Source organism: Manihot esculenta, chromosome 2, assembly GCF_001659605.2.
Source record: "Manihot esculenta cultivar AM560-2 chromosome 2, M.esculenta_v8, whole genome shotgun sequence".
In the NCBI taxonomy this organism is placed as follows: domain Eukaryota; kingdom Viridiplantae; phylum Streptophyta; class Magnoliopsida; order Malpighiales; family Euphorbiaceae; genus Manihot; species Manihot esculenta.
Window position 1 is genome coordinate 31805026 of NC_035162.2, and position 72089 is coordinate 31877114.

General features: G+C 36.7%; 1 protein-coding gene across 4 annotated transcripts; it reads right to left on the minus strand.

Annotated features, from left to right (window-relative positions):
* Positions 1-10899: 10899 nt before the first annotated feature.
* Positions 10900-60228, minus strand: LOC110609196 (rab3 GTPase-activating protein catalytic subunit). 4 transcript variants are annotated; one of them, XM_021748614.2, is made up of 23 exons: positions 59812-60228; positions 58066-58147; positions 57858-57901; positions 57637-57700; positions 56800-56914; positions 56644-56711; positions 56472-56569; positions 55815-55986; positions 55343-55580; positions 54847-54973; positions 50170-50276; positions 49950-50045; positions 48872-49000; positions 48605-48738; positions 36598-36675; positions 36367-36440; positions 34864-35047; positions 34686-34757; positions 32469-32508; positions 31855-32129; positions 12412-12589; positions 12120-12328; positions 10900-11337 (listed from the first exon to the last, which is right to left on the minus strand). In XM_021748614.2, exons 2-23 carry the CDS (start codon positions 58120-58122, stop codon positions 11041-11043), a joined length of 2856 nt encoding a protein of 951 aa, XP_021604306.1. In that variant the 5' UTR covers positions 58123-58147; positions 59812-60228; the 3' UTR covers positions 10900-11040. The 4 variants fall into 4 exon arrangements, with proteins under 4 accessions (XP_021604306.1, XP_021604307.1, XP_021604305.1 ...); XM_021748615.2 differs by lacking the exon at positions 59812-60228 and adding an exon at positions 59249-59386 and having other exon boundaries at positions 49950-50042; XM_021748613.2 differs by lacking the exon at positions 59812-60228 and adding an exon at positions 59249-59386.
* Between the last annotated feature and the right edge of the window lie 11861 nt (positions 60229-72089).

The following is a 72089-nucleotide window of genomic DNA, read 5'->3' on the forward strand; positions in this document are numbered from 1 at the left end:
TGGCTCCCTCCCACAAGATGGGATAGATTTTATAGATTCTGATGTAATGGAGACTTTTGATGTAATAGAGATTTTATTCAAGTTCCTTTTCGACTCCTTGTAATCTTTTGTCATATATGTTTTGTGCGCTTTTGCGTACTTCTTTTGTTGCCACCATTTTTGCCGAACGAAGGGGGCTAAAGCATCCGTTATAAAATGATTTTTAAAAAATTTACTAAAAATAGGATTAATACCTAGGCCTGTGGCCCAGTGGACTATCATCCTTTCGTTGTAAAACGTTTTGGGGAAATTTGTTAATAAGGGTCTTTCACCCGATCTAGTTCTTTGTTTGACACCTTTATCCTTTATCTTTTCGGGGGTTGGTGTATCCGCTTTTATGGTTGTTTGGCGCAGACGACTCTATTAATGGGGTCAAAGCCTAAATTCGTAGTTTGGCGAGAGTTGCCTCGTAGCTTGGCCCGGCGAAAACTGCCTTATGGCCTTACTTAGTGGGATCAATGCCCAAACGGTTTAGCAAAAACTGCCTTATGGCCTGACTTGGTGAAAATTGCTTTGTGGCCTTACTTAGTGGAACCAATGCCCGAATAGCCTAGCAAAAATTGCCTTATGGCCTAACCTGGCGAAAATTGCATTGTGGCCTTACTTAGTGGGATCAATGCCCAAATGGCCTGGCGAAAACTACATTGTGGCCTGGCTTGGCGAAAATTGCCTTGTGGCCTTGCTTAGTGGGATCAACACCCAAATAGCCTGACAAAAACTGTCTTATTGCCTAGCTTGGTGAAAATTGTCTTGTGGCCTTACTTAGTGGGATCAACGATCGAATAGTCTGGCAAAAACTGCCTTATGGCCTGACCTAGTAAAAATTGCCTTGTGCCCTTGCTTAGTGGGATCAACGCCCAAATGGCCCGACAAAAATTGACTTATTGCCTAACTTGGCAAAAATTACCTTGTGGTCTTACTTAGTGGGATCAACGATCGAATAGTCTGGCAAAAACTGCCTTATGGCCTGGCCTGGAGAAAATTGCCTTGTGGCCTTGTTTAATGGGACCAATGCTCGAATGGTTTGTCGAAAACTTCCTTATGGCCTAACCTGGCGAAAATTGCCTTGTGGCCTTGATTAGTGGGACCAACGCCCGAATAGTCTGTCGAAAACTGCCTTATGACCTAGCTTAGCAAAAATTGCCTTGTGGCCTTGATTAGTAGGACCAACGCCCGAATGGTCTGGCGAAAACTATCTTATGGCCTGACTTGTCAAAAATTGCCTTATGGCCTTGTTTAGTCCCTTTTCGAGGGAGGCAATTCCATCGTTCTTTGTTACTGAAGAATACTACATGTGAAAACGCTTTGTTAATTTGTTATTGATAAAACTTTCTCAAATGACAGATGTTATAAGAATGGGGAATGACTTGACCATCTAACTTGGACAACTTATATGACCATGGGCGAATAACCTTTGAGATTCAGAATGGTCCTTTCCAATTCTCGCCCAACTTACCAAACCCAGCGGTGCAACCTATCTGTTCTTTTAAGGACTAGATTTCCTACGTTGAAGGCGTGTGACCTAACCTTACTGTTGAACATTCTGAATATCATTTTTCTGTAAACCACCATTCTGATTGTGGCCTTTTCTCACAGAAATTCTGCTTGGTCCGAATTGAAATGCATTTCTTCAGGATTGCATGATATTTCAAGGTATTGTGGCCTGAAGCTGCCTATTTGAATTTTCATGGGAATGACTGCCTCGGCCGCGTACACAAGAGAAAAGGGTATTTGTCCTGTAGCTACCCTGGGGTGTTTCTGTAGTATGTGGGGTAACTCTTCGGGCTAGTTACCCTTGGCTTGGTCGACTCTTTTCTTTAGACCTGTAGGATGGTCCTGTTTGTCACCCTAGTCATACCATTGGTATGGGGTGATAGGCCGAGTTGAATCTTAAGTCAATTTCCTATTTCTTGTAGAAATCTTTGAACCTGGAGCTTGCAAACTAAGTTCTATTATCGGTGATTACTATCTTTGGTATTCCGAATCGAGCAAATATATTTTTACTGACGAATGAGATCACTTGTTGGGCGGTGATGGACTGTACTGCTTCAGCCTCTGTCCACTTGATGAAATGATCTACCGCTACGATTATAAACTTTCTTGATCTAATTGCCTTAAGGAGCGGGCCAAGGATGTTTATCCCCCACTGAAAGAAAGGCTAGGGACTTCCAATGAATGTTTGCATTTCTACCAGGATCCTTGGGATGTTTGCATGTACTTGGCATCTTTAACACCTCTAGACAAATTGCTTTGCATCTTTCCTTATTATCAGCCAGTAATATCCTTGCCTAAATGCTTTTCGAGCGATTGTTTGGGCTCCTATATGGATACAGCAATCACCTTCATGGATATCCCTAAAGATTTTCTAACCTACTTTCTCGGTAACACACTGCAACCATGGGTGTGTTGAGGACCTCCTATATAACCAACCATCAATTAGTGCATATTTAGAAAACTTCCTTAATACCTGTTTGGCTGATAATTCATTGGTTGGAAGATCATCTTGTGTTAAGAATTTGTATACTGGCATCATCCATTATTTCCCTTCTTCTATGGGAAAGGAATCTTCTACTTCCATTATTGGAGTGTACAATTTCTCAAACTAGAACGGTTGGGTCAAGTGTTGTTCACCCACCGCTTCCATCTTGGCTAGAAGATCCGCCTCTTCGTTGTTGCCTTTGGCCACCTGACAAAGTTCATAGCTGCTTTGCCTATCTTTAATCCTATCCATCAAGGCCCGAACCTTCTCCTTATTTCTGACAAGGTTCGATTCTCGAACTCTGAATTGTCCCTGGCATTGATTAACAACCAATTGTGAGTCACTAAAAATAATGGATTTTGTATTCCTAATTTCTTGATGATTTTTAAAGCTATTATTATAGCCTTGTATTCAGCTACATTGTTGGATTTTTGTATTCCCTGCCTTGCCTATCTTTAATTCTGTCCATCAGGGACCGAACCTTCTCCTCATATCTAACAATGGTTGATTCTCGGACTCTGAATTGTCCCTAGCATTGATTAACAACCAATTGTGAGTCACTAAAAACAATGGATTTTTGTATTCCTAATTTCTTGATGATGTTTAAGGCTATTATTGCAGCCTTGTATTCAGCTACATTGTTGGTGGCATTAAAGGCGAGCTTAACCGCATATCAAAACTTTATTATAGGATCCCGTATCCCTAGCCCTGCAAGCTCCATCTGCCTAGACCTTCCACTTCTCTGTGTTTTCCTCCAAGGACCCTAAAGGTTCTAATAGTTGAGTCATCTCTGCAACAAAGTTGACTAACACCTATGCCTTCATGGCCTTCCTTAGAACATACTTAATATTGTAGGCCGACAGTATTACCACCCAGGTGGATAACTGCCCTGAAACTTTGACTTGTGTAGAACCTTCTAAAAAGGGTAATCTATTCTGACTTCTATGGTATGTGACTCAAAGTATGGTCATAGCTTTGTGGCTGATATTAGAACTGTGAATACCAACTTTTCAAGAGGGGGGTAGTTCAATTCTACCCTTCAACACTTGGCTAGCATAGTATATTGGGCTTTGCTCCACATTGTTTTCACGAACAAGTATTGAAAACACACCGTTTCCTTTGTTATAGATAAGTATAAAAACAAAACTTCACCTTCAACGAGCGGGTTTAACAGTGGAGAGGATGATAAGAAAGGTTTTTAGACTTTCAAATGCCTCCGCACACTCTTCTCTCCATTCAAACTTGCCTTTGCCTTTCAAAACCTTAAAGAATGGGAGGCACCTTCTAATCGAACATGATATAAAATGACTCAGGGCCACCCATTTAGCCTTTGTATCTCATTAATGGTTCTGGGTGCTTCCATGTTTTGGATGGCGCTGATCTTCTCAGGGTTTGCCTCTATACTTCTTTCCAAAATTATATATCCCTGGAACTTTCCCGCTTTTATTCTGAAAGTATACTTTTTAGGGTTCAACTTCATACCCGCCTTGTCCAGGACGTCGAGAACTTTTTGGATATCTTCTGGATGGTCTTCCAAGGATCGACTCTTAATTACCATGTCATCCACATACACCTCAACTGTTGATCCCACCATTTCCTTGAAGTTTCTTGACACCAGCCTTTGGTACATCACCCCTGTGTTTTTCAATCTGAAAAGGCATTACTTTGTAGCAGCAAACTCCTTCATCTGTTATGAACGCGGTCTTTTTCGCATCCTGGTATCCATCATGATTTGGCGGTATCCTGAAATGGGATCAAGGAAGGAGACCGCTGCATGTCTTGAGGTTGAGTCCACTAATCAGTCAATGGACGATAACGGGTAATATCTTTCGGACATGCTTTATTTAGGTCAGTAAAGTCCACACACATCCTCCAATTTTGTTAGCTTTTTTTAATAGGATCGCATTGGCCAACCATGTGGGATACTGGACTTCCTTTCTCAATCCTGCACTTAGAAACTTACCAACCTCTTCTTTGATCACCTGGTGTCTCTCTGGTGTGAACTTTCTATTTTTTTGTTAGACTGGTTTGACGGTTTTATCAATGGATAACTTATAGGTGATGAGAGCCAGTTCTACACCCGTTACATCTTTTAGAGACCAAGCAAAAGTGTTTACTCGGCTCTTCAGCAACTCTATTAAATGAACCTTTGTGTTCCTGGTTAACACGGTGCCAAACCGCACCTTTTGCTCCTTCCCTACTTAGACCTCCTCAACCGGATCCGCAGGTTCTGGCTTTATGTGAGATTTTGAATTCTCCAGCAAATCGATGGACATAGATGCTTTTCTGAGGCTTTTTGCAGGGTATCTGCAATCTTCTTTGGCTAATTTTGGACTACCTCGGACCACTGTTATTTTTTCGGGAGCTAAAAGCTTAAGACACATAGTACCCCTATTAATCTTCTTTGGTTGATTTCGGACTACCTCGGACCATTGCTATTTTTTCGGAAGCTGAAAGCTTAAGACAAATAGTACCCCTATTAATAACGATACCATGGCAATTCAGGACCGGATGGTCGAGTATCATGTTGTATGCAAATGGAATGTCTACCACCGCAAACTTTGTATACAACTCTCGCTTATACTTTTCATCCCCAAGTACTAGGTGTAATACCCGGCTAGACCCTGGCATCGGAACTCCTCTTTTCTGGCAGGATCTCCGTTGGAATCTGGACTTCTCGGATGTCGGAGCCTTCCAGATGGGTAAAACAGAGGTTTTTCAAAATGTATTTATATGTTTTTATGGTTTTGATTAAGAAAATTGAGTTTTGAAAAGAAAAAGACCAAGGAGGCAATTGTCAGGTTCGGCCGTCGAAAGTGAAGTTCGGTCGCCGAAAGTTGCATGGTTTTGCTGCCACCGAATTCCCACTTCGGCTGCCGAAGGTGGTGGAAGTGTGGAAGCTGCTTAGGCCGCCGAAGAAGGTTTGTCGGCCACCTATAAAAAGGCCCTTTGACCGGAAATGGAGTGTGTTTCACTCTCTTTTCTGGCAAAGGTAAGTTTTTGTCCTCCTTTGGTTGTTTTCATCTTGTTCTTCCAAATCTTGCAAGTTTTAATGAGTTTTGAACTTGGTTTTTGAAGTTTTGAGCATAGAAGACAAAGTTTAGAGACTTGGAGATTCTGGATCGGTTTCCTCTACATCTCCGAGTTAGGACCATCGATCCTCTCGATCTCAAGAGGTAAGCATGGATCCTCACCTCCCCTTATGTTTTAAGCATGTTTTAAAGGGTTTAAGAGAGTTTTATGGCATGATTAGAGTGGATCTAGAGGTTTAAGGGTTATGTTGATCATATGCTATATGTGATGCTTTGATGCTGTTTGTGGGGTTTAAACTAGTTGTTAGGCCTCTATATGCATGGAAAAGGGTATATGTATGTTTTAGAGAGGTTGGTTGCATGTTAAGAGTGTGTGGTAAGGTCTTGGAGGCTGAATATGCATGTTTGACCCGAGTTTTGCCTTCTTGGAAAACTCAGGTTCGGCCGCCGAACCCCTTGGGGAGACTGTTTTGGCCACCTAAACTCGCCCCCGAAAGTGTGAACTTTCGGCTCTGGAGGGGAGTTTCGACCGCCGAACATGCCGTCGAAGGTGGGTGACTTTCGACTCTGGAAGGTCTTTTAGCCCCCGAATCTTGCCCCTGAAAGTGTGGACTTTCAGATCTGGAAGGGACTTTCGGCCGCCGAAGGTGCCGCCGAAAGTGCCTGAGTTTCGGATCTAGAGGGACCTTCGGCCGCCGAACCTGCCGCCGAAAGTCCCCTGTCCAGCCTTCCTTTGCCCATTTTTCCATGCATGTTTATGATGTTTTAGGGGGGTTGTTGGGGAGATGTTCAGAGCTATGTTATAGTATGTTCGGTCTCTCATTTGAGTCCACCTTTGTAGGTGCGGACCCAAGGAACCAAGGAAGCCCACAGAGTTAGCTGATATAGAGACTGTTCAGCAGTTGCTAGAGGTGAGTGGAACAGAACTATGATTTTACATACATGAAAGTTTTTAGCATGATTCATGCATCATAAATGCCATGTTATACTAGGGTGTATTGCATTAGTGTTCACGAAGGTGACGCATTGCATTCTTTATTGTTTGTCGATGGGGATGGACAACAGGGAGACCCTTTAGCCCTCTGATTATTATTGCCATGTAACAGAAGTCTTGAGGAGCTCCTTGAGAGCTGGGTACAGAGTTTATTGTATGTAACAGAAGTCCTGAGGAGCTCCTTTGAGGGTCGGGCACAGAGCAGAGGGATTTTTGGGTCAGTCCATCCGTGATGTGATTTACTTGTGATATGACGCATTTCATGATAGCATGTTTTATTACATGTTTTTATTGTTCTGCTCACTGGGCTCTAGTAGCTCACCCCTCTCTCTAACCCCCATGTTTTCAGGGCCATAGAAAAGACAGAGTATCAGCAAGGGTAAAGTTTATGTAATAGTATAGAGTAGTGGACATGTATTGTACGAAGAGATTATGTAAAGTTATGAAATGACTATTGAGATAGTATTGTGCTTGGCCCTAGAGTATATTTAATCCCTTTGTATATGATCATTTTTATGATGTTTATGATGAGAACTAAGCTTGATATATGTAATGATGACCCATCTAGAGCATTTGATGAGGGCTCTAGTATGGGGTTTTATGTTTACAGATATAGTGTATGCACAGGTCAAGCTTGGTGAATGAAAAAGTTCAAAATTTTTATGGCAATGTATGATCATGTATAGGATTTAACAGGTACATAGAGTTCATAGTAGGCATGCTACGGGTTTCGGCGACCTTAAGTCGACCTGAATCCTAGCGCCGGTAGCGGTCCGGTTTCCGGGTCGTTACACTAGGAGAGGGTTGATGGTGTCCAGCACTGCCACGGTTTTATCTCCTAATTGTACTAAAGAATAGGAGACTCTGACAAGTCTGTTTTTATCCAAGCCTAATGTAACGACCCGAAAATCGGACCGCTACCAGCGCTAGGATCTGGGTCGGCTTAAGGCCGCCAAGACCCGTAGCAAGCCTGACATTCATCCTGAAAACCTGTATAATCCCATACATGATCAACAACATACATAAAAATTTAAAACTTTTCTTTCACTCATAAGCCAAACTCAACCTGAACATACTCATAATCATAATCATGACCCCTCTGTGGGATCTCATCAATGCCCCAATGGGCGATACATCATAAGATGAGTTGGCTTTCATGAACATTATAAAACATTTATGATCATGTAACAAAAGGGATACCTCATACATAATGTCAAGCACAATCTCTAATCCTCAATATCATTACATGACTGAAACTGTACTTTTACATAACATTAATATATTTATCATGTCCACACTATCTATTACATACACGTGACTTCAATACTCTTGTAAACCTCCTGGTCTACCCTGTACCTGCAATCCTGGGGAAATGGGAGAGGGGTGAGCTACTAGAGCCCAGTGAGCAGAATAATAAAAACATTTAAATCATATGGATCATGGAATGCATCACATCACAGCTAATCACATCAAGGATGAACTTGTCACCAATAGCCCTCTACATAGTCCAACTGTGCCAGAACGTAGAATGGGTCCTGGTCTTTCCCTTACATAGTGCCAGCGAACGTAGAATGGGTCCCACTGGTCTTACATTCCATACCGTACATATCACATCGTCATATCATAGATCGAGGGCTATGGATCATCCAACATTCATCCACATCAACATTTAACATATGCAATGCAACATATTCGTGAATTCTAATGCAAGCAACCTAATTCATCACATGGCATTCATGATGCATGAAACATGCTAAAAAGTACATTATTTGCTTTAAAACATAGTAGGTTATTCCACTCACCTCTGGATAGCTCTGACCAGACACTAGGGCAACAGACTCACTGCTGGGGTCCTCGGTTCCTCGGGTCCGAACCTACACAGGTGGACTCAAATGAGGGACCAAACATACATAAACATAACTCTAAACTATTCTCCAAAAACCCCTCAAACATCATGGAATAATCATAGAAAAACATGCAAGAAATGGCTGAACAGGGCACTTTCGGCGGCAGGTTCGGCGGCTGAAAGTCCCTCCAGAGCCGAAAGTCAAGCAGGTTCGGCGGCACCTTCGGTGGCCGAAACTCATGCATGTTCGGCGGCACCTTCGGCGGCCGAAAGTCCCAGACAGAGACGAAAGTCTCTTTTCGGGGGCAACTTCGGCAGCCGAAAGGCCTGCCTCCCCAGCCATGTTCGGCGGCCGAAAGTTCCTTCGGCTGCCGAACCTGGTTTCGGCCAAAGGGCAGAAACTTGGCTCCCTTATGCATTTATGCCTCCAATCTCCTCCAAACATGCATAAACCTATTCTACAACATTCCCAAGCATTCACAAGCAAACATACAAGTTCCTAGGGGCATCAAACCATCAAAAACCCCAACTACAACACACAAGCAACTCACATTGCTCAAAAACACATATAAAACCCATAAACCTAACTATGAGCTAAACATGCATTTTCTACCTCATGAACTTCATAAAACTTACTTAAAACATAATATAAACTAGAGATCGACTCTTACCTCTTGAAGATCGAGAGTAGAGGCGACCAAACTTGGAGTTGGAAGAGATTCGAGTTCTTGAACCTCAAAGCTCCAAAACTTTGCTCAAAAGCTCAAATCTTCAAAATGAAGTTAAAACAAGTGAGAAACTTGAAAGATCTAGAGGAAAAACATCAAAGATCGGTGAGGGGCGGCGGAAAGCTCACCTTGGCCGAAAATGGAGAAAAACTCGCCCGTTTTCGGCTAAGGGACCCTTTTATAGTGGCTAGCCAGGCCACGTTCGGGGGCCGAATGTGCCTCCGCATGCATGCCATGTTCGGCGGCCGAACTTGAGGTTCGGCGGCCGAACCTGGACTTCCCTCACTTGTGCTTTTGGGGGCCTAAAGGCGCTCCCGAAGGCATGCATGTTCGGCGGCCGAACTTGAGGTTCGGCGGCCGAACCTGAGTTTTCCTCCAAGGTTGTTTTAATGCAAAAAACTCATTTCCATTTTACTTAAAACCATGAAATACCTTAAAACATTTTATGAAAACATGAGTCTACCCTACTAGAGGCTTCCGACATCCGAGATTCCACCGGACGGTAGGAATTCCGATACCGGAGTCTAGCCGGGTATTACACCTAACTTGTTAAAAATATCTGGGATAAGAAGATTAACATAACTACCTATTTCTGCTAGTACTCTCATTACCTCGTACCGATTTAGGAGGATCTTAACGATCAACGGATCATTTTGAAAGAATCTAATCGCCTTGTCTGCGGGGCCAAATCTTACCTCTTGCCTAGTCCGTGGTTCTTGATAAATAGATAGGACATCCTCTGCTACCCACTTACTTTTCTCTTTACCCTTGTCAAGTCCTCCAGTGATAACATGCACAATTCCCTCCATTTCCAAGAACAGGGAAGAAAAAGTTCCTTCTTTAGAGAGAAAAAGAGAACAAGAGTCTGGCGTAAATCCAAATTATCAAAGAGAATCTAATGGGCTTCCCAACCACGAAACTAAATGATGTTGTTGAGATTAGATTAACCATATGACCGAAATGGAGTTGTGCTGTGATTGGCTAGAACTTGCAAGAAAGGAAGCGTGAAGTGGTGGTGGGTGCCTACGGCAACCACTCCGATGATGAAGTCAGAATATTGAAGAATAGAGAGAATGTAATGGACTACTTAGAACTTGAGTAGTATTAGAGATAGCGTACATTTGCCTCTGTGATTGTTCCCATTTTATACTGTAAGAAGATGGAGATAAATATAACATTTCTTGAGAATCCAACGATAATGTGGCCGGCTGCTTGATAAGGGATAGCGCCAGCTAATAGATTAGTGAACCCGCGATCACAGGCGAGATGAGAGTGTGCCTGATAATAGTAATTTTATGCCAAAACACGGCCTATTAGGGAGGGTGAGTCATGAGAGCGATCCGAGTATTAAAGAATCTAGGTGTTCCCTTTAATCGGACAAAATTATGTTTTCTACTTGTCAAATCCTTACCATGTGGTTTCTATCTTGTAGTGACAGTTCATGATTTACTTTCAGCGGATATTATATAATATCAGTGTGTCATAACACTAATAATTTCTATTAAAATATTTTATTGTGTGAAATAAAAAATAATTTTGATATTTTGAAAATAATGAAAACACATACTATTTTTAAGTAACAAAAAATTTTAATTCAAACTAACGAAAAGATTTAATCAATTCTATTTTTAAAAAATAAAATATCTGAAAAGAAAAAACCCCATGAATTTTAAAAGGAAAAAAGAGAAAAAAAAAAAGTTAAAAGAATTAAAAAAATTTTTTTATTGCAAATAAGATAATTGCAAGAGAAAATTCGAATTGATTTAATCAAGGTTAGAATCTTAAACAAAATATTATAATTCAAAAATTATACTTGGTTAAACACAACTTCAAGTGTAACAATGCCAAAACAGTACAAATCGAGGTCCTTTTAGACAAAATATAAGAATGAATTCTGAGAAATCAAAACAAGTCACCAAGAATTAATCACATGAGGTAATAGAAAGTGCTACACGAAGATCATTTGAGGTTCCACAAATGTACATTCTATATGTCTCTATTTCTTGTTTCAAATCCTTGGGAGTTTGGGCAGCATAATGATGATTGTTCGAGCTATCACGTGTCGAAAATATGATTTCTCTGGCGATCGGCTCATGGCCGTTAAGAAGATTACCCATGCTTAGTACTTTTCTCCATGACTGGTTTGCAGTAGGCGGTTTGAACATTTCTGATATAATTTGTCTCTCCTGCATCTTTACATTCTGCTTCTTATTGAACTCCTATGTGAAAACACATCAACTCAGGTTAAACCCTATATTAGGGGTAGGGCGATTGACAAAATCATCACTAATTATTGCTAGATTAACATGTTAATCCTATATTTCAAAAACTCAATTAAGCAGGCTTTGGATTAGAAAATGAAGATCTGGTCAAGTGAACCCTACTATTTCTTCCCTTACTACAGCATCTAGAGTTTCTTCAACTAAAGTGATGTCTCACATTGGTTAAATCTTTAACCCTTCCCCTTCTTGCTAAAACTATGATACAATTTGTAAAATTATGCCAATACCAGGTATGTAAGCAGTATTTCATACATCCTCGAATTTTTTATTTCTTTTGATTTTAATCCTTTCATCTATTTTCTAAGTACAGTCAAATTTCAGATAAATGACTATTTAATCCCTGAATTTTACTATTGTTGATGCTTTACTTTATCTGATTCTAAAAAATAAATTAAAAATCCTCCTCCTACAAGTGTATTTTGTCTTTTCTTTTAAGTATTACAGTTCAATGGATGATGGGATAAAAGTATTTAAAGGAACTAAAGCTTGGGGACATTTTGATGAGATTCTCGACCTTTCATTGGATCCAGAGAATCCATTTTCAAATTACTTCCCACAAAATTTGAAAGCTTCCCACGTTTTAACGTGATATGACAATTAAACTTCAAAATAAGTAAACTTTTTCAAATTAATGCTTCAGTTAGAGGGAGAAGATGGATTGAGCTACCTACTGTGTTAAATAGCAGATATAAACATAATTCAGTGTAGAGACTGTTTACCTTTTGATCGACATCTGATGAGCCCGTTCCCATTCTTGGAAGATAAAAATTATAGTAGTCAGTGAAGATATCTGCAGAGAGACGTGGCGCTTGTATGAACTTACGATGAAGAGAAGCCGCAAGAGTGAGTAACTTCTCAACATGTTCAAAGACGACGCACAGCCGCCTTAGGTCTTCAATAGTCTCACTGTTGCCAGATATTCTATTTGCTGACAAATAGAAAGATTATAAATTTTTAAAAAAAAAAGGCTTAAGGAGTGTAAATTCGAAGTGAGGTAACAAGAAAATTTACTTTGCAAATGCTTCAACACAGATCCCATAGTAAGGTAAAGCTGCTCAATTTTCACTGTCATCTGCTTCAACCCACCAAAATTAGTCTGATTGAGTGTGTCAGCTGATGCTCTGAAGGCAGTACAAACCATTTGTTCTAGCAATTGATGAGGTCTCAAAGTCTCCAGGTAATGAAGTATCTGTGGAGTTCCAGTTGAATTGATGGGTCAAAATAAAAGCACATAAGAACACATTGCATCTCAATGGGTCCCGCAGCCCAATAGACTAGTACATCCATCTGGTCCTAATCTCTTTAACCAGTGTAATGTACGGGTTTCATCATTACCCTAATATTCTTAGGAGCATGCTAAAACTAGCTGGCTTTTGAAAATTATGGGAGAGGTCAAGGGATGGAGCAGAGCTGAGTAGTTACGAAATAAATAAAAACTTAAAACTTGATTCGAACAGAAATGTCTAGCATTGATCTAGGGTAAACTTGGCAACGTAGTAATTCTGATTCAGATAAAGGTGAAAAGGATAATTTTGCAGAATTAGGCAAATACTTGACCAATCAACTCCTGGTCCAGCAGCACTTGAAAACTCTCTATTAAGTTTCACTTTCTTCAGATTTGAAAAGAAACATAACCAACCATTCTCACCTGATAGTAGATCTCTTCCCTGATGTTAAAACCTAAATTGCTCATCAAAAGGCTTTGACCAATGAAACGCCTCAAACATTTAATTTGACAAAATGTATAATTGCATATAGGCAGAAGTACCTAATGACTTGACTTTGCTCAATTCTTCATGCTAAAGCCTAAATCTCTAGAAACTAAAGAAAAAAATTTTGGAATTGTTACAAGTTTGTGGAACAATTAGAAAAGCTCGTATAAACAAATTTAGAGTTTAACCCTCCTCGCTGTATTTATTTGAGTTAGCAAATAAATAGAAGGTGTTAAGGATTCAAATTGTAATAAAAAGATAAAGAGTAGAAAATAGTAAACTTAGCTAGGAATTAGTTAGAGAGTGGAGTGGCAAGAATAGTTATTTTAGAGATCTAAAAGCTGTATAAATATCAGCCATCATAACTAAAGGGGAACTAATCCAAGAATTATCAATCTTAATTAATCTCTCTTTCTTCTTGTTGACTTATTTACTGATCCTAGCTAATTCCAGGGATATGATTTGATTTGATCAGGATCCTTAATTATCTCTGTAATTATTATTTGATTTTTTGCTTCCTGTTTAGATATAATTCTTTGTGTATAAATAGTCATGTAGACCAATTATAAAGATTAATAGTTAAATACAAGAATACTTTAAATTTTCCCAAAATTCTTCATGGTATCTATTGAGATTATTTCTGTAAATAGCTTAAATTTGTACTGATAATTAGGAATATGATTATGTGATCTGATTGGAATATGATTAGGCTATAATTAGGGAATTAATTTATTTTCTTACCTAATATGTACTCTTGTAAGTAGTATATATACCCCAATTAACTTGAGGGGAATAATCAAGTATTTTCTTTCAAATCTTCTGCTCTCTTTTTCTTCTTTTCATCAAAAGGTTTCATGCTCATGTCCAGATCCGGCCCCACGCGCCTCCACACGCCACCCTAAGCAACCTGTCTCCGGCCACAAGCGGACGCGTGCACCATCTTTCGACAACCGTTTCACACGGGCAACTCTTCCTCCAGCATCGCCCGACGCCGACGATTCTAGCCCAGTAGGTCCGATCGCTTGCCCAGCCCGTCTAACGTCGGATTTACTGTTCACAGGCGCAAATCCTTCTTTTTTGGAAGATTCTCTCCATGGCCCAATCAAATATTGCCCATTCTCGTAATTCTTTTACTTATCTAACCAAGTCTTTACCCATTGGTTCATGGATCCTCGACTCTAGTGCTTCTGATCATATCTCTGTCAGTCCCTCTCTTTTCTCTACTCTTGTTTCACCTTCTACACCATCTAAAGTCACATTAGCTAATGGTTCACAAACTCAAGTTAAAGGGATCAGTAACGTATATCTCCTTCCTTCTATCCCCTTGACTAATGTTTTATTTACCCCTGACTGTCCATACAACCTAATCTCTATTAGCAAATTGACTAAAGATCTTCACTGTTCAGTCATATTTACTACTGAATCTGTGGTTGTGCAGGATCGGAGCACTGGAAAGATGATTGGAGCAGGATATGAGTCACAAGGATTGTACTATTTCTCCACTTCTAACTCTCCAATTGCTTTTGTGTCTTCCACCTTCGATGAACTCATTCATAGTCGTTGGGGACATCCAAGTCTAAACAAGTTACAAAAACTAGTTCCTAGCCTCTCTTCCTTGCCTTCTTTAGAATGTGAGTCTTGTCAACTCGAGAAGCAAACCCGAGCATCTTTTCCCAAGCAAATCAATAATAGGGCCAGTTCTATGTTTGACATTGTTCATTCAGATATTTGGAGTCCAAATCGGGTTAGTACAACTTTGGGATTTCAATATTTTGTTACCTTTATTAATGACTATTCTCGTTGCACTTAGCTTTTTCTGATGAAGAATCGTTCTGATTTGTTTCCTATTTTTCAAAAGTTTTATGCTGAAATCCATAATCAATTTAGTGTTCGCATTAAGATACTGCGAAGTGATAATGCAAGAGAATATTTGTCTTCCTCATTCACTCATTTCTTGTCTACTCAGGGTATTACTCACCAAACTTCTTGCTCTTATACCCCACAACAAAATGGAGTTGCCGAGCGGAAAAATCGGCATTTAATTGAAACAGCCCACACTTTACTACTACATCACAATGTTTCGTTGCGTTTTTGGGGGGAAGCTATCCTCATCGCCTGTTACTTGATTAACCGAATGCCTCCTCTGTTTTGCAGCATCAAAGTCCTCATTCTGTCCTATTTCCTAACCAGAATTCCACCCAGTTGTCTCTGTGTGTTTTCGGATGTATATGCTTTGTTCATGATCATACTCCTGGCAAAGACAAACTCCAACCCAAATCAGTTAAATGTGTCTTTCTCGGCTATTCACGGCTTCAAAAAGGTTACAAATGCTATGTTCCTACTATTAACAGATATTTTTGTGTCTGCAGATGTCACCTTTTTTGAAACCTCTCCTTACTTCTCTTCTAATCCAACATACAAAACTTTTGTCCCTAGCGCTTTGCCTGTACCTCCGACTCCTATTTCTTCTTTGCCGCAAGTGTGTCCATCTCCCACTCCTATGCCCCCTCTTCAAGTCTATACACGTCGGTCTCACCCATTTGCCAATAACAATGACATTTCTCTCCCTAATGCAGGTACTTCTAATGCCTTCAACAACGGCAACTACTCCTCCTCTTGCTCTTCGAAAAGGTATTCGCTCTTCCCAAAATCCTCATCCCATTTATAATTTTGTGAGTTACCATCGTTTGTCTCCTTCCTATTATACTTTTGTCTCTACTGTGTCTGCTGTCTCCATACCCAAGACAGTTAGAGAAGTATTGGATCATCCTGGGTTGTGTAATGCCATGGTAGAGGAAATGACTGCTCTGCATAACAATGGAACTTGGGAACCGGTATCCTTACCACCTGGTAAGTCTACTGTTGGTTGTCGATGGGTTTACACAGTTAAGGTGGGACCTGATGGCAAAATTAATCGCCTTAAAGCTCGCCTTGCAGCTAAAAGTTACACACAGATTTTTGGGCTTGATTACAGTGATACTTTCTCTCCCGTAGCCAAAATAGCTTATGTTCACCTCCTTATCTCATTAGCTACAATTAATCACTAGACCCTGCATCAACTGGATATTAAAAATGCCTTTTTTCATGGAGAGCTCACTGAAGACGTTTATATGGAGCAACGACGCTCTTCGTATGGGCTAAAACAGTCTCCAAGAGCATGGTTTGGACGATTTAGCACTTTAGTTCAACAGTTTGAAATGTCTCAAAGTAATTCTGATCATTCCGTATTTTTTCGTTATAATGGTGATAGATGCATCTATTTGGTGGTCTATGTTGATGATATTGTCATTACAAGAAATGATCATAATCGAATCTCTCAACTTAAGCAATATTTATTCAGTCATTTTCAAACTAAAGATCTGGGAAAACTGAAATATTTCTTGGGAATTGAAGTGGCACAGTCTAAAACAGGTATTGTAATTTTTCAACGGAAATATGCTTTCGATATATCAGAAGAAACAGGCATGTTAGACTGTAGACATGTGGACACTCCCATGAATCCAAATGTTAAGCTTATTCCTGAACAAGGGGAGCCACTTAAAGATCCTGCTAGATACAGAAGATTAGTCCGCAAGCTCAATTATCTCACTATCACACAACCAGATATTTCTTTTGCTGTAAGTGTGGTTAGTCAATTTCTTCAAACTCCATACAGTAGTCACTGGGATGCAGTCATTCGCATTCTTAGATATATCAAAGGAGCTCCAGGACAAGGTCTACTCTATGAGGACAAGAGTCACTCACAAATTGTTGGCTATTCTAAAGCAGATTGGGCAGGTTCCCCTTCAGATAGACGATCTACTTCAGGATATTGTATTAGGATTGAAGGGAATCTCATATCCTGGAAAAGTAAAAAACAAAGTGTGGTTGCAAGATCAAGTGCAGAAGCATAATATCGAGCTATGGCTTTAGCAACATGCGACCTCATCTGGTTGAAGCAACTCCTTCAGGAATTGAAATATAGCGATAATGGCCAAATGAAGTTGATATGTGATAATCAAGCTACCCTCCATATTGCATCAAATCCAGTTTTTCATGAGAGGACGAAGCATATAGAGGTGGATTACCATTTCATTAGGCAAAAGATTGAGTCCGGATGCATTTCTACTAGTTTTGTCAACTCAAATGATCAGCTAGCTGATGTTTTCACAAAATCACTTCGAGGACCACGAATCGAGTATATTTGTAACAAGCTTGAAGCATATGATATGTACGCTCCAGTTTGAGAGGGAGTGTTGAGATTATTTCTGTAAATAGCCTAGATTTGTACTGATAATTAGGGATATGATTGTGTGATATGATTGGGATATGATTAGACTATAATTAGGAAATTAAATTATTTTCTTACCTAGTATGTACTCTTGTAAGTAGTATATATACCCCAATTAACTTGAGGGGAATAATAAAGTATTTTCTCTCAAATCTGCTGCTCTCTTTTTTTTCTTTTCATCAAAGGTTTCAGTATCAGAGCCTTCCCATCCGATGTTGGGCCTCCCATAAAATGTGTCACGAACCAATAAAATTTTGGGCGTGAAGGGGTGTATTGAATCCCACATCGGTTGTGGAAAGGGGTAATGTGCCCCTTATATGAGCCATAGGCACTCCTCCCCTTTGAGCTAGCTTTTGGGTGAGTTAGGCCTGGCCCAAATTTAACGCTTCTATCACTCTCTCTCTATCTCTATCTCTAATTCTCCCTACTCTGCAATTCTCCCCTTTCTTCTATTTCTCTTCCCTTTCCTCTCTTTCTGACTTGTTAGGGATTCAATTCTTAACAATTGGTATCAGAGCTTTGTCGAGGATGGGCATTGCTTCCAAATGAATTTCTGGTAGTTGCAATCAGGCACAGATCAGAAGCAGTCCTCCCAAGTTACAGGTATCTCCTGCTGTCTTTCTTCTTCTATTCTGCTTTCTTCCCTCTAATTCTTCTTTCTTCTTCCTAAAACGTCTTTCTTTCCCTTTATTTCTTCTCTCTTTTTTCTTCTTGACAGAATCTTTCCTTTCCCTGAGAATTCTTCTCTTTCTTCCTATATTCTTTCCTTCTTTCTTTTCCAGAATTTTCCTCCTCTCTTTTGCAGAGATTTCTTCCATTTCCTTCCATCACAAATCTCAGTGAACTTGAGTAGGCGAGAGAAACAGAGAGTTAGATGAGGAGAGAATAGAGAAAATAAGGATGAGAAGAGAAAGAAACAAAATAGATGAGGGAGAGAGAATAGAAATGAGGAGAGAGAAATCTTGAATACTTATTCATCATAGCAGATAAAGGTCTTCAGCTGGTATTTATGCAGAAATCAGTTAGGCTGCTAACTAACTTTTTCTCAACCAAACAGCACTACCGTGCTTTTCCCAACAGAATTTCCCTCCACTCTACTCATTCAATTACTTCTTTTCTTATTCCTTTAATAATACGTGCCAATACCCCACGAGAATCTTCTTGTCCCTAAGAAAATTGAAAAGAAGGAAATTGAGCAAAGATAAAAGACTTATCTTCCCAAGTGGCATCCTCAGCGAGCAGTTGAGACCACTGGACCAACACTTGGAAAATCTGCTGTCCATCTCTAAAAATCACCCTTGTCTTCAACACTTTTTCAGGTTCAACGACAACCTCATCTTCCTCAAAACTAGGCAGGTCTTGAACAATGGTGGAGCCTTTTCCCACTTTTTTTCTTCAACAAGGAAACATGATATACTGGGTATAGTGGCGAAGGATGGCAGTTGCAGCTTATAGGCTACTGGACCTATTTTCTCCAATATCTGACAGAGCTTATAGTACCTAGCTGTTAGCTTAAAATTCTTTCTAACAACTAAATTTGCCTGTACGACTGCAATTTCAAGTACACTCAATCACCAATCTCAAACTACCTTACACTCCTCTTTTTATCTGCATATTGCTTCATTCGATTTTGAGCTTGTAGCAAATTTTTCCTTATGAGTTGAGACATGTTTTTTAGTCTGTAAAAATTTAGCCACCCAATCCACAGCAACGTCTTGCAACTGAATTATAGGTAAAGAAGTGGGCCGATATTCAAAGGGCTTCAAAAGGGGACATTTTCAGAGCTAAATGATAGATGGTATTGTACCACTGCTTGGCTATAGGTAACCACTTAGCCCATGAATGAGGTTGCTGATAACAAATGCATCTCAAACACCAACCTTTCAGTTTGGCCATTGTAGAAGGATAATATTTGTTATATTTCACAATAGAGATTACAATCTATTTATACATGAGAGAGGGTATCTAAATAGGAAGGAAAATCAAGTCTATGATTATACAATCCCTAAGATTAAGCAACTAACCCATCTATCAATATTTACTTCCTATATTAACATATTTACTTTCTATAACTTATAACACTCCCCCTCAAGTTGGATCATAAATGTTAATCATGCCCAACTTGTTACATATATAATCGACTCGAGTCCCATTTAGAGCTTTAGTGAAAATATCTCCTAATTGTTCTCCAGTTCGGATATGTTCTGTTGATATTATCTTTTGTTGAACCTTTTCACGAACAAAATGACAATCAATCTCGATGTGTTTGGTCCTCTCGTGAAATACTGGATTGGAGGCAATGTGGATAGCTGCTTGATTATCACACCACAACTTAGCAGGCACCGAATTTGAAAACCCAACTTCTTCCAACAGTTGACGTACCCACAAGATTTCACAAACGGCTTGTGCCATGGCTCGATATTCAGATTCAGCACTAGAACGGGAGACCACATTTTGCTTCTTACTTTTCCATGAGACCAAGTTACCTCCCACAAAAACACAATACCCAGTAGTTGACCTCCTATCAACTTTCGAGCCTGCCCAATCAGCATCAGAAAAGCATTCAATATTTGAGTGCCCATGGTTACCATAGAATAGGCCTCGTCCTGGGGCCCCTTTAAGGTAACAAAGAATCTGTCCCAGAGCATCCCACTGGGCAACAGTAGGAGAGGACATAAACTGACTTACCACACTCACTGAATATGCAATATCAGGACGAGTCACAGTCAAATAATTCAGCTTACCAACTAATCTTCTGTACCTTCCAGGATCTGCAAATGGCTCACTGTCTTCTGTGGTAAGTTGAAGGTTAGGGGTCATTGGGGTACTACAAGGCTTAGCACCCAATTTTCCTGTTTCTGCCAACAAATCAAGAACATATTTTCTTTGAGATAAGAAGATGCCTTTCTTACACCGCATAACTTCAATTCCCAAGAAATATTTCAAGGAACCCAAATCCTTTGTATGAAACTGTGTTTTAAGAAATTCTTTTAGGGATGTGATGCCAGCAATGTCACTTCCTGTAATAACGATATCATCCACATATACTACAAGCAGAATTACTCCACTATCAGAATTTCTATAAAACACTGAGTGATCACACTTACTCATCTTCATTCCAAACTGTTGGACCACCTCACTAAACCTGCCAAACCATGCTCGAGGACTCTGTTTCAAGCCATAAAGGGATTTTCGAAGTCTACAAACCTTACCTGACTCCCCCTGAGCAACAAAACCAGGTGGTTGCTCAATATAAACCTCCTCCTGAAGATCACCATGAAGAAAAGCATTTTTAATATCCAGTTGATGCAAGGGCCAGTCATGAGTAGCCGCCAAGGAAATAAACAATCGGACAGATGCGAGCTTGGCAACTGGAGAGAATGTATCAGAATAGTCAACTCCATAAGTTTGTGCATAACCTTTGGCCACTAAACGGGCCTTGAGGCGAGCAATAGATCCATCAGGGTTTACTTTTACTGCAAACACCCATTTGCACCCAATAGCCCGCTTTCCTGGGGGCAAGGACATCAACTCCCAAGTACCATTAGTGTCAAGGGCCATCATTTCCTCTTCCATTGCAGCACGCCAACCAGGATGAGACAAAGCCTCAATAACAGTTTTGGGAATTGAAATAGAATCTAAAGCAGTGACAAAACAACGAGAAGAGGAGGATAATTGATCATAAGAGACACAAGATGAAATAGGATAAGTGCAAGTACGTTTACCTTTGCGAAGAGCAATGGGCAAATCCAAATCAGACGGTGAAGGATCAGTGGGAGCAGGATCTGTCGACGAAGAAGCAGGTAGCGGAACGGAGTCAGAGTCCTCTAAGCGTCTGGAATACACATGAAAGATGGGAGGGCGACCTGGCACATGAGCGAAAGGTGTAGGAGTAGTTTGAGGAGACAAAGAGCGAACAGTGTATAACAAGAGGTCATCTTCCTCCCCCTCGGTGTTATAAATAGATGATGGCGGAAAAAATGGAGTGGACTCAAAGAATGTTACATCCGCAGACACAAGATACCGATTCAGATCAGGAGAAAAACAACGATACCCTTTCTGACGTCGAGAGTAGCCAAGGAAGACACATTTGAGTGATTTAGGATCCAATTTAGTAACCTGTGGACGAACATCACGAACAAAACATGTACAACCAAACATACGTGGCTCAATAGGAAACAAAGATTTAGTGGGAAACAAAATGTTATAAGGGATATCACCATGAAGGATGGAGGAAGGCATGCGATTGATCAAAAAACAAGCAGTGGATACAGCATCAGCCCAAAAACATTTAGGTACCTTCATTTGGAATAAGAGAGCTCTGGCTACTTCAAGAAGATGTCGATTTTTTCTTTCAGCAACTCCATTTTGTGAAGGAGTGGCAACACAAGATGACTGATGAAGAATCCCTTTTTGTAACAAATAAGATTGAAATTCCCCAGAGAGATACTCTTTAGCATTATCACTTTGCAATATATGGATGGAAGTATTGAATTGGGTTTGGATTTCAGCATAAAATGCACAAAAAACAGAAAATAATTCTGAACGACTCTTCATTAAAAATAACCAAGTAGTACGAGAGAAATCATCAACAAAAGTAACAAAATACTTAAAGCCAGACTTAGACACAACAGGACAAGGACCCCAAACATCTGAATGTACTAACTCAAAGGGGGACGAAGCCCGTTTATTGACTCGAGGCAGTGTAGGTAAACGATGATGTTTGGCAAATTGACAAGACTCACAATCTAGAGTAGACAAAGAATGAAACTGTGGATATAACTTCTTTAAAACTGAGAGAGAAGGATGCCCCAAACGACAATGAACATCAAAAGGTGTTAAACGCGTGGAGCATACCAGAGATCGAGGAGATCGAGGTAGTTGCTGATCCAAGACGTAAAGACCCTCTGACTCACTCCCTCTACCAATAATCTGCTTCGTCGAAAGATCCTGAAAAACACAGTGATCAGGAAAGAATGAGACACAACAATTCAATGCACGAGTGAGTTTACTAACGGAAAGCAAATTAAATGCGAACTTAGGGAGACATAACACAGAGGATACAGAAAGAGAAGGGGTTAAGTTGACATGACCAGAACCAATGACAGAAGATTTAGTGCCATCAGCAAGAGTAACATAAGAAGGCGATGTACGAGACTCAAGATTGGACAAAAGGGTAGAATTACCTGACATATGATCAGTAGCACCAGAATCAATAACCCATTTTGAGGATGAAGACACAAGACATGTAGTAGAGTTACCTGACTCGGCAATTGCAGTGATAGAGGAGGAATTAGAGGATTTTAGAGATGCCTGGTATTGGACGAATTGTGCATACTCATCTGCAGATATCAAAATTCCTTGATTGGAAGATCCATTCAATTTGTGTTCCGTGATTTTAGTCATCATAGGAATCACATCAGTTACGGTGGTGGTTTTCACTTCAACCATGACAACAAACCCAAAACGACAGCAACAAAAGAAACACAGAATCAGAAAACAGTACCCGGCGTGAACAGTACCACGTAAACAAAACCGATGAACAGTACCACGTGAACAGTACTCGTGAACAGTGTCGATGAACAGTACCCGTGAACAGTACCGTGAACAGTACCGATAAAAACACCTCCCCCAAAACCCGAACGGCAAATAAACCTCAGATCTGACAAGGGAACGATGTGGCGACTCCAGCGATGGTGAGATCCAAATATTACCCGTTATGGGTAACCCAAATAAACAGAGACCTAAGTCTCCAAAAAAAAAACAAAATTTTTTTTTTTTTTTTTTTCCTTAAAAAAAACTTTGACGGGAGAAAAATTAAATCTCTACGAGAAAGGCTCTGATACCATGTAGAAGGATAATATTTGTTATATTTCACAATAGAGATTACAATCTATTTATACATGAGAGAGGGTATCTAAATAGGAAGGAAAATCAAGTCTATGATTATACAATCCCTAAGATTAAGCAACTAACCCATCTATCAATATTTACTTCCTATATTAACATATTTACTTTCTATAACTTATAACAGCCATTAGTCTCAGTGTGATAAGAGGAGCTATAGGCCAGCTTGGTTCCTAACTTCCTTAACAACTCTCCAAAATAAATTGGTGAAAATCTTATCCCTATCAGTGATAATGGAAGCTAGCAGCCCATGATGTTTAAAGACATTATCCAAGAATACTTCAGCTATTATGGAAGCAGAGAAAGGATGCTTTAGTGCAATAAAATGTCCATACTTGGAAAACTTGCATAATACAACCAAAATAGTATATGTTCCTCTTGAAATGGGCAGTTGCTCTATAAAATCCATAGTGATCACTTGCCAAGCCTAAAAAGGAACTGGAAGTGGCTGCAACAGACTTGGAGTCTGGCAGTGCTCAGTCTTGCATCTAGCACAAGTCTCACATTTCTTCACCCATTCCATAACATCGTTAAGCATGCCAGGCCAAAAGAAGTGCTTTTTAAGCCTGATATAGAAAGCATATACCCCTAAATGGCCCCCTAAATAAATGTTGTGATACAAGGCAAGTAATTGATCCCTTAAAGGTCCCTTAGATCCCACAAACAACTGATATTTATGGAATAACGATCCATTTTTAAGGGAATAACCAAGCTGAGCAATACTGTCAATGGCCAGTTTGTGAATAACTTCAGTAGCTACTTGGTCACCTTTATAGCTACTGGGTAAGTTGCTCATCCACAAGGGCTGTATAGAAGACTATATAGCCATGAAATATCCTTCTTCTGCATCAGCAACTTTGTTTTCAACTCCTCGAAATCTTATACTGAAGCCCAAGTAACTTAGAAATTCCCTTCAGTTGTAACCTGGTATGCAACTTCTGCTCAAGTAAATGCTTAATGCTTTCATGATCTGTCTTTATAAAACAAATTCCTTATTCCAAATAATGCCTCCACTTGGAAACAACAAAAGTGATGGCCAGTAATTCCTTTTCATAGGCTGACAGGCTGCTGGTTGTAGGACCAAATGCTTTAGATATGAATGCAATAGGATAGTCTTCTTGTTGAAGAAGAGCCCCCATCCACTTCCACTTGCATTAGTTTCAACCACAAATGGTTTAGAGAAAACAAGAAGCGCCAAAACAGGAGCTTTAGACATCACCTTGTGAAGCTATATAAATGCTTCTTCAGCTGCCACAGGCTTACTGAGAAGGCTATAGTTTTGAATAAACTTCCTATAATACCCTGTCAAATCCAAAAAACACAATTACTTGGCTGTCTTAGGAATAGGCCAAGAAACCATTGCTGCCACTTTGCTGAGATCTGTAGAAACCCCCTTGCCTGAGATAATGTGCTCCAAGTACTCAATTTCAGATTGCCAAAAGAATATTTAGACAACTTTGCATAGAACTGTTGTTCCTCTAAGATTTTGAATACTTGCTCCAAGTGCAGCAAATGATCCTCCCAAGAAAAGGAGTAAATGAGGATGTCATCGAAGAAACCAAGACAAACACCTCAAATAAGGTTTGAAGATGTGATTCATTAATGCTTGGAAGGTGGCAGGGGCGTTAGTCAAGCCAAATGGCATGAAACTAAACTCATAATGTCTCATATGGTTCCTAAAAGCTGTCTTGTGGATATCTGGTAAGTTTTAATTTGGTGATAGCCAGCTCTAAGATCCAGCTTTGAAAATATTTTAGCCCCATGAAGTTCATCAAGAAGATCATCAATTATTGGAATTTAACCTCCTTGTAATCAATGCAAAACCTTCAAGACCCATCATTCTTTTTCATTAATAAAACAGGAGAAGCAAAGGGACTAATGCTAGGCTGGATTATCTCATTTTGCAACATTTCAGCTACCAACTTCTCAATTTCTGCTTTTTGAAAATGAGAATATCTATAGGGCTAGATATTAACAGGTTGGGATAAGTCTTGAGGGAGGGGTTGCTCTTTTTGTGTGGGCATAACCTTTTCCAACCTAAATCTCACATCTTCAAACTTATCCAAATATTCATCAATTGACCCCCCTTGTTTAATTCTCATAAATTCTTCCATAACATCTTCTCATTCTTCTTCCCTGAACCTAACACATAGTTTCTTTTCAAATTCTGCCTAAGAATAATCCCCTTAGTTTCTTTTCAAATTCTGCCCAAGAATAATCCCCTTTTCCTATTGTCCAATTGTGAAACCAAGCATCCATCCTTTTAATTAGAAACAAATTCACTATATTCACTATTTGCTCCCTAACAATGCCATAGATCTCAAAATATTTAATACATTTATGTAATCAGGCCCTAGGGTTCCTTCCCACTGAAAGGCAATAATTTAATTTTGAGCAAAAATGTAGGCGTACCTTCTATTTCTACAACTGATCCGGCACTGTTGTTCTTCCTCTGCATAGGAGGAATCACATTATCCTTTGGGCTAGGGAGAATGCCCTTACATCCCAGCACCGCAACTCCTTCAACGCTCTCTACAGTATTCTCCTTCATGCTTTCCAAAGTGACTCCAAAGATGGATCGCAACTCTTCCAATACTGCTTTCCTTGTCTCCTCGGCACTCCTCTGAATTTCCATCCTTAATTTTTCTTTATCCTTTCTCGCATTTTCTTACAAGGACCTAATATGGTCCTCAATTTCCCCAATCCTCGTTTCTTTATCCACAACTCCAGATCTCGTCATTTCTTTGCTGTTTCTGAACACAATTACAGGTTATTGCCCTTCGAAGCTTGCTCTGATACAAGTTGTCACAAATCTCAATGAACTTGAGTAGGCGGGAGTAACAGAGAGTTAGATGAGGAGAGAATAGAGAAAATAGGGATGAGAAAGAGAAAGAAACAGAATAGGCGAGGGAGAAAGGGAATAGAATTGAGGAGAAAGAAATCTTGAATTCTTATTCATCATAGCTGATAAAGGTCTTCAGCTCGTATTTATACAAAATACAGTTAGGCTGCTAACTAACTTTTCTCAACCAAACAACGCCTACCCGTGCTTTTACCAACAGAATTTCCCTCCACTCTACTCATTCAATTACTTCTTTTCTTATTCCTTCGATAATACATGACACCTTCCCACTGTTCTTGCTCTGTTTCTTCTTCTTCTTGGCAAAACCTTGTTTCTGCACTTCTTTCTTTCCTCTATAACCTATTTCTTAAATTCTTGAACCAAATTCTTTCTTGTTCTATTGGTTTCTGATTACTTATCTTTTCTTTCTTTAATTCCTCACTTCCAGCATTTCAAGAACTTGTTTCTTGGAATTTTTGAAATTTTTGTTCCTTCGTTTATTCACATTCTTTTCATGTTCTCCCTTTCTTAGAATTCTTCTTCTTCCTACTTTATTGATTTTTCCCAAAAAATTCTCCCTTGAGTACCATTTTGCTTCTTAAAAATCAGATTACTCTTTCTTGATTTTCTTTATTTTCTTGAAATTCTTGAATCATGGAAGTGCAATATTTGGAGTTTAAGAAATTCTAAATAGAAGATTAAAAAAATGGAACAAGTAGTTGGAGCAAAGATTTGAAAAAGTGATTAAGAAAGTAGAAAATTTGGATCGAAAAATGGAAAGTTTTGAGCAATCAATTCAAGTAACAAAGGAAAAGATTGCAGTCTTAATCAATGAAAATTAGATTTTTGAAAAGCCTAATAAAGAACAAGATGTCTCGTGTGAAATTTCCAAGAAGAAAGACAAAGCAATTGAGGTGAAGCAGGAGCTTTTTATTGACATATCTAATGTAAGTGAGATCAATGAGGAGAAGAATGATGAAGATGGTGATGTTGGGCAACTAGAATCTGAAATGAGGACAATATTAGTTGAATCTAAAATGTTTGCACAATTCAGTCCCAAAATTGAGTTTTTTGCTACTGAAATTCTTGGAAATGTTGTTGGAGAAAAGAAAGATAAAGGTTCTGGTTGACCAATATAGAACGTTTCTAATTAGAAAAATTCAAATCTTTGGGATCCAGGCTTGAGTTAATGGATTTTATTCTTATTGTAAATATTCCTAATTTAGGTTGATTACTTATATATAAATACTCAAATCTTGTAAAGATCAGTTCAATTGGAATAGAATAAAAAATTCCTCCCAAAATTCTTCATGGCATCAGAGTTTTTTTTTTTTTTTTTTTTTTTCCTGATTTTAAGGTTTAAATTCAATTTTTCTGCTGGGGTTTGTAAACCCCTAGATATACCTTTTTGATACTACCCTATCTAGGAACCTTTTTTTTTTCATCTCACTGCCGCCACCAGTAGAGTCACCGGACCGCCGCCACTAGCAAGGTCACCGGACCGTCGCCGGCCAGCCGTCCACTTCCGACACCGGAAAGCCAAGCGCGTGAGGCTCACGCGCCCTCGCAAGATTCTACATCTTTTCCACACGCCGATGCGTGTGACGTTTTCCAGTGGTCTTTTTCGACGGTGATCCTTTTCGGTAGACTCACCTTCAAGCTGCGCTTCTAATCTGCTGGACCCGTGCCTTTTTCGTCGCTGAACAGTAATTCTTTCTTCAGTAACAATAATTTTCCACAGTTTTTGACAAAAAAAGAGTAGTTTTTTCTTGAAATGGCAGTGACTTGTGTGGGTAATGTAAGGACTTTTGATAATACTTTTGTTTCCTCTCTTGATTATGCTCCATGGATTATTGATTCTGGTGCAAATAGACATATGATGGGCTCCTTTGAAGGCTTCCTTAATTATCTTCAATGTCTACAAAATGACACTGTCAGAATCGTAGATGGTTCTTCCACTCCTATATGTGGAACCGATTCTATTATCTGTACTCCAAATACAAGTTATCATCTGTTCTTCATGTTCCTTATTTCCCTGTTAATCTCTTATCTGTTAGTGCTCTCACCAAAGTATTTAACTGTAAAATTGAATTTTTTCCTGACCAGTATATTATTCAGGACCTTTAAACTAAGAAGAGGATTGGTAATTGTAGATTGCACGATGGCTTAATCTGAGTTTGAATTCACTTTGGGCTCTTTTTGGAAGAAATCAAGATGTCAACTAGGAAATTATACAATGCCATCGACGGTTAGGACACCCATCCCTCTTTGTTTTAGAAAAACTTTATCCTGATTTATTTTCCAAAACTCAATGTGGTTCTTTAGTTTGTGATACTTGTGAGTATGCTAAGTATACAAGAACCTCTTATCTCTCTCGTAACAATAGGAGTACGATCTCTTTTATGACCATCCATTCTGATGTTTGGGGACCTACTCAAACGGTCTCACTATTTGGTAATCGTTGGTTTGTTACTTTTATTGATTGTTGCACTCGCATGACTTGGATTTATTTGATAAAGGCAAAGAGTGATATGATTTCTTGCTTTCAATCCTTTCACAAGATGATTTGTACTCATTTTGATGCTAAGATAAAAGTTTTGAGAACTAATAATGGTACAGAATACATGGATGGCCGTTTTTCTATTTATCTAGAGTCAAATGGGATATTGCAGCAAACTAGTTGTCTTTACACTAGTGCTCAAAATGGTGTTACTGAAAGAAAAAATAAACACCTATTGAAAGTAGCCCGATCTCTCCTTTTTACCATGAACCTTCCAAAAACCTATTAGGGAGATGCAGTCTTAGCCGCAGGTCTCATTAATAGAATGCCTCTTAAAGCTCTTGCCTTTAAAAGCCCTTTAGAGGTGCTACAAGGGAAAAATGCTTATATTGTTCCACCAAAGGTGCGTACCCTAGCCCAGTGACATGAAGCAGGCCGCACTGACCACGCGCACAGTTCCACCCTAGTCTAACCCGGGAACGTGACAAGAGGTAAGAGAGCAGGCCCAATCACCTCGCAGCCCTATTAGCACGCCCGCCGGGGGGAATTAAATGGGCGCCTGACAGAGAGCAATACCCTGGCACGTCCGTATGTACAGGCCTGGGTGACAGAGACAGGTGGCACTGTAGCAGGGTGGCAGTTATGCATCACTAGAGGACAAAAGGAAAAGGGATAAAGGGGGAGAGACATGATCTGCCCCAGCTAAGCTCACTCATACACTGAAAACCCTATTTTCTAGATCTCAAACAAGAAACTCCTATTTAGAGCAATCACATGCTACAAGCAGGGATTGGTAAATCAGTGGATATGGGCAGATATCAGAGGTTGGTAGTCAGACTGATTTATCTTTCGCATTCTCGACTAGACATAGTATATGCAGTCAGCTTAGTCAGTCAGTTTATGCATGATCCTCATGAGTCTCACATGCAAGCTATTTTTCACATTTTGCGATACTTGAAGTCTGCTCCTGAAAAAGGTCTCCTATTCTCTGAACACGGTCATCTTTGTATACATTCATTCACAGATGTAGATTAGGCTGGATCCCTTAATGATAGAAGGTCAACTAGTGGATACTGTACACTTGTGGAAGGAAACCTTGTCACTTGGAGAAGCAAAAAGCAAAGTGTTATTGTTCAATCAAGTGCTGAGGCGGAATTCGAGCGATGACACAAGGTATTTGTGAACTCCTATGGTTGCAGAGATTGTTGGAGGAATTAAAACTATTAGAGAAGGACAAACATCTCTTGTACCGTAACAACAAAGCTGCCATCAGTATAGCTCACAATCCGATTCAACATGACCGAACGAAACACATAGAGATTGATCAACACTTCATTAAAGAGAAGTTAAAAAATGGTGTTTTGAGGTTAGATCATGTGACTTCCAATGAACAGCTAGCTGATGTGTTTACCAAAGGGCTCAACAACAAGACCTATCATATCTTGGTTTGTAAGTTGGACATGTGTGATATCTATGCACCAACTTGAGAGGAGTGTTGACCAACATAGAAGGTTCCTAATTAGGAGGATTCAAATCTTTGGAATCCTAATTAGGTTTGAGCTAAGGGATCTTATCCTTATTGTAAATATTCCTAATTTAAATTGATTCTTTATGTATAAATACTCAAATCTTGTAAAGATCAATTCAATTGGAATAGAATAAAAAATTCTTCCCAAAATTCTTTAGTGCTACAAAAGGTGTGGGTGTTGAAAACATATGGCAGTATTTTTGGAGCCAAGATGGTGAATATAGCAGTTGTCATCCTAGAATTCTTATGGAAGATAAATGGGAAATAGCAAGAAGAGAAAGGAAGAAAGTTATAACATCAAATTCTATTGTGATCTTGAAGGAACAAGCATGGGAAATTTGGAGAAGGAAGGTGAAGAAAATTTAGCATCTTCAGTCAAGCCTTATGGGTCATTTCAGCTGAGGCACGTGCTGGAAGTTAACATTTGGGGTTCTAAATTTAGGGGATTAACTGACCAGCAAAACCTACTGTGTGGGATTTTCACATCCTTCTGACCAAGTCTGAGGAAAGAAGCAACAAAAATTCATTTTAATTTTCAGCATTTTCTTTAGTCTTGAGGACAAGAATAATTTCAAGAAGTGAAGAATGTTATGATAGGAGAATAAAGGGTGTTAGAAAATAAATAGAAGGTGTTGAGGATTTAAATGTAATAAAAGGATAGAGTAGAATATAGTAAATTTAGCTAGAAATTAGTTAGAGAGTGGAGTGGCAGGAACAGGTATTTTATAGATCTAAAAGCTATATAAATAACAGCCATTGTAACTAAAGGGAAACTACTCCAAGAATTACAATCTTTCTTTCTTCTATCTCTCTATCTCTATCTCGAATTCTCTCTACTATGCAATTCTCCCCTTTCTTCTATTTCTCTCCCATTTCCTCTCTTTCTGACTTGTTAGGGATTCAATCCTTAACACGTTGCAACCTCAAATTAAATGTCTTAAGAAGAATAAAAGGAATAATGGCCAAAAAAAGAAAAACTTTTTTCCAGTTTTTTGAAGTTTATCCACAACTGCTAATTTTTTGCAACTTGATATTGTCAAATGCAGTTCCAATTATATTTGACAAATTTTGGGAAAATTTAGAGAATTCTTGTATTTCACTCTTAATCTTTACAATTGGTCTATATCACTATTTATACACAAAGAATTATATCTAAACAGGTAGCAAATAATCAAATAATAATTACAGAGATAATTAAGGATCATAATCAAATCAAATCATATCACTAGAATCAGTTAGGATGAGTAAATAAGTCAACAATATTCATATTTTTATTTTTCCAACTGAAGTAATAAACCATCAATTCCATTTGCAGTCTGATTCACAGCCACCCATGTCTATCCAACATCACCACTTCCAGCAGCACCACCGAAGCTTCATCTTTTATGCACCATGGAGATCAAGATTAAACTTCCACGTGTTGATGGTAGTGGTAGGGTTAGATTATCATGGGTGGCCATGGATCAGTCAAAAATAGAATTGAAGGTTCAGCAGGAAAATGTTAGAATTAGAAATATGCTGGCAATCGGGATAAAATTTTCAAAATGAAAAGTTGCTGATAAATTGGAAAACACAAAAATGTTTTGAATTTTTTTATCATTAAGCTTTAAAGAAGGGCCAATTATATTTAATTTCATGTCTCTTTTCAGGGCACAAAAATAGGATAAAAATAAAGAAAGAAAGAAAGAAAAGAACCTTCTCTCCTTCTCGATTTGGGTCTAAAAGTGGTTTCTGCTCATAAGCAGGCAAAGCAGGTGCATCATTCCAAATTTTCCGCCATAAGTTTCCATGCTCAGACATTCGCTGTGAAAGTCGGCCTCGAGGAGGCCAATCATCCTTCAAACCATCCATTGAGTTTCCAGATGGTCCACTTCTTTCCGTCTCATCATTCTCCCAATCCCCAGGAGAATGCCACCGAATAAAATCTTCGAAAATGGCATCAGGATTTGCCGCTTTGAATGCTGCCATGTCTAATTCAAAATTTTCAAGTCATTGATTAAGAACATTTAAATGGTGGAAAGAAACTGAATATGTAATTGAAACATAAAAGATATAAATAAGTAAATAACCAAATGAATTTGTCACGTAGTGTAAAAAAAAAGAAAGTGAATCCAAATGAGATTCAACAATTCCAACTCCCCTCCTCGTTCCCGAAGATAAATATTAATAATAATAGCAGTAGTTTTTAATATATATATATATATATACACAGAGAGAGAGAGAGAGAAACTAATAATGATGTGAGGCTTGGGGGTTCCAAAGAGAAGCAAACCGATTGATATTACAAGATTTTGAAGCTTATACAGTACCTGATGATAAGATCTCTCTTTCCAACTGAGCAGAAAAGTTCTGCAATAAAATAATAGAATGCCAGTTGACGACAATAGGAATATTCCAGCAAACATATATACCAGAAATATAAAACTCATAGTTACAAGAAATAAACAAAGACAGAAGATCTATAGATATTATTTTGCTTGCCAAATAATAGGCGCATGTATAGAAGGATGATCTTTCAAGCATAAAAAGGGGTCATAATTTCATCCATGCTCACTAGACTCCTCAGTAAATTTCAGCACTGAACCAGCACCAATTTGTCCATAAAAATCACTGAATTTTAAATTGTTCCAATTAAATTAGTATAAAATTAACTTCAGCAGAAAATATATCAAAATTATTTCTTGTATTAGCTTAACTGATATGATATTAATTATAAAACAATTAATAACTATCAACTCAAACTTCCACTTACAATGGAATCAAATCTGTAACATTTGAATATTAATAGTAACATCCATATTTACATAATCTCATCTTTACATTAAAAAAAGGGACCAATAGTAATCAATCTTAATTTTATCAATTCAATTATTAATATACAAATAAGGGGAATGAGAAATATATTTAGACAGCTTATAGTTTTATTCCTGTATGACTTATTTATATATATATATATATTAATTGAAATTGTGTAATGTATAAAAATATCAAATTTGGATTCAATTCTTTTGGTTCGGACAGGGTTTAATTCGGGACTTTGATACAAACAGTAACCAAACCAAAACAGTACCATAAATTCAGTTTAGTTAGGTTCCTACATTGTAGATTCGTTTATGGTTTTCGGGTTCATCGTGTACCCAAGAGCCATTCACCAATCCACAGTCCACAACATATTGTACAGGCCAATCTAGAGCTATATATTTCTATCCCTGGTTATTTTGCATTGAGCACCACTCTGCTGTTTGCTGCAGAGGTACTGTTTTATTAGTTGTTATTAGATTTTGATTATCTATAACAAACAGATTATGTTTATCTACTATTTTATCTTATTAGTTGTTATTAGATTTTGATTATCTTATCTTAATAACTTATTATCTAGATAATTACTTCTATTAGACTTCTATTTTAATTAGAAGTCCTATATGAACCTCCACTATATAAGGGGTTTATTTTTATTCAATAAAATACGCAAAAGAATTATAAACAATTTGAGATCCAAGACTCTCTCGTTAACGAGTCTGAGGTGTTAAAACCTCCCTTTAATGAACGCCTTCCCCATCTATCATCTCGTGACACATCCACTGTTCGGGACCATAACGACTTGGCATCAAAGCCGGTCTTCATGGCTGATTTAACAAATCTAGTAGAGAAGCTGAATTTTCTCATACAACGATTACGTTTAAATGACTTAACTGATCTAGTTTGCACCTTCAATAAGGGGGCAGACCATAAACAAGATAGATGAGTAGTAGGTAACAAAATTTTAGTCAACAAGTGAGTGAGATGATAGAGCTACCTATTGCGCTCGAAAATGCTAAAATTGACTTTTCCTCGTGTGATGAAAAGGGACATAGAGTCATTATATTTGGTCCAGACACCAGAGTTTGAAAAATATTAGTTAGTTGGCAAGGTTGTCCTGAATTTGAAACCACATGGGAGTCTATTAATTAATTTAAGACTGCATATTCTACCTTTAAACTTGAGGACAAGCTCATTTTCCAGAAAGCGGATAAAATAAATCCATAACAAATAGATTATGTTTATCTATTATCTTATCTTATTAGTTTTTATTAGATTTTGATTATCTTATCTTAATAACTTATTATCTAGATAATTACTTGTATTAGTTTTCTATTTTAATTAGAAATCCTATATAAACCTTAAGGGGTTTATTTTTATTCAATAAAATAAGCAAAAGAATTACAAACAATTTGAGATCTAAGGCTCTCCCATTAACAAGGCTGAGGTGTTAAAAGCTCCCTCTAATGAGCTCTTTCCCCATCTACCATCCCATGAAGCAATCCACTATCTGGACCATAACATACCGTGACCCCATTATATCTTCTGACAAGACAGTATACACATTTTGGCATTACAGTTATGGAGATTTGAAGTGATTCAAGATGAACCCATATAAACTATGCGAAAATTTTTCAAACAGAGCAATTAAATGACCATCTTCTTCCAGCATTTCCCGAATTAACCATTGAAAAAAAAAATGAGATATATAAAGAATTTAAACTTACAAAAGAATCACCAAATGCTTCAACGGCCTGCAGTCGTTCTTCATGCATGTCTTCTGTCATCAGTGGTGGATCCTATAACAATTTCCAGATAAATATGAGTAATATTATCTATTGAACCTTGGGATAATGAAATTGTAATAAGAAAGCCAAAAGTGGTCAAGTGTCTAGAGATAGAAACCAGAGTGAAAGGTGCATGCATGCTCTGATAGGACTTCAGCAGCTTCATAGATCCCACTGCACCAGCTGAACCTCTCCTTTTACGATCTGCAGATTTTTCATCAGTAGATGACACATCTTTATGCATCCTACAAGACTCTGACTTGATTGGTTCAGAACCATGCAATCCATCTGGAATCAAGGGGCTGCAACACATGCAGAAAGAGTTCTAGTCTTACATGCAAACCATTTACAAAAATAAATCATTTCCAAAGATAAAAGGCCGAGTCAAATAAACTAAATTTAATCCAGTGAGAAGCAACCGTGTTTCCCTTTTTCCTACTGGCAAAAAAAAAAAAGAAAAAAAAAAGAAAAAGAAAAACTGCCATTCAAGACCCAGCGTTGCTAGTCAAACCTCAATTTCATGGTAACATAATTCAAGAGACCAAAAATGAAAGGATAGAAAAATCATGAAAGTTTTTGACCAGTATGCAGATTAATATTCCAATTCCCAACATGCAGGTTCATGTTTATTTGATCGAATTCAGTGCCCATTTAGTTCAGCTTTCGGAGACAACAATTGGCTACTGAAACTTCAACAGCTAAAGATAGGTGTTTGGCAAACCAGAGAGAAAAGTTGGTGTTGGAATTCTAAAAATCCGAAAAAGTTCAATAAGATATTCTTTTTATGCTCAAAAGCGGGGTTTTGTAATAATTTAATAATAAAAACAACTTCTATTTGTATCTTCAACATTTTTAATATACACATAAATATAAGTAGATAAAACATGCTCACACAATAAAATTATGCAAATAATTAATTAAAATATAAAAAACATGAAAAGTAGATAATTTTGTGCATGTAGATATTCAAATTATTAAAAAGTACATCTAATGAGAAATTCATTTATATATAATAAATAAAATCTATCACATAATATATAAAAAGATAAGATATATATATATATTTATATATATCCTAAATACTAATTTTATAATCTAACCACTACCTCAACCACTGAATTACCAAAAAATTACAATCAGTTATAACTGCTGAGTGCTGACTACAAACAGCTGGCCTCTAACCATTACAGCTGAACCAACCAGACCTTAAGTAATTTGCTGCACGCCTACATCCATCCACATGATTCAAGGAAAAGAGATAAACCATAGAAACAACTTTAACACATTTAGGAAACAAACTAATCGCAAAAGTATCATCAGAACTAGCCACTATAACATAGAGGTGAAAGATGAAGAAAAATACTCCTATAATTTATGAAAAAGAAAATCACATGTGCTCCACATTTTCAAGCTTATTACTGATTTCCTCTTCACATACTCCAAGGGAGGAATTGCTACATTAATTGGTGCACTTCAATGAAAAATTATCAGCCAAAAAAATAGTAAAAATTTGTTAAAGTCAAACAAATAAAAATAACAAAAATGGAAAGCATTTAATAGACCTGTTGAGCTAGCCAGTTTTATGTAGAAACTAAAAGGAGCTCTCACTTGTTTAGTTCACCTGTCACGAATCCCATAAAACTTTTCACGAGGCATAGGCATATTAGTTGTCTTATTTCCTACTAGACCATCTTCCTGCATAAGCAATTGAACAAACATATAAATGTTTAGTTGAAAGAACATATAATTGCATAATTGTAAAGTTGAAACAACAAGATTCAAAATCAAAGTAATATCAACATGTTAAGCAGCAGAAAGCTCAAAAGAACAAAGCAACAAGCAGCTAAATCACCTTGATATGATCATTGCCTTCTAGACAATCTTGAAATTCTTCATTCAGTTCACACTTCTTCTCAATGCATATAGCAAGCTGAACAATAAAAAGCTAAATCAGATGCTTTTCTTGCCAGCAGAAGTGATATGAAAAGAAAATAGACAAGGCACATTAGAAGCTCTCCAATCTTCTCAAATACCATTTTGTACAGAGGATCTGATTGTCCAAACTCCAAACCAAAAGGAATAATGAAATAAAAATATATATCTAGAATCCCAGCAATAATGACAGCAGGGGATCAAGTTGATATGAAGTCAACAGAAAGCTCTAAAAGATTTTTGACATTACAAAACATTTTCTAGAACTAGTATATTCCTATATCCATATTTTCCCAAGTCAGATATTAATTCACTCTTTCTACCATTCCATTTTGCTGTGCTACCATGCATTAACAACTTTATATGGCAATGCGGTTGTAGCTGCACTTTCTTCTTTTTTCTAATTATAGTTGTGAATTTTGAATTTTCTGTATGAGTGTGGAAGAATAGTACAAATTTATATACAAGAGTCTTAACTAAAGAAGGAATGTGAATTCCTATATTAAACCTATCAAGCTATTAAGCCTAAGATCAACCCTATAATCTTAGCACATATCTATACATATTTAGTTTCCATACCACTCCCCCTCAAATTGGAGCAAAAATATTAATCATACCCAACTTGTAACATATATAATCAACCCAGGTTTCATTTAAAGCTTTAGTAAAGATATCCCCCCGATTGTTCTCTAATTTTGACATGTCCAGTTGAGATTATCCTTTGTTGGATCTTTTCACATATGAAATGACAATCAATCTCTATATGTTTTGTCAGCTCATGAAACCTCGAATTAAAAGCAATGTGGATGGCCACTTGATTTTCACACCACAATTTAGCAAGCAATAAGTTCTTGAAACCAGCTTCTTTTAGCAGTTGAAGTACCCACAAAATCTCACATTCAGCTTGTGCTACAGATCGGTTTACTTTTCCATGACACTTGGTTACCTTCCACAAAAATACAATACCCTATTGTTGACCTCCTAACAATCTTTGATTCTGACTGTGCCTTCTTTCAAGTAATAAAGGATTTGTCTCAAAACTTTCAGATGAACAATGGTAGAAGAGGACATAAACTGGCTCACAACACTAACTAAATATGAAATGTTTGGACGAGTCATTGTTAAATAATTTAGCTTGCCCACTAATCTCCTATACATTTCAAGATATGCAAACCAACTCACTATCTTCTGCGGTGCGTTGGAAATTCAAAGTCATTGGTGCATTGCAAGGCTTAGCACTAAACCTTCTTGTTTCAGCCAATAATTTTGGATAAGAAAATACCTTTTTTACATCTTGTAACCTCAATACAGAAAAAGTATTTCAAAGAGCCTAAATCTTTCGTATGAAACTATAACTTACGAAACTCTTTTAGAGATGTAGTGTCCGCAACATCAATGCCTGTAATAACAATATTATCCACATACTACTACTAGGGTTAATCCATCATCAGAGTTTCTATAAAACACTGAGTAATCACACTTACTCATCTGCATACCAAACTTTTAGACTACCTTGTTAAATTTGTCAAACCATGCCCATGGATTCTGTTTTTAGCCATAAAGAGATTTCCGAAGTATGCAAATCTTCCCTAACTCTCCCTAGCAACAAACCTTGGTGGTTGCTCAATATAAATTTCCTTCTAAGATCACCATGAAAAAAAGCATTCTTAATGTTTAGCTAGTATAAGGCCAAGCATATGTAAGTGCCAAAGAAACAAACAGTCAAACAAAACCCAGCTAGGCAACTGGAGACAGTGTCAGAATAGTCAACTCCATAAGTATGAGCATAACACAAATAAACGGGCCTTAAAACGAGCAATAATTCCATTAGGGTTTACCTTCATTGTGAATACCTAATTATATCTAATCGCCCGCTTTCTTTAGGGCAAAGAAACCAATTCCCAAGTACTATTAGTGTCATATCATTATTTCCTCCTTCATTGCAATAAGCTAGCCAGGATGAGATAATGCCTCACTCATAGTTCGAAGGACTGAAAAAGAATTTAAAGTAGTGACAAAACAATGAGAAAAAGAGGATAATTGATCATAATAAATAAAATAAAAGATAAGTGCAAGAACATTTACTTTTATGAAGGGCAATGGTAAAGGTCTAAGTTAGACTCACGAGCCGTAATGGAGGTTGGATCTTCAAACGAAGAAATAGTTGGTCGATGGGCTAAGTCAAGAGTCTCAAATCTCATAGAATAAATATGAACAAGGAGATGAAGAGTCTCAAATCTCCTAAAGTAAATATGAACAACAAGGAGATGAACAGTCACCGCTGCAGACAGACCTATAAGAGGTTGTTGACTAATGAGGAGATCTTTGGGACATGACTGCAAAGATTAAGGGCTAATCTCATGGGCAAATCTTATGCCATATTTTAGCCTAAATTATAGAGCATAATTGCAGAGATTTTATTCCTTATAATTTCCTTATTAGCTTTGATTCTTCATGTATAAATTAGAATGCACAAAGCTTGTAAACATTAATTTTTTACAGCAATGAACTCTCTCAAAATCTTCATGTTATCAGAGCTTTGCCAACTTTATTTAGCATAAGCATTCCGAGTTCACAAAGTTAAAGTTTTTATAGGCTCTATAGAGGGGTTGACTAACACCGCTCATACCAGGAGAATACCCATCAGATTTCCGACCTATTCCCAATGATGCACCTCTGTTCCGGCCACGCACATGAGCTCACGAGCCACCACAGACTCAACATCCTTTCCACACATTGGCACATCAATCACTCTCCGGTGCCCTTTTCCAACGGTGCTCCTTTCCTACGATCTCTTGAGCCATGCCTTTGACCAACCCAGATCCGTGCCCTTTCCCCTTTGTTTCTCTAATGAACAATGGCTTTTTTTTCCTTTTTTTAACAAAAAAAGGTAATTTTTCCCTTCTCCTTGACATGGCAGTCAAGAAAATGACAAGTGTGGGTAATGTAAAGACTTCTGATAATGCCATTGCTTCATCTTTTGATAGTACTCCATAGATTATTGATTCTGGCGCAAATAGACACATGATGGGCTTCTCTAAAGACTTTTTTAATTATCTTCTATGTCTACAAAATGACAATGTCAAAATATGATTCTCTTACTCCTACCTCTGGAACCCGTTTTATTATTTGTACTCCATCTATTAAGCTATCATGTGTCCTTTATGTTCCTCAATTTCCTATTAATTTTTTATTTATTAGTGCTCTTATCAAAATTCTTAACTACAAAATTAAATTTTTTCGTGACCATTGTATTATTCAAGAACTTCGCAATGGTAGACTACATAATGGCTTATATATGTTGGAAGAGAATCCGGGTTTTAGTTCATCTCATGCTCTTATTTTCTTTTTGGAGAAAATAAGGATGTTAACCAAGAAATCATACAGTGGCATAGACAATTAGGATATCCCTCCTTTTATGTTTTAGAAAAACTTTATCCTGATTTATCTTTCAGGACAAAGTTCGGATTTTTATTTTGTGATACTTGTGAGTATGGTAAGCATACAAGAAACCCTTATCCTTTGAATAATAATAGGAGTATGACTCTTTTTATGACTCCATTTTGATGCTTGGGAACCTACACAGACTATTTTCCCATTTGATAGCCGTTAGTTTATGACTTTTATTTACTGTGCCAAATAATAACAGGATTTAAGAAGATACTCAAGAATAGACAATAGAATATAAAAAGCCATTAAGTAGCCCATTCAGTATCAATAATCTTCCTCTTCTCCATCTGGTGAGTTATCTCTAACCCTTGAGCTCATTGATGATTTAAATAAACCAATTGCTCAAAGAAAAGATCGTGCACTAAACACTTTATTTTTAACTTCCTCTCTTATGTCTCCTGTCTCTATCCTATAGAGCTCTTGTCTTGCCTATTTCTGCTATGTCTATCCCACGGAATTAGAAGGAAACTCTCAAATATCCTAAGTAAAAAGAGCAATGGTTCAAGAAATAAAAGCATTGGCTAAAAATGAGACTAAGAGAGTTGGTGTCTCTTTCTCTGGAAAAAAACTAATGGGTTGCAAATGGGTATTCACTGTGAAACATAAAGCTGAGGGTTCAATTGAAAGATTCAAGGCCAAACTAGTTGTTAAGAGATTGACTCAAACTTATGGAGTGGATTATCAAGAATCATTTACCTTTATTGCTAAAATGAACTCAATCAGAATCTTTTTATCATGTGCTGCCAATCTTAATTGGGACTTACTGCAGTTTGATCTGAAAAATGTATTTCTCCATGAAGATTTAGAAGATGAGGTGTCTATGGAGATTCCTCTAGGATTTGCTGACGAGAAAACACAAGAAAAGGTATGCAGACCGAAAAAGACCTTGTATGAACTAAAACAGTCATATAGAGCATGGTTTGACAGATTCAGCAGAGCCATAGTTTCTTTTGGCTATCAACAGAGCAATACTGATCATATCTATTTATTAGACATCATTAGGGTAAAGTCACTCTTCTTATAGTTTAGGTTGATGACATCATTATGACAGAAGATGAGAAAGAAGAAATGGCTTGATCGAAGAAATTTTTAGCTCAGGAATTTGATATCAAAAATCTAGAAAAACTTCAATATTTCCTGAAAATTAAGGTTGCTAGATCAAGTAAGGGAATCTTTATTTCTTAGAGGAAGTATATTCTCGATCTTCTTGAAGAGACTGGTATGTTAGACTGCAAACCAACAGTCTCCTATGGAGAGCAATCACAAGCTACAAGCCGAGATTGGTGAGTCCGGAGATATCAGAGGTTGGTGAGGAGATTGATTTATCTCTCATACACTCGACCAAACATTGCATATGCAGTCAATTTATGCACGACCCTCGTGACTCACATATGCAAACTATTTTCCGCATTCTGCGATACCTAAAATCTGCCCCTAAAAAGGTCTCTTATTCTCCAAATATGGTCATTTCCGAATAAATACATTGACAGATGTAGATTGGGCTGAATTTCTTGATGGTAAGAGATCAACCACTGGTTACTATACACTTGTGGAAGGAAATCTTGTCATTTAGAGAAGTAAAAAGCAAAGTATCATTGCTCGATCAAGTGTTGAAGCTTAGTATAGAGCTATGGCACAAGGTATTTGCAAACTCTTGTGGTTGCAAAGACTGTTGGAGGAATTGAAATTGTTGGAAAGGGACAAATTGCTCTTGTGAGCATAAAGTTGTCATCAATATAGCTCATAATCTGGTTTAACATGACCAAACAAATTGATCGGCACTTCATTAAAGAAAAAACAATAGATTATGCCATAAACTTAATCCATGTGACTTCTGACAGGCAGCTAGCTGATGTATTCACTATAGGGCTTAATAAGAAGACCTACCACAACTTAGTTTGCAAGTTGGACATATATGATATCTATGCACAAACTTGAGGGGGAGTGTTGACTAATGAGGAGATCTTTAGGATATAACTACAAAGATTAAGTGCAGATCTCAACGGTGAATCTCATGTCATATTTTAGGCTAAATTGTAGGGCATGATTATAGAGATTTTATTCCTTATAATTTCCTTATTAACTTTTATTCTTTATATATAAATTAAAATGCACATAGCATGTAAACATCAATTTTTTACAGCAATAAACTCTCAAAATCTTCAAAGATGGAGGTACAGACTGATAGGTCCCAGTCAAAGCCAAGATAGTATTCTACTTATGGTGAGAATGAACCAAAGAGATTTTCTCTTAATTGATTTTTTTTTTTTCTTTTCTTTTCCCTATGCTGAAAATACAAAAGGTTTAAATAGAAAAAGAATGAAACAACTTGATCCTATTTCTAAGGCCACCAACGGCACTACATACAATATATTAGCCATGATTTGCTAAGAGAATCAAGCATTAATTGCCATGATTTGCTGAGAAAATCAAGCACTAATTTGACTTATTAAATGACAATTAATAAATGAATAATATTGCAGCAAACAAAAACTAAAGCAGCAGACTAAACTATAGACTTTCGAGTCTATCATTACTCCCCTCTCCCAAAAGAACCTTGTCCTCAAGGTTCAAAGAAAGGAATCAAACATCAAAATTGGAGACCTCTCTGCAATTTAATTGCCTTTTCCGAACCGCCGCCTTCATCATCCTCTTCGGTTTCAAGTCTACCATCCAAAAGAAGCAGTTGTGGCTTTGCACATCTATGTCCAGGAGTAAACTTCTCATCGCAATTGAAACACAAACCAGCTGTTCGCCGATTCTGCATCTCCTCCCAGTTTAAGCGCTTTAATGGAGTGCTAGGCTTGTTCCTTGTCGGAGACAACACACTTTCATGTTTAGAATCTGACTTTTGTCGTTGTAATTGCTCGTCTTTCATCCGAGCCAAACTGATGGCGTCTTTTAACGTTTTCGGTTTGAACATTCGAATTCCTTCGGCAATTTCAGGCTTCAAACCTCCCATAAACGTTCCCACTAACGCCTTCTGCGTCCATCCCTTAACCCGATTGCCCAGTCTTTCAAATTCTCGTTGATAGTCACGTAGGGGTCCTGTTTGCTGAATTTTTTATAAGGATTCGTCAAAATCCTCACAATCAGTGAGCCCAAAACGAGACCACAATTCCTCAGAAAATATGTCCCACGTCACTGTTGTCCCCGCTTCAGTGTGAGTTCGGCGAAGCCACTGCCACCATTCATTCGCCTCTCCTCGAAGGTGATAAGAGGCCAAGGAGACTTTTTCGGCAGCTGGAGTTCCCTGGTACTCAAAAAATTGATCCACTCTTGTGAACCATTCGGTTGGGTCATCCCCAGAGTATTTAGGAAATTCTAATTTTGCCAATTTCGCAGAATAAAATGGTTTACCTCCATCCCTAGGTCCAACTTGTTTGTCGCGAACCTGATTGGTTTGGTCACCGACACTGCTTGATGCTTCTTTACTAGGAAGCGATAGTTCAGAGATCTTAGTAATGGCTGCTGTGATTTGTTGCAGCTCATTGCGAAATCCCTGTTCCATTTTTGATACAGTTTCCTGGAGCTGACCAAGGCCAGCTTCCAAATTCTCAATTCGCTCTTTGTTTGTCGCCATGAAAAAAAAGAGAAAGAAGAAACTAGGAGTGCGGCTCTGATACCACTGATAGGTCCCAGTCAAAGCCAAGATAGTATTCTACTTATGGTGAGAATGAACCAAAGAGATTTTCTCTTAATTGATATTTTTTTTTTTCTTTTCTTTTCCCTCTGCTGAAAATACAAAAGGTTTAAATAGAAAAAGAATGAAACAACTTGATCCTATTTCTAAGGCCACCAACGGCACTACATACAATATATTAGCCATGATTTGCTAAGAGAATCAAGCATTAATTGCCATGATTTGCTGAGAAAATCAAGCACTAATTTGACTTATTAAATGACAATTAATAAATGAATAATATTGCAGCAAACAAAAACTAAAGCAGCAGACTAAACTATAGACTTTCGAGTCTATCACAGACACTTGTTTAACAGAATATACTAATAAATTATCTTCCTGCTGATATAGATCAAATTATGAACCCAACCCAAAAGTCATTCCGCTAAGAGTCTATTACAAGAAACGATTCAGAAACAACAAGACAAGGGCTTAGGAATTTGATGAGAAAGGGCACTTAGTAGAATATTAGAAATTAGTTATATGTTACCGGGAATCTCGAATACAGAGGATAGCTAGATTTGGTGTGTATAAATAAGTATAGTAAGAGGAGAGAGGCATGTTGTATGCTTAGGCTGGGCTAACTTTGCTAGACGGGAGATATTCCTGGAATTGAGTTCTTGGGTTAATAGAAAGCTCAATACAAATATTTTCCTATTTTCTTCTCTTGCAGCAATTGATTAAGTTCCTAACTCTATCACCTCCCTTGACTTTTATAAATGGGAGATGGAGAGAAAAGGGGTAGAGGTAGACTCAAAGAATATAATATCACCAAAAGCAAGATAATGATTAAGGATTAGAGAGAAATATTTGTACTCTTTTTGAAGTCTAAAATAACCAAGGAAGACACATTTAAGAGATTCAAAATCCAATTTAGTGATTTGTGGATGAATATCTCACACAAAGCAAGTACAACCAAATATACGATATTCAATAGGTAATAAAGATTTAGACGAAAATAAGATTGGACAAGGAATATCACCATGAAGAATAGAAAATGGCATCCGATTAATTAAAAAACAAGTTGCAGAAACATCTGCCCAGAATTCTTTTGGAACTTTAATTTGAAACAAAAGGGCTCGAGCAACCTAACCTCAAAAAGATGCAAATTTTTTCTTTGGACAACACTATTTTGAGATGGTGTATCCGCACAAGAAAGCCGATGAAGTATTCCATTTTGTAACATGGTTTGAAAGTTTGCAGAAAAATATTTTTTTGCCATTATCACTTCGTAATACCCACACAAGAATGTTGAACTAAGTTTTAATCTCACAACAAAAGGCACAAAAGATAGAAAACAACTCAGAATGATTCTTTATCAAAAATAACTCAGAACGATTCTTTATCAAAAACAATCAAGTAACCATGACTTAAATCTAGATTTAGAAACATTAAGGACAAGGATCTCAAATATCAGATGTACTAACTCAAAAAGAGAGATGATGCTTGTTTATCGATTCTAGCAACAAAAGGTAAAATATGGTGTTTGGCAAACTCATGACTCACATTCTAAAGTTGACAATGATTGCAACTGAGGACACAATTTCTTTAAGACAAATAGGGAAGCATGTCCTAATCGATAATAAATTTCAAAAAGAGTTGAGATATTAGAATATACAAGAGACCTTATTGGTCTACAACATAGAGAAATCTAGACTCACGACCATGACCAATAATATACTTCATAGAAAAGATCCTAAAAACACAATGACCAAGAAAGAATGAGATAACAATTAGTAAGTTTACTCATAAAAAGCAAATTAAAAGAAAGATGCAGCAAATATAAAACAGATGATAAAGAGGCAGACGGTGTAGGGTTTGTAATCCTAGAACTAACAACACAAGAGGTAGATCATCAGCTAAAATAATAGAGGAGAGGTTGTATGAGATTGAAAAGCAGATAAAGACTCAAATTACCTGTCATATAATCTATAGCATCAATAAGCTGTGTAAGAGTAAAGACAAGAGAAGAGGTGGGTGTACCTAATTTACTGATAGTAATGACAGGAATTGGTGAACCTTAACAATTGTTTATATCGAGAGAACTGAGGAAATTCGTTTGCAGATACTAAAATAATTTTCTCATGCGTGACTACCATCTGACAAGATAAAAGAATCTAATAGAAATCTTTTACTGAGCCATAGTCAGAATCAAAGCCGCTAACTACTAATCTCCTTAAATAAAGCACCAAGAACCATAACAGCATTGAAGGCATATCAGAAAGTCATAGAACCAAAAACCCCAAAGCACCATGAAGACAAAGACGCCAAAACAGCACACAGGTATGCAATCACAAGGCAAAGGCAAAACAGAAGAACTAGGTGCAGCAGCGACGTTGCAAGGAAAAGACATGCATCAATGAACAATACTCGTGAATATTGCCCAAGCCTCAAAGAATTAAAGGCTTTGATACCATGTGAACTTTGAATTTTAGTACATATTTATATACAAGAGTCCTAGCTAAAGAAGGAAGGTGAATTCCTAGACTAAGCCTAAAATCAAGCTATTAAGCCTAAGATCAAACCTATAATCAAGCACATATCTATACAAATTTAGTTTTCATAACAAATTAACAATGGTGAAAGCAGCTCGTATCTTGCGTTTTTTACGACCTCTAGAGAAAAGTTGATTGGAGGTTTGATTGATACACTTCTTGTTGTACCAATTTTGCTTCCAGTTCTTGTTTCTTGGCATGTTAAGCATTACCACTTCCACTTGTGCATTTTAGCCTCTTGGGGATGCAACTCAGTTTACCCGTGTACTAATTATGAAGCCCCCCAACGAAAGATGCCTTATGAAACTCTCTAAGCAAAATGCTAAGTGTTGACTACATAATCAAGGTCATACACCCTGAATCTTTTGTTATTGGTCTCAGCCCTTTCTTTCATGCCCCACAACCTTATCCAACAGGTTAACTCATTAAATTCCCAAATATCAATGAAACCTATTTCCATACTATAATTAGCAACTCACAAATAAAAACACTCAACTTGAAATTTCCATGAAAATATTTTGAGAAAAATAAAAGGATTCCCCTTGAAAAGCATCTCATCTCCTAATCAAAGGACCTTCCATATTCAGAGCATGTGCAGATGGAATCTCCAGTAGCACATCGAACTTCAACAACAAGAAGATTAGGAATAAGAAAACTTTAGTGCTTTATAAGATTAGAGATGATTCTCTAACAGGGGTGAATGGAGAGACAAATGAGAAAAGAAGAAGAACAATGAGGATGAGAGAATAAGAGAGAATTAGAGTAAGAAATAAGGGAGAAGGCAATAGTGTATTGTATATATGATTCACAACGCCTTTACAATGGGATATACTGGGATTTATAGGGTCCCAGGTAGTAACTAACTCCTACTTTACCTATACACAGCTCTACCAGTTGGTAGTTTGTTATTTATAACAGTAATATTCTTATATTTCTATCCCATTACATTCCCTTAACATTTTTCCTATACTTCTTCCTATAATATGTGACAACATGTTTGGTTCACCTTGCAAAGAAACTACATAAGATATTGGATGTGATCTAGATATCCTTTTCCCAAAATCCAATTTCAATTTATATTTTAGATAATTTAGTAAAATCCAATGACAATGTTAAAAAATATATTTGAGTTTGTGACATTTAACATTAATTCAATGTATGAAAAAATGAAAATTTTGTGGCAATTAGGATTCATTTAGTGTACTGAATAGGAAATGGAATCCCATTTCAAGAATCACATTCAATTTACCTTTCTTAGCCAAAACAAACATGAGCTAGGATTTTGCTTGATGAAAGTACTGTTAGGTTTCAATCTTTTCATGTAAAGGATTAGTATTTAACATAGGATTCATTTAGTGTACTGAATAGGAAATGGAATCTCATTTCAAGAATCACATTCAAATTACCTTTCTAACAAACATGTGCTAGGATTATGCTTGATGAAAGTACTGTTAGGTTTCAATCTTTTCATGTAAAGGATTAGTATTTAACATAAATTTGTTGGGAAAAAAATTAAAACTAGGTGCAGTTTCTAGTAAACTAATAAGGTGACTATGGAGATTTTTGGTGCTCCTTGAATTAGAAATAGATTAGCACTCCAGATTGGATGTTTCAAGGGTTTTCCATGATAGAAAAATATGACTGATTGTGGCTGAATTCCTGTAAGCAAAAGGCATATTATTGACTAGCAAAACCAAAGCAAGAGACAAAACAGCTGCCACCTCTGTTTTCTATTAAATCAAGAAATCACAAATGTATTACCAACTCCTATATTTATAAAACAATAAAACAGCAGCAAATATGCTTAAACAAACATAGACACCATGAACATAGATGATTATAAACATTGAACCTACATCATCTTAAGATACTTTCATCTTAAATCTCAGAACATTAAGTACTTCTTTGATTATGTATATCATTTTTATATAGTCAGAGAAAGCTCAACCCTGAGTGCTAGAATGTCAAACTAGCAAAAACATAAGCGTACAACAAGAAGTTTAACATTGATCTCTCTTTTTAAGCCCATTAAGAACAAAAGAGACATTCATTTCCCAATTTCTTCACACTACGACAATAATTACACAGTTTAAACTTCATTGTTCACAATGTTTAAGTTACACTGAATCCCAACCCTATAATTTATAAATGTTTATAAATTCCAACCTATCATTAAAAAAAAAAAAATTAACAAAATGCAAAGCATGTAATTTTTGGAAATCTTAATTCTCGTCTTGAATGATGAATTAATTGCTTGAGGCAAGGTCAACCATTTTCATTTCAAAAATATATATCATTACCATTTGCAATTTCTGGTTAATCAAACAAGTTGACAGGTCAATGGAACCATTAGCATGCATTTTGGGCAATGGCTGCGACTCCTCCCAACACCAACGGACCTCTCGAATAAACTCTATCCAGAGCACAGCAATAGCTAAAATATTCAAATAGAAAAGCAGAACCAGTCAAGAATAATTGAGTAAAGATCTTACTGAGTTTCATGTTTTATACAAATTGGCAATTAACATTCGAATTGATATTCAATAAAATAAACAAGCCATGCATACCACGTATGTTGCAGCTCCCAACCCAGAGTGAATGTAGACAAAACTGAGCAAAAAGCGATCCTAAAGGCGCGCCTTTAATAGCTCGAGAGTTCTTATGCTCACCTTTGGCAAAATCTGGGAGTTGAGCTCCTGTGACAGAAAGAGGGATGTTGAAGACTTTAAATGAGGTATTCAATATTCCCATTTAATAGATTCCAAAAATGAACTAAATCAAATTTTTATGCAAGCTACAAAATCATTCAGGGGTTATCAAAGAATTTAATTGCTTGGAATAATAATTGCCAAACAACAATTACCCTCAATTTCCCAACTAGTTTTTCCATTGGATGTTCTTTAAATCCCAATAACATAGCCTCGGCATGTAACAAACCTATAAGATCCTAATCCAAGTCCACCTATTGCGATTGTTTACCCAACTCCTTTTTCCCATATAACAAGGACAATATCTTCTATTAAAATCCATGGCAATCATTCTTTTCAATCAATTCATATCTTCTGTTAAAATCCTCGCACAGGCCCAAGTTTTATTTGCAACTAAATTATTTTTATGAGGAAAAAGTGTGAATTACAATCAGGTCCTTATCTTTTATCAAAATTAACTACTTAATCCCTATTTTTAAATCACTCAATTAAAATATCTCATATTTGGTGAATCAAACTCCTTAGTTCTTCTATCAAAGGAAACAACCAACTTAGCCTGGACATTTATATTGTATAGTCCCTGTAATTTGCGCTATATATAATTTAGTCCCTGCAATTTTAAATATCCATATTATTTAGTCCATCTAACAAGTCTTGTTTGGCATGCTCTTATTGGATTCATCATTGATTAAACAAAGAAAAAGAGAAGTAAATAGAGATCAAAGCAGAGTATACAATCACCTACAGCCTAGAAGGAAAGGATAAAGCTTAAAAAATATGCATGCACACAGCCCACCCCCCACCCCAATGGAAGAATTAAGGACCAAACAAGAATATTGCAGAGCTAACAAAATGATATGACTACAATATGAATATGAACCACAAAAAACAGGAAGGGGCCCATTGAAAAAAAAAAAAACAAAAAGAGAAAACATACCCTCATGAAAAAGATCTTTGAGCAGCCGATCTATTACTGTTGGTGGTGGTACAACCATTGAGGATTTGAGATTATCAGAACTTGGGTTTTCAACTGCTACAAGTGAACAACAGTAAAGAAATTATTGCAAGGCTCTAAGTAGATTGCATATGTATTAATCCAGTATATAGAAATTTATGAAGTAAACTAACAGGAGAATACATGTGGAATAATTTCACACCTGACACAAAATCCTCCATGAAATGGGCATCAAAAGACACATTTAAAGCATCAACCAAAACGCGCAGTTGGGAAGCAAATCCAGTGCTGTTTCCTCCTGAACTAGTCCTTCACAGGACAACAGTGTTTCAGCTCAAATGCATCACTTCTAATGAAATTTACAAACAGCAACTGTAACCACAAGAAAACATTGTCCACTAAATGCAAAATTAGTTATCCATATAAAACGTAGGAGTTGTTATATCCAATTCCAATGAGAATATGTTTTGGTGCCTTCACCTTAAACATAGTAACACAAATCAAAAGTATATTATTTAACAAATAACCAAGTGATGATGCAGGAGTATAACAGGTGAAATATTTGGGACATTCACACTAGGATTAGGATTGTGAAAAACTGTAATTTGTAGAATTTAAGGTTATAAACAGACAAATATTACACAAAAAGCACCAAACTAACTGTTGTGGATACTGGGAAAAGAATGGATAATGGTTCCAGGACATCTCTGGTTTTATTAGAAAAAAAAAAAGAGAAGGATGAAGGGCAACCAAATCTGCTCACTGGATAAGGCTAATCCACCTCATAACAATCAGGTTGCTAAAGAAGAGTCAATTTAGCTGGAAAAATGATGATGCAACCTGAACCTGAAGACTCCAAGTAACAAGGAAGCCAGGAGGCTATAAAATGAAGTTAGGAATTGAGGATATGTTCTGAGTAATTCATAGTTCTGGCAAGTGGTGCCTGAAACATTGATTCGTTTAGTGTTAGTTCTTGAATTATTCTATTTGTTCTAGAGTTATATTGTTGATAGATTTGAAGTGTAACTTTACAAATTTCATTCAGTAAAATTTATATTTCTCTCCAACTTTCCTGCACTTCTACAAATATGTCCAACTCTATCAACAACACTAACGATCTATCAAAAAATAAAGTGCCACAACAAATTGATAAGAGGGTTTTACTCTTTAGCTTGTTTCCATTTTAGTTATAAGGCAATATTAATAACTTTACACAATCTCAAACTCCCTCCCATTTGGACCTTTCACCATAAATCCACCATATGAAAGCTTAAGGTTCAAAAACTGGTCTCTTTAAATTTATTTTATACTTAAATTGGTTTAAATCAAAGTATTTAAAAAATAAAAACAAGACTGGGGATCAAATCAGTCTTACAGCCCGTTCACAGTTCAAGCAGTCCAACCATCACAAATCGGATGTGATTTTGGTGCTAATTGGCCGGATAATCCAGGCCAACTAAGTGTTAAATTCTAATCAAGGAAGCCATAACTGAAAAGAGCCAGCAAAATAATACAAGAATAATCATTGTCTAAAGATTCTAAACATTGCATTTTTCCACCCAAATACCATATAAATTCTCTTCAATTTAAATTTCAACAAGACAATCTACCAACACCCATTAGGACCATAAAGAAATTGCCGGCCAAAAGGATGAAACCCACAATGCCATTTCATACTTGGGACAAATAAAGGCATGCAGTTATATTATAGGAGCAAAGGCCAAATCGACCCCTAAACTTTTAGTAAATGCATCATTAGGACAAAGTTAAGCTTAGCGCTGAATTAGTCAGCAAATTTTATTTATGGTCAGCTGCATCTAATTTTTTGCCAAAAATAATAATTTCACACTACTTAATAAATAAAGATATATTTTATAATTTTGTAATTAAAGAAAATATAAAAAAGATAAAATTGGAAATTTCATAACAGTCAATATTAAAAATCCTAAATTGAAAGTAACAAAAATTAAAAGCTATAAAACATTCAAATCCCTCAATTTCCAATTTTCCAATCAAAATCTACATTAAAAGCGCATATTTATAGGTTTTTTCGGAGGTACCATCACCGATACCCCTTTAAACTTTAAAAGAGTGTTCAGTTCCGGTTCTAGCTAAGAATCAGAAATGGAATCAAACCTTCAATTCTTTAATTTTTAGGAACTAGACTCGGAACCAAATTTTGATATACATTTCGGTTCAGCTCTAAGCAATTTTGGTACAATTTCAATTTCAATTCTGTTCCGATTCTATTTTAACTTTAATTTTAATTTCAATTTAAGCTCAAGCCTTTATTATTGCACATAGAGTTACAATGTTCTTTATGTTCTTTTTTTTTTTTTGTCAATAGGTATCAGGGTTTTAAAAAACAGCAATTAGCTAATGTAATGGCCGTTATATAACTGTTTTTAGGGGAGCCGTTACCCATTAGGCCGTTATACAACAGCCCTCCTTGAGTTGCAGCTGAAACGGCCATTACATAACAGTAATCGGTTTGGTTCTAAGCAATTTCCGTATAATTCAGTTTTGGTTCTTATTTCAATTCTATTTTAACTTTTATTTTATTTTCAATTTAAGCTCAAGTCTTTATTATTGCACATAAAATTACAATGTCCTTATGTTCTTCTTTTTTTTTTTTTTTTGTCAATAGGTATCAAAGGTTTCAAAAAACGGTCGTTACATAACATAATGGTTTTTAGGGGCCAACAGGCCGTTATCTGTTAGGCCGTTATAATTTAAGCTCAAGTCTTTATTATTGCACATAAAATTACAATGTCCTTATGTTCTTCTTTTTTTTTTTTTTTTTGTCAATAGGTATCAAAGGTTTCAAAAAACGGTCGTTACATAACATAATGGTTTTTAGGGGCCAACAGGCCGTTATCTGTTAGGCCGTTATAATTTAAGCTCAAGTCTTTATTATTGCACATAAAATTACAATGTCCTTATGTTCTTCTTTTTTTTTTTTTTGTCAATAGGTATCAAGGTTTCAAAAAACGGTCCTTACATAACATAATGGTTTTTAGGGGCCAACGGGCCGTTATCTGTTAGGCCGTTATACAACGGTTCCCTCTAAGTTGAAGCGTAATGGTCATTACCGACAACGAAGTAATGGTAACAGTCGTTACAAAAAATTCAAACTCCCTTATATTCACTCTTCTGCTGCCTCTTTCCCACTTTTTACCTGTTCCAAAAATGCTCCAGCAACTTCAGACTTTAGAGGCAAAGTTTTCTCTTCCTTTTCTCTCTCAAATATCTAAAACTTTCTCATACAAGTTTAGATCCATCATTAACTACTTCATTTTCAAGCCTATCTCTTCTAAAAGGTGAGTTCTTATTACCATATTTTATTTATAATTGCTATTTTTTCAAATTTTTTATAGACTGAAGTGTTAGTTTTGAATTAAAATAATACTTTGAGCTATTAGTTTACCTGATCTATAATGACTATATGGTTTTTGTCATTTTAAACTATTTTTCAGAAATTATTATTAAATCAGATTATGTTTAGTTGCTGTTTTTCACTTTTTTGTTTAATTTGTGTGGATTAAAGTGTAAGTTTTAAGTTAAAATCGTACTTCGAGCTATTAGTTTACTTGATCTACTTTATATTACAGCCGTTACAGGCTGGTTTCCATTGCCGGCGCCGTGGCCACGCTGCGATTTAAAACCACAATAGGTATTGAGTGTTGGAAACAAGTTGCAGTATTTTGGGAGCCAAGATGGTGAGTTCAACTGTTATAATCCTGGAATTCTTATGGAAGATAAATGGGAAATAGCAAGAAGAGAAAGGAAGAAGGTTATGACATCAAATGCTATTGTGGTCTTGAAGGAACAAGCATGGGAAATTTGGAGAAGGAAAAGGAAGAAAGTTTAGCACCTTCATCAAGCTTTATGGGTCATTCAGCTGGAGTTAAATTTCTTATTAGCAAAGGAGGTTATTTAGGATGACAGAACCTTTGCAGTTTCAGCTTCAGACTTTGAGAATTCTTGGAGACAAGAATGCACTCATGGAGGGAGTAATGTTACATATAAGAGTCTAGTAATAGTTAAGAGGCAAGTTATATTCTGTGTAATTGTCTGGAGATTGTTACAAATCTGTTAGGGAAGAAGGAATTGGCAGAACAGTTAATTCTAGCTGTTTTTAGAAGATACTGGCCTATAAAAGAGAAGGAATGGCTCCAGGATTGTCATTCTAAAATTCTAATCAATAAAGATCTACTATTTCCTCTTGCTAAATTCTTCTTTCTCCTAATTCTCTCTTCTCCTATTCCTCCCTTTCATTTCTCTATTTCTTCTCTAATTTATATTATTCTATGATGGATAATATGATTATGTAAGAATTAGTATCAAAGCTGTTACATCAGCGGGAAGCTACTGGAATTGTTTCATTGGAGTTGCTATTATTATTCTACTAGAAATTAGGTTATAATTATGATACAACGATATAACACATTTTGGTCTAAAAAAAGAAAATATGTGTGTGTACATGTGATGACACTTATCATAAAATAATAATAGTTGTTACTATATTTAAAAACTTAAAAATCTAGAAATGATGTTAAAATAAACAAATGGCAATGATTTTACTCAATAAAAAGGTAACCTTTTACAGTTTTAAATTCCAAATACATTATTGTAAACTCACAAAATCATTTTGATTTTCGCTATTTGAAAACCCAAGTTTGTCTCTTGATTTCATGTTTACATACATTTTGAGTCATTTAGATAACTATAAGTTATAACTCATAATATTATAAAATCGTTACGATTTAACTTGCAATTTTAACAACAATGGTGGGTAGTAACTATGACAACCATATGCATTCAAATTTCAAATAGTACTTCAATTATAAGATTTATTTAGGGAAGGGGGGATTCTTACAAATTTGGTGAGAGGATTGCAAGTATCATCCATTTCTCAGCATCATGGGGTGACGCATTTTCTAATTCAGCCATTTCAAGAGAGCTCTCAACCATCTTCTCTGACCACGTAGCGATTAATTCAATTCCTGAGAGCAGTTAATGTATCACAGTAACAAATAGATCAGTTTCCAGAATCAAAGGGTCTGATAAAACATAACCATCAGACATGTTTATATTAGTTCATAAAGACATAAGTAATATCAAGTACCTCAATGCCCCAAAATAATGGAAGAAAAGAAGGTGGCAGAAAAAGAGAAATTAATGAAGACAATATGAAAGGAGAATTATTAGACATCTAATTTAACATTCATGCTCAGCTTATGTAAAGAAAGCATGCTCCAAATAAAAGGCACATGCTCTTGGAAAAGAAAATTCACCAGAACATTTCAAAGTCTACAATTCACACAACGTCAAATATGATGCATTCAAAATTGTGAAAAACAAAACAAGTCTACCTTTTACTGGGTTCTCTGCAGAATACCACTCACTCCAAGGACAATCATCATCCCACTGTGATCTGTTAGATGTGTCAGTGTCACCACTAGGAGTTATTCCATAATCTTCAATTTCTGCAGCAGGTCTCTGTAGATCACTGTCGTCATCATCATCATCATTGGGAATAGTTCTGTATGTTGACTTCATTGTAAACTGAACTTTGAAAAGTCTCATTGCATAATCCACCGTGGAGTAAGCCTTAAAAATCAGATAAACAAAATATCATTGAGAAGGAAAAAATCCAATAGTTGACCATCCATGTCAACCACACGAAACTCTTTTGAGAACATTCTTACACACTTGGCATGACAGGTCAAAGGAAGATAAATATATATAAAAGACCAAGGTCCAGCTATCCACAAGCTTGGTAGAATAGTAACAGTGGAGGAAATGTGCACATTATTGTAATAATGAACATTAGTAGCAACTTACAAACTTAGAAACAAATAGCTCGTATAAGCCTTCCAAATGCATGAGTTTTACTGGAACCTGGCTACTGATATGGTCTGCCTCAAATCTTCTAGTGAAAACAGTTCCCATATTTTGAATTCCAATATAAGCTTTTCGAGAAGGATCATGTACTGGAACAAATGCTGGCCACAAGCTGCAAATTCAAAGTATAAGACGTAGAATCCATGTTTGGCATGCAACAGATAGAGCAATGGATTCTAATTACAAATATAGTTTAGGGTCATTTGGCATCACTGTTGAAACTACTATTGAGAAAACACTTTCTTAAATATACTATTTAGAAAATATTAAAAAATAATTTTAAATTATTTTTAATATAATTTAGTGATAATAATACCAACATAACAAAACAGTTTTTCTAAACTGCTTTTTTCAACATCTAAAATGGTGCTTTTTCTAAAAAGAACTTTTTTGGCCTCAAAAATCAATCCCAAATATGCTTTTAATATACATGCACAATTATCAAAACATCTACTGTATTATATTGGGCAAGGCTGAAATATATCAGTAAGACATCGACCTAAACACAATGTTCGTGTGCAAAATATATCACTCAGGCCTGTTTACCACCATACTTCACTGACAGCTAAACAGCAATATTTTCAACTCAATGCCCACCTGGAACAGTTTGTCAAAGCAATTGCAACTGCACTTAAGAGCTTGCTAGCCTCTGGTGCATCAAGAACCACACCACTGGCACTTTGAGGAGCAATCACCTGGTGATGCAAACACATTTTTGATAAGATAAAGAAAGTATCAGATAATGCTAAATAACAAGATTATAGCATACCAAAAATTCCTTCACACCAAAGCATAACTGCAAATCATGCAAAGTGCAATCCCAATCTGCTACTTTTCCTGTGCCAACCAGTATTCAATAAAGATACAAATTATTGATATGACTGCCATAGAAAGAAAACTTATTAGAACAAGATGCTGCAAGTACCACCACTTTTCGTTTCAAAATAATAATCCATGCTATAGCTTTTTGTAGCATATTTTAACTCAAATTTGACCCTATACAATTTCTGAGAGAACTCCAATTGAACCGCACCCTTTTCCTACAATCAAACAAGAACAAAACTTCAATAAGAAAAATTGGCTGTAATTTAGTTAATAACTGGACAAGCTACTTATGAGTTTATGAATAACAAAGCTATTATAAAAATGTTTCATCATAGGGACATCCTAAACTTGAGTGAAAGCAGTCCGGCAAACATCCAATACCATTGACAATGGTTTAATTCAAAAGAAGATTCCTTGTAAGTAACTGAAACCCTGTCGACATTGGACAATTGGAGACAAGCAAGTCTACTGGCTTAGGCAACAGTCTGTCCTTCCCATGTGAGGTGCCTTTATTAAAGAAACAAAACTGCAAAACACTCACCATCAGTGCCACCAGAGGAGAAACCATCATCCCTATAGACTTCCTCAACTTGGGGGGCTACTAATGAATAATGAGGATTAAACCTTGTTAAATATTGAAAAAATGCTGAGAAAACATGGTGGATTATAACTAAGGACCCATCCTTTCCTACTGAGATGCCATTTTTCATTAGTCAGGTATAGCAGAAAGATGGGAATAGTAAAGTAGAATGTAGAAATTCATTAAGTTTGAATTGCATTTGACTCAAAGTTGCCACAGTTACACAATGCAATGTGAGTAAATACCCAGCAGCACATAAGTGCAATTAGTTTCAAATAAATTAACGCCCTTATAGGATTTCATTTTTCAAGCTACTAAAATAGGCAATGTGTAAATATCTCCTCCGAGTCAACATACCAACAAATTATTTGGACCATCAGCCAACCACTGCCGACAAACTGCCTCTATTTCAGATATAAACCTTTAAAGAAAAGAAAAATAAAAGAAATTAGCCCTTCCAATCAATGAAGAGGCAAGAGTCGTATGGCAAACACACTTCTAACTTAAGGGAGAAATATACATGCATGTGCCAGCAAACTCAAATCCATGTGCATTTCTAAGAAGTAAATAGGGAATACCTTTCCCATGAAGAGGCAAGAGTAAAATCATCAAATCTTTCAAGCTGCCAGGAGACAAACAATTAGTTTATTTCCTTCTCAATCTTATAACAAGCATTGCAGACAGGGGCTTAATCCCAAATACAAGAGAATATATTACTTAAAAATTCAATATTTATTAGTGGATATGTGGATTGGGAGGTAAAAAAAAATCGGGCTGAGAATAAACCTCTTCTTCCTGAGTTTCATCTTCTCCAGATGGCTCCACTTTGCTGGTGGATGCCATTAGAGATCAATTGCCCTCAATTTTCCTAAAGATATCAACAAAATAAAAATGGCAGTGAGTTTAACTAGTTGAGATAATGCTGAATTGCACAAAGACAAGCTACAGATTTCCTTTGTTGAAATGTTAACACCAAACACAATCATGGAAAATTTCAACAGGAACTAAGGAAGAGCATTCAATTAGTTTGGTTCCAAACCAAGCAAGAAAAAAAACAAAGAAAAAAAATATATAAATCTGACTGAACCGAACCGACATTTGGTATATAACCAAACCACAGTACAAAGTTATGTTCCAATGGGCCTACAACTAACTAAAATTAGTAAGGGCTGTTCATATGCAGGAAAGGCACCGGGTAGGGTACCCGGAAAAATCAGAATATCTGAACCAATATATATCTATAATACTCGAACCCATTAGAAATTATATTTCACTTTATTTACCCATCCCAAAATTGTTTAGCATTACCCACATACTGCCCGAATCCACCTTAACCCGATTAACAAATTTTGTTGAAATGTTAATTATACAATAGATTCACGAGTCAAAATACCCAAATCAAAATTATTTAAATATGAAAACTTTAAAATTTTAAAATAATTAAGAACAACTATATGAAATAAATCATAAGCAAATAGCAAACTAGACACAATATTAGCATCTTTGCAACTCTCCACAACTTCATTGCTTTTTAATGTCGACATCTCAAAATGAACTAAATACCAAAATAAACAAAAAGAAAAGTCAACAGATACACACTAATGGCAGATAAAAAAAATCACAAATTTGCAGTACAAAATTCATATCCATCCAAAGAGCAACCCATTTACAGATATTTAAATACCCATCCCCACAGAAATTCAAACCTCAATACCAAATACCAAATCAAATACCAAATTCATATCTAAATACCAAATCATATATCAGCATTTCATATCCTTAAACCATCTCATTTCCTTAAATCAAATCCTAGCATTTCAGCAACAGAAACCCATCAAAGAGATACAACTCCAAAGAAGCAGAAACCAGCATCAAATGAAAACAATCCCGCCATACAAATCTCATCCACAGAAACTTCCCACGGAAAACCCATCCACACAAACCCAAAAAAAAAACCAGTCAAATAAACCTGCTTCGTGACCGTGGGAGACACAAGCAGCGGCAATGGAGGACGAGCAGCAGCGGCCGGTTTTTCCGGTTGGAGAGAATGACGATGTGAAAATGTAATGGTGCAACAGTTGTTCGTTTATTCTTTTAATTTTGGAAAAATTATTATTAGGTCCTTGAATTTTAAAAAATTTATTAATTTACTCTTATAACTTTTAAGACTAATTAAAATGCCCTCGTTATTTATAAATAATATTATAAAGTCTTTCTGTTATATTATCTTACTCGATTCCGTTTGTTAAATTAAAAAAAGTCTATAATAACCTTCAAAATATTTTCCCCTTGTAAATAAGGATACGCTGAGAATTGGCCAACAGTTACTCCAAGTTCCACTAACTTTCAATAGCACAGGGGAAGAGAATTGGCCAACAGTTACTCGAACTCAAAACTTTTTTTTTATTCGATGAAAAGATAATTCAAGTACCAATCTTTGAAAAGATTCATTTGAGGGCAAAAGCAATGTTACCCAAAATCCAACAAGAAATAATTTTTTCCACATTCAATATTCTGGTGGCAAGAAATTACCAAAATCTAAGAAATTCCTATCCAAGCCCCCTGCATCCTGAAGCTCTAAGCGGGTCATGATGTGTTGGAGTTGGCTCAAATCGGGGGGTGAAGGATCCATATGGGATTTTCATGTTGGTGATGACTCATAGAGCATTGGCCTACCAGTTGGCAAAGCAATTCCATGCATTAGGTCTTGCTTGCATTTACGATCTGCGATGGTTGTTGGGTGTAAGGATATGCTGATCCATGCCAAGATTGAAAGAGTTAAGATTTTATTGGAGAAGAATTTGGATATCCAAGCAAAACAACAAGCCAGCGAAAGTAATGGATTTGGAAGCAAGCCATCTGCCGAAGGCAATTATAGGGATTGAGCAGCAGAAGGCTGAAACAAGGGGAGGGAGGGATACATGCGGGGAAGAAAGATGAGGGAAGGGAGGGATGAGCAAGAAAGAGAATGGGGTATTTTGGACATCAAAATTTTATCTCTCGGTTGACTGTTACTAAATTCCTTTGACTAACAGAATGTAGTTGTTTTTACAAATAAAAAAAGACATTTTGATGGAACTTAAGAATTATGTGAATTAAGTAATGAATTTTCTAAAAGTTGAGGGACTTAAGAGTAATTTTCTCTATAATTTTTAATCTTTATTAAAAAAAAATTAATCACATTCGTTGCCTAATATCTTTTCTTATGGTAATTAAATTATTTGTATATGGAAAATAATGAAAATTTGCCAATATACTTTTATGGATGGTCAAGTAAATCTAATTTTAATATTTTATTAAATAATAACACAACTTCTGATCGAGGGTTGAATATGTCTTAATATATTAAAATATTAATTTTTAATAATAAAATATATAATTTTAAATATTAAATATTATTTCTCATAGAGAATTAAAGAAATTTTAAAAATAATGTATTTTATTATTAAAAATTATAAAAATAATATTTTAATATTTAAAAATTATGAAAAAATATTTTATTAACAAATAATTAATATTTTAATATATTTATACTTATTTAACCTTTAATGTAAAGATGTGGGCTTATATGGTAAAAAAATTAAAATTTAACTTATTTTGTCCTAATAAAAAATACATAATAAATTTAAACCTATTTCCGTTTGTCTAATATCTTATGGGTATAAAAATGCACTAAATTAATATATTTAATTAAGTTGATATTTTTATATCATTTTGTAAAGTTGTCTGTGATTTAATATTTGAATATAAATATTATTTTTTTATAAACAATCTGATATTTGAAATTCACTGGTTCAATCAATTTAAATTCGCACCGGACAGACTCATTAAAAAGGAAAAGTATTTTCTCCCAAATTTTTAAAGGTGTTCCGTATTCAGAATTTAATTTCGAATTTGAATTAATACAAGACAGACTCATTAAAAAGATAAAGTGCTTCCTCCCAAATTTTTAAAGATGTTTTGTATCCAAAATTCGATTTTAAGACCTTTTATTAAGGAAGAATCAAGTTATAGTTACACCTGCTTCCTCTCAAGTTTTTAAAAATATTCCTTACCCAGAGTTCGATCTCGAGATCTCTTGTTAAGGAAGAATCAAGTTATAGTTACGACTATGTATTATATTAAATCAAGTTTTTATCATGAGGTTATGTTGAGGTTTAATTTCTAATTATGATGCTTTTTATGCCTATGTTCTTCAAGCAAATTATAGAGCGAGATTGACTTAAGTTTCAAATTTACTTCTTATTTCTAATGCTTTAAGGATATGGAATGCAATTTTGAATGTTTGACCTATTTTTATGTAGCACTTGATTTGGTTACTAGGCAATGAGAACTGAGATTTTATATTAATGTTTAGATTCTAAGAGAACATCCTCTAATAAGTTAACAAATGCTAAAAGACCTTGCATTGGCATATGTGGATTCTAGTAGGATTGGTCATGGCATATCTTGGAACTTTACCTACCATTAGTGTTTTAAGTCCTATAGTTGGCATTGCTTTATTCTCAAAGTCCACAGGACCTGATTCAATTATTTGGGTGCATCAATTTTGGCCATTTCAATGTTAAATTAGCCAATAGATTTTTTGTAAATATTTTTACTAATGGGCATCATAGAATCTAGTCTTATATGTGGAAATGAAAAGGTCCATAATTAGGAGTGTTTAAACGGTTAGTTTGGTCAAAAATTAAATTGAACCGATTAAACTGAAAGAGTCAAATCGATTTATATATAAAGTCGAGTCGAATTGAATCAAAATAAATCGATTTGGTTCGATTTGAATAATTGGTTATTTCAATCTCCATTCTTTCTTCTATGTCAAAATCACATAATCACATTAATTCACTAGTTTCAAACATTCAACACAAAATAAAAACATTTTCATTAATAAAAATATGAATAAAATTTCATCTAAAGCCAAAATGATTCACAACCAAATAAGATAATACATTAAATCAATATCTCAATCATAGAAGAAGTTAAAGAATAGGAAAAAAAGTTAGCAAAAACAAAGAAGGGACAAAACTGAACCCACACTTTTCATTGAAACAAAATATTATTTAAATACAAAATAAAAATAACTTATGATAAAGATCATGGTCCATCATTTTACTTATGATCAAAATATGAAAACAAACATGCTTAACAGAGAAAAAATAAATAAATAATAAATTTCCTAAAATTTGGACATTTAACAACCCACCTAAACAAAAAAAATAGAAACTAAACATCACATTTAACAACTTTAGCAAATTAGTAGTATTTAAGACAATTTCTAACACTCCTCCTTGTCTTTGATGCTGCAAACTCCTATTTTATTACTTGAATCTACAAATTTGGCTTTAGGCAAAGCTTTAGTAAAACTATCAGCAATTTGGTCCTCAGTTCTACAAGAAACTAACAACACTTCTCCTTTTTGAATTTCCCTTAGAAAGTAGAACTTAATCTTGAAATGTTTTGTCTTCCCATGAAATATTAGAATAGATGAGATTGATATGGCTACCTGATTATCAACAAAGATTGGCGTTGGCTCTAGTTGTTCTTCATTCAAATCTTTGAGAATTTTCCTAAGCCACAAAGCATGATTTGTTGCAACAACAAATTCAGTCTGTGTAGTAGTTCGAGCAATGATTTCTTGCTTCCTGGAACACCAATTGATCACACCTGATCCAAAATTAAAGCAGAAACCTGTAGTACTTTTCATATATCTATTGAACCTGCCAATCACTGTCAGAAAAATCAACTAACTTGAAATTTTGACAGCAAGCATATTTTACTCCAAAATCAATTATTCCTTTTATATATCTCACAACACGTTTTGCAGCTTATAAATGTTCCTCACTAGCACAATGTATAAATCTAGAAAGGAGGCTAACAACATGCATTATGTCAGATCTGAATGCACTAAGGTATATGAAACAGCCAAGTAAACTTCTATAATGATTTTCATTCACTTTGATAGCACCATCGTCTTTATAGAATTTTACTCTAGGCTGCATAGGAGTGTCAACTAGCTTACACCCTTCCATATGAAACTTCTTTAGGATCTCTTTTGCATATTTGCTTTGATTGATGAAGATATCATTTTTTTTTCTTTATCTCACTTCCAAACCAAGAAAATAAGACATCAACCCAAGGTCTGTCATTTCAAATTCTTTGAACATTTCAGCCTTAAAACAATTAATAAGCTCCTGTTTGCTTTCTGTAATAAGAAGATCATCAACATAAATAGAAACAATGGTCAAATCAGCACCATTTTTCTTTATAAATAAAGTTGATTCACTAAGACTTTTCACAAAGCCTAAGCTTAGCAAGTGATCATTCATACGACTGTACCAAGCCTTTGGTGCTTGCTTAAGGCCATACAATGCCTTTTTAAGTAAATACACTTTATCTTCATGCCCTTACACACCTTCCAGCCTTTTTGAGCTGTCATAGCCAACAATAATCTAATAGTATCAAGCCTTGCAACAGGAGCAAAAGTCTCCGAGAAGTCCACACCAAAGACTTGAGCATAACCCTTCACAAATGAGCCTTGCCTTATGCTTATTTATTAATCCATCAGCATTAAGCTTTGTTTAGAAAATCCATTTCACCCCAATAATTTTCCCGTTTTGAGGTCTCTCAACAAGCTTCCAGGTTTAATTTTTTTCAATCATTTGCATCTCTTCTTCCATGGCAAGCTTCCATTTTTTCTCCATCATTGCTTCAACAATACTTGCCAGCTCTAATAATGCTACATTGCATCTTGCATAGATTTCAGATAGCAACTGTGTACCACAAACTGGTTGTTTATCAATATCCTCAACAGTTGGCTGCTGCATACTCAAATGTTGAATATCGTCACATGCACTCCAATTCCATTGGTCCTTCTCCATAAAAACAACATCTCTACTTATTATGATCTTATCATTTTTGTGGCTGAAATATTCTATAGGCCTTTGAGACACTGCTATAGCCAATGAAAATTTCATGTTCAGATTTCTTGTCCAATTTATCTCTTTTAACCTGAGGAATATAAGAGAAACAAAAATTTCCAAACACTTTCAGAGTTGTGAGAGAGGGTTTGTGACCATACTATGCTTCATAAGAAGTCTGCTTCTAGAGAGCTTTAGTAGGCAATCTATTCAGTAAAAAAACTGCAGTATTGGTTGCTTCTGCCCAAAACCTTTTAGGAAGGTTTTTCTCATGCAACAAGCAATGAGTTATCTCCATTATATTTCTATTTTTCTGCTCACTTACTCCATTTTGCTGGGGAGTATATGGAGTAGTCAATTGATGCTCGATCCCTGATGCTCGATCCCTGATGCTCGATCCCTGCCTCTTCACAAAATTTATTGAACTGATATAAGGTATACTCTTTTCCATTATCAGATCTTAACACCATCATCTTACATTTACTTGGATTTTCAGCCCATGTCTTGAATCTCCAAAACACTCCAGCCACTTCTGATTTGAATCTGAGAAAATATATCCAGCACATTCAAGTTAAATCATCAATAAAAGGCAATATAATACTTACTGCCTTTGAGTGATGGTGCTTAATATGGCCCTCCAAGATCAGTATGAACAAGTTGAAACTTTTGTGAGGCTCTCTAAGCTATTTTGGCAAAAGGCAATCTAATTTGTTTGCCAAATTGACAAACATTACAATAAGATATTTCCTTTTCAAGTGAAGCTATGCCCTGTACCAACCCATGTTTTTGCATAAATAATAAAGCAGAATGAGGATAGTAACCCAACCTCTTGTGGAAAAAGTTAGTGGTTTTGACAGAGACTTGATGAGCTGAATACTCCTCCTCCATCAGATCAAGAGGGAAGCTTTTCCCCTTCATTTTGATTGTAAATACCTCCAATCCTTTTGCATCTTTAATAATACAGTTTCTGTTCTCAAAACACACCTTAAAACCTTTTTCAAGTAATTGGCCAACACTTAAAAGAATTTTATCAATATCTAGAACGTACAACACATCAGTAATGACTTTAGTTCCATAAATACTTTCAATTGCAACTGAACCTTTACCTTTTGCAGAAATATATTCTCCATTTCCAACATGAACTTTTGAGATTGATGTCTTATCAAGAACCTTCAAGAGTTCGATATTATTGGAAATATGATTGGTGCAATCGCTATCAACAAGCCAAGTATCAGCCGAACTAACATAGCAAAATACCATAAATAATTGTTCTTCCTCTTCCTGATTCACAACTTGAGCCTTATTCACTACCTGATTGCCTTTGTTTTTGCAAATTTTGTCAATATGCACCATTTGATTGCATGTGTTGCATTTTGCATCAGGTCTGCTCCAACATCTAAAATGAGGTTGATTGGTTCTGCCACAATGTTGACAAGGGTGATAATTTCTTCCTTTGTTGCCTTTTGCATCATTGTTGCTTGCTCCAATAAAAGAATTGCTTCCAACACCTGCACCTGAATTGTCTTTGCTCTTCTTTCCCTTTTTTTTCTTATTTTTCCAAGAGTCCTTAAGTTGCAATTTGGCTTGCATTGCACCTTCAATTGAACCATCTTCTCTAATATGCCTTCTTTGCTCTTGTGCATGAAGAGCATTTAGCAACTCAGCCAAGGAAATTTCTGTAAGGTCTTGAACCTCCTCTAGTGCATAAATTTTGGCTTCAAATCTTTCTAGTAATGTTACCAGAATTGTTGAATTCTGCTATCTGGAATATTTTCACCAAGAAGCCTAAGCTTGTTGATAATATCCAGCAGCCTATCAATATACTCTTTCACAGTTTCAGAGTCTTTCATCTTTTGTAGTTCAAGTTCCCTTCTGAGATTCAAAATACACATGCTTTTGGTATATGCATTACCTTGAAACTCTGTCTTGAGGTACTGCCAGATGTGAAAGCCAGTCTCCAAGTTCGTAATCCTGGTAAAAAGTGATTCAGACACAGCTGAATACAAACATGTTTTGGCCTTAAACTTCTTTATAGTTTTCTCCTTGTGTGTTTTGATCTGCTGCATAGTTGGATTCTTAGGCAGTTGATCAATTTCAAGGTTTTCAACCACTGCTTTCCAAAGATCCCATGCTTGTAGATAAGCAGTCATTTTAACATTTTCTCCAGTGAACACTAGAGGTGGAATATGATAATAATCTTTTGAAGCCATTTGAATCAAGATTTGAAACTTGGAGAGGGTTAGTATTTATGTATAATACTTAACGAAAAAAAAACTCACACTCAAATGATCAAAGGTCCCTTAAGATAAGGAGCTTTGATACCAAGTGTTAGCAAAAATAGAGAAGGGATAGAACTGAACCCCACACTTTTCATTGAAACAAAATATTGTTTAAATACAAAATAAAAATAACTGATGATAAAGATCATGGTCCATAATTCTACCATGATCAAAACCTGGAAACAAACTTGCTTAACAAAGAAAATAAATAAATAATAAATTTCTTAAAACTTGATTACAGATTTAGACCAAGTCCTTTAACAACCCACCTAAACAGAAAAATAGGAACTAAACATCACGTTTAACAACTTTAGCAAATCGGGTAGTATCTAAGACAATTTCTAACAACGACTAAGGTGCTGTCACCGACGTTGTAGAGGAAGAAGGAAGAGGCTGCGACAAGCGCTGTGGGGAAGGAAGGAAGAGATTGTGACCGGCGCTATCACCGACGTTTTAATGCATTTTTCAAAATAGAGAGATCAACTAGTAATTTTGTCATATTATAAGGATTAAATAGTTAATTTTTCAATTTTATTATGATTAAAATTTAGGAAGAACCTAACAGGTTAGCTCTAAACTAACTTAGAATAACCGGTTACCCATTTACACTCAATGGAAGAAATTCCATTTTGCCCCTAAACAATGGGGCAATGTTCAATTTTGTCTAAAATTAAGTTTTGGGCTCAATTTGTCCAAACCTTTTAAATTAAGATAAATTTATCTATTTTTTTTAAAATACATTAAAATGATAGTTTTTAATTTTTTAATAATAAAGTATTAATTTTATATTTATTATTATAATTAAAAATAATAACTAATACTTTAATGGTGTACAATTGGTTGGTTTATAATTAAACAGAATCAAAGTTAAAAATAAACTAACAATTGAACTAAAATCAATTTACCAGTTCTGCCATTAGCACACTTTTAAAATCAAATGTTAAAATTTCATGATGAATCTAAGAAAAAATCCAACCACAAAATCCAAATTTCACCATTATTAACAAATCTCATATTATCAGTTCTGTAATTAACAAAAATTCAAATCAAAAGTTTAAAGCTCATAAGAAATTCAATAATATAACTTAGATTTCAACATGCAATTATAAAATACAAATGAAAGAAAATTATTATAATTGAAAATTAAAATACAAGAATAAATGAACACATAACAAGAGCAAATACACGACAATAGAAAAAGAGAAATACATCGATGGTAGGAGCACAAACACAATAGGACAAAGAGCAATCCACATACTCACAGCAGCAAGGATATAAAGAATTCAAATTTTTATAGGAGCACATGCTTTTCAATAGTGCTTAATTGATGTTTCAGCGGAAGAAGAAACAAAACGATTATAAGGTGGACTATGCTTAAAAATCTCAGCAGGAAGAAGAAGCAACAAATAGATTACATTGTAATCGAAGAAAGAGAAGAAAAAGGAGCAAAGGGCAAATCGACCAAGAAAAAGGACCAAGAAGAATTGAAGAAGAACGAAGAAGAGAATGGGAGAGAAGGCCGCATAACTAGAAATATGGAATGAAATTAGGATTCTTTATTCATATACAAATACAAAACGATTGAATTTAGTGATGAAAGATCAAATCGGTTCGATTTAATTTATTTGATTTTGATTTGATTTATGATGTTACATAATCGATTTGATTCGGTTAAAACATTAAATTAATATTTTATTATTAAAATTAAAAAAAAACCATTATTTTAATGTATTTTGACAAGAAAAGGCAAATTTGACCCTAATTTAAAAGGTTTGGGCAATTTGAGTGCAAAACTTTATTTTGAATAAAATTGAACATTGTTCTATAGTTTAGAGCAAAAATGACACTCAACTTAAAATCTAAAATGTTAAGTGAAAAAAATTTAAAACAAAATCATGAAATAAATATATTACATAAAAAAAACTAGAGGTTTCATTCATACAGTGGGATTAGCATATAAAATAGTAGTATTTCCTGATGACCGCTGGATTCCTTCATCCTGGACCAGGGGCTTGACCACAGCCCAAGGCCCACGATGTAGGGGTCCACACACCTGATATGCATAACAAGCCTGGCTCGTCTCCTTCCTTCAAGGCCGGGCTCGGCCCATCTTCCTCACTCAAGCTGGCCCGGCCCGCACGAAGCAGACCCTCTCCGCTCAAGCTTAATATCTGGCCCAACTCTCAGCCCAGCCCAGGATCCGGAATAATATTCACCAGACAGCCTGGCAGATCCGCTCGAACGTACGCACGAGGAGAATCAGAGGCCGTTACGCATGGAGTAGGCGGCTGATACCCTAGTACCTCCGAATCCGCATGGCAGAGACGCGTGGCCCAATCCTGGAGAGACCTTCACACGCCACCAGTAAGCAAGACAATGTATAAAAGAGGAGTCTCCTCCTCAGGAAACTTAGGCCTTATTCAGTAATACAAAACCCTTGTAAAACCCTATTCCATTGGATCTCAGATCATCAATTGGCGCCGTCTGTGGGAAACGAAGGAGATCTTTTCATCACCGGAGTTTTCACTTTCAAAACCCACTGAGATCCACGATGGCAAACCACCAAGACAGTAACCTTAATATTCCAAATGACCTGAGCTCTGCCCAAGATGGGCAGCAGTTCTCCTTTTCTAGCCCTACAATGTTGAATAACCAAACACCTATTTCTCTTAATCCCTCGCCAAGCCTGGCAGGGAATACTCCCACCATGACCCTGTCTAACCAAGACATTCAAACCATGGCTCTCCAGCTACAAACCACTGCTCACTGGTTGGGCCAGATAATGCAACAAAGGGGACTTAGCACCCCAGTAAACACACTCCCAGTAGTGGAGGAACCCAGAACCGATGAACCTCAACCTACCTCTGCCCGCCTCCGAACTAACAACCACGATACCGGAGAAGAGGAAGAACCGGAGGCCCGAATTCATGGGCGAAGGGCAAGAGAGTTGATAGAAAATGAAGAGGTGAACGACTATTTTGCCGAAACAACCAGAGAAACGGGAACTGAAACAGAGGAGGAAGAATGCAGTTTGGGCAAAAGATCCAACCCGGAAGACGAGAAAATGAACCAAAAGCTGAAAAGGTTGAAGGAGCAGCTCCTAGCCGAGCTAGGTAAGAAAGATCAGAGTCAAACCTCCTTGCCTACTTCTTCTCCCTTCTCAAAGTTAATGCAGCAGGAGACCGTTCCCAAAAAGTTTATGATGCCACCGATGGCGGCCTATAATGGAGCTGGTAACCCGAGAGAGCACGTCATGAACTATAAGACCTTCATGGAGCTACAAACCCTGTCAGATGCTCTGATGTGCAAGGTGTTCCCAACAACGCTCTCGGGACCAGCGAGGGCATGGTTCAACAGCCTGGAGGCCGGAAGCATTCAAAGTTTCGGAGATCTGGCCACTCGCTTCATTAGCCGGTTCGTAGCTGGGGTGCCTGCAGATAGGAAGACGAGTTATCTGGAAACAGTGAGACAAAAAGCTGGTGAATCCCTCAGAGAGTATGTCACCCGTTTCAATACGGAGGCCCTGCAGATCCCCGAGCTTGACGAAGGAAGGGCGGTAGAGGCCATGCAGAAGGGAACAACCTCTGCCGAGTTCTTCGGTTCACTAAGCAGGAAACCTCCGACCTCACTGGCCGAGTTGATGAAGAGGGCGGAAAAGTATATAAGGCAGGATGACGCCTTAGTAACGAGTAGATTTGCCAAAAGGGCGGAAGGAAAAGAAAAAGCCCCGGAGGAAGGGAGGTCGGAGAAGCACGAGAAGAAGCATGGAAAGAGGCCTGAACCGTACAAGCAGGCCTGGGAAAGAAGGGATCACAGGCCTCCTCCTCCTCGGATTCTCGAACCAAGAACGCTCCCTCCTTGGGTTCCGGAGAAACCGACTCCATTAAATGCTTCTAGAGCCGAGGTGCTCATGGCTGTCCAAAATAAAGAGTTTCTCCAGTGGCCCCAACCTTTGAAGTCGGAAGCAGATCAGAGGAATCCTGATAAGTATTGTCAGTATCACCGAACGCATGGCCACGACACAAATAACTGTTTTCAGTTAATCGCAGAGATTGAAAGATTGATAAAAAGGGGGCATCTCAAAAATTTTGTAAAGAAACCGGAGGGGCAGAGGCCTCAACCCGGTCCAGCAGCCCAGATGCCCAGGAGAACTGGAACGGGGCCAGTAAACGATGGGTCCAGTGGGACTATTAATATGATCGTTGGAGGAACTGGAGGACGGATGAACCGTCGAGGAAAGAAGAGAAATCGGGAAGGGGAGACCAGCAATGGCGAGGTAATGCAGATCGTTGAACACTCTCCCATGACCATCGCTTTCTCTTCGGAGGATGCACAGGGCATTCAGATGCCCCATGATGACGCGCTTGTCATTGAAGCAGTCATTCATAATTTTCGGGTGAAGAAGGTTCTGGTGGATGATGGGAGTAAGGTTAACTTATTGCCATATCGGGTTTTCCAGCAGATGGGAATCCCAGAGGAACAGCTGGTTCGGGACCAGTCACCCATCAAAGGGATCGGAGGAGCACCGGTACTTGTAGAAGGGAAGGTGAAGCTGGCCCTCACCTTGGGAGAAGCACCCAAAGCTCGCACCCATTATGTGGTGTTCTTGGTGGTCAAACTCCCACTGAGCTACAATGCGATTTTGGGGAGGCCGGCGTTGTTCAGTTTCGAAGCTGTCACTAGCATCAGGTATCTGGCACTCAAGTTCCCAATGGAAGGAGGAGTGGGAATGGTCCGGGGAAGCCAGGAGGAAGCAAGGGCAGTATACTTGGCCACAGTGACGGAACCGAACTCAACCGGAGAAGCGCTTGATTCGGAAGTTTTGGAGGTCAGGGATGAGACAAAGGAAGCCCAGACAGAGCCCGTTGGAGAGCTGGAGACTTTTTCCCTATCAGAAGAAGAAACGAGTAAGGTCTTCAGTCTCAATGCCAGCCTCACCAAAGAACAAAAAGGTGAAGCCATGGCCCTGATCCGAAGTCACTCACCGACCTTCGCATGGAAGCCCTCAGACATGCCGGGAATTGACCCCAAAGTAATGACACACCAATTGAATGTCCTCCCCGAGGCCAGACCAGTAAAGCAAAAGAAGAGAGTAGTGGGAAGAGAGAAGCAGCAGGCTACCCAGGAAGAGGTGCAGAAGCTAGAAGAGGCAGGCTTTATTAGGGAGGTTATGTACCCACAGTGGCTGGCAAATCCTGTGTTAGTCAAAAAAGCCAATGGCAAATACAGGATGTGTATAGATTTTACCGACCTGAATAAGGCCTGCCCTAAAGATTGTTACCCCCTTCCCGATATTAATAAGATGGTCGACTCAACGGCTGGTTTTGATTATATGTCTTCTTTGGATGCTATGTCTGGTTACCACCAAATCCCAATGGAAAAAACGGATGAGGAGAAGACCTCATTTATAACTGAAAACGGGACTTACTGCTACAGAGCTATGCCTTTCGGACTAAGAAACGCCGGGGCAACTTACCAACGATTAATGAATAAAATCTTTAAAAACCAGATCGGCAGGAATGTAGAAGTATATGTGGATGACATGGTGGTTAAAAGTTCAACTTTTCAACAACATATAACGGATTTAAGGGAGATATTTGGGGTATTAGATCAA

Bases quoted from the DNA above. Each gene is read 5' to 3' on its own strand.
- LOC110609196 (XM_021748614.2), bottom strand. From the start codon at position 58,122: ATGGCATCCACCAGCAAAGTGGAGCCATCTGGAGAAGATGAAACTCAG. The intron at 57,701-57,857 runs GTATTCCCTATT...TTTTCTTTAAAG, and splicing joins CTTGCCTCTTCATGGGAAAG to GTTTATATCTGAAATAGAGG. The intron at 32,509-34,685 runs GTAAGTTTAAAT...ATTTTATTGCAG, and splicing joins AAGCATTTGGTGATTCTTTT to AACTTTTCTGCTCAGTTGGA.